The sequence below is a fragment of the Lactuca saligna genome, chromosome 9, assembly GCF_052625555.1.
Source record: "Lactuca saligna cultivar CGN05327 chromosome 9, ASM5262555v1, whole genome shotgun sequence".
In the NCBI taxonomy this organism is placed as follows: domain Eukaryota; kingdom Viridiplantae; phylum Streptophyta; class Magnoliopsida; order Asterales; family Asteraceae; genus Lactuca; species Lactuca saligna.
The window spans coordinates 101,624,982-101,697,070 of NC_136425.1; the positions used below are offsets into that span (position 1 = coordinate 101,624,982).

Consider the following 72,089-nt stretch of genomic DNA (forward strand, 5'->3'; position numbering starts at 1 on the left):
GGAAATGATTTGAAAACTTATTTTGTGTTTGTCCCCGTACACCATAAATGACGCTTTTCCAGGTGGGTTTACTTTCACGATCTTCTTCTTGCAAAGTATGTCAGCATCAGTAATGCTAAGCCAATTTATTCCCAGTACGATGTCGAAACCATCCAACTCAATGGGTAACATCTCCTTGTGGAATTTGTTTTTGTTCAAGTCGATGATTATGTTCTTAGTGCAATCGCTAATAGGTATGAATTTGCCACTGAGAAATTCTACAACTAGAGCATTATCAAGTTTATCTATAGGCAATGCTAGTCTTCCACCAAATTTATGTGATATAAAGAAGTAATTTTCTCAGAAATCAAACAATATATTGGCAGGCAATCCATTTACAAGAAAGGTACTTGAAGCAACATATGTTGCATCCTTTGCAGCTTCTAGGGTCATCGGGAAGGCTCTCACCTTTGGCTTTGGTGGAAGATTGAGCCTTGCTGCCTCTTTCATCTTCGGGTAGTCCCTCAAGATGTGCCATTCCTCATTACACTCACAACAGACTTTCTTTTTGAAGGTTCACTCATTGGCATAGTGTCCAGGATTTCCATATTTAAAACAAGTGACCTCTTCATCACATTTCCCATGGTGCTTCTTTTTGCAGTTTTCACACCATTTCGCTTCACCTCCTCCTCCTCTCAAACCGGACTTTGAGAATTTACTTTTCTTGTTGAATCTCAAAGATCCATCGAACTTTCGTTTCTCACCAACTTCTACTCTCTCAATATCCTTTTCCCTTATCCGAGTCTCAACATTCTTAGCATCCTAGATGGCGTCTTTTAGTGTGGGTGCTTTCTTGACCATCAGACCAAATTCCACTGGTAATTTGTGGGCAAACTTGTTGACCTTGGAGAGTTCAGTTGGAACTAGATAAGAAACAATCTTCATCTTTTCTGTAAAACTTTTGGTGTACTCGATGACGCTCATTCTCCCCTTCTTCAAGTTCTAAAACTCATTGTTGATCTCCAGACGATCCTGCTTGGAGCAGTGTTGAATTTTCAGTTGCACCAGGAAATCTTCTCAAGAAATCTTGCTAGCTTCTCCCTTGGGCATCATATTAGCTAGTAGCTTCCACCAACTCAGTACTCCGAACTTTAACAGGGGAACTAAGAGAGTGGTCTTCTGTCTGTTGCTACAGTCACAACTCTCAAACATTGACTCCATCTCGAAGATCCAATCAATAACTTCCACCAGGGTTGGGCTTCCAGAAAGACACGGTGGTTTATATGCCATGAAATCCTTATACTTGAATCCACTCCCATCATTCCCTCTACCTTGGTTAGTTCCTTTAACCACTGGTAGTTCATCTTGACCAATGGTCCTACTGTAGTTCCTTTTTTCAACTTTCCATTATTCAGTTCGGGTTGTTCAACGGGAATGGATAGTTCATCCCTATTATTCAGCAACAGTTTTCTCATCTCTTCCCTCTGTTCGGCCATCATAGCCCGAATCATGGCTTGTATTCCAGCCATAGTGACTAGCTCTGGTGCAGCTTTTACTATCTGCACCTGCTCATTCACTTAGGGATGAGGCTACTGATTCCTATTTTTGTTCACATGTCTGACTTCACTTTGGGTTCCCACATGTTGATCCATACACCAAAGTATGTGGATTTAGATCCTTATTTATGATAGACGTTTAAATTCTCCTTATCACTCTGAAACGTTACAAGCTAGTTCTAATATCGTAATCAAACGCTTAGAATCGTAAACACGTAAGGTTTCCAGATCTGTTTGGCAATGGACCGTAGATCCAAACAAATAATATCACATAAGGAAAACATAAAGCATTTAGCACATAGAATCATTTTAGGCATCTTTCCTAAAATAAACTAGTGCTCGTGTCTAAAATATGGTAGACACTCATCTCACAATCATCGCTTAGGATACAAAATTTAACTCTAGAAATCCTACAAATTCCTAATTCGCATAAACTAACGCTCTGATACCAACTATGACATCCTTAATTTCACGGCCAAAAAAGAACAATTTTCTTTATGGTTTATTTGAAAATCGGAGTATACTTTTAAAGAACAATGTTGCGGAATTTGATACCGAAAGAAAATATGATAAAGTTTTATCAAAGAATTTCCAAAGAAATGTGTTTTCATTACATTACAAACTTCAGGATGTCAATGTCAATACATATCAAAAGCATAAACAAACAAACATAGGCCACAAAACAAAATTGGCCTATAAAACAACACAGGTGTCACAACTAGTATTTTAAGGATATGAAATTATGTCCATGTGTAATTAACTTTTGAGGTATCTGGTAACCCTAAGTATGATGTTATGCATGTTATTCAATTAAAAACGATAATTCAAAATCAAAACTCACTTGTGCAAACTCTAAACCTAATTCAATACACTACATTCACTAAACTTTGGGCTTGTAACCCTATCTTCGTGGTTCAAAATTATTGTTGGACTAGGATTCAATTATTGGGCCTAATGGACCAATGACGCCTCAACGTGGTTATTTTGGGCCAAGAATCCTCATTTGGGCTCTAATTTGACCCACATTCATTAAGAAATAGTATTTTGGGGCCATAAGACTCTTCATGGGCCTTACTGGGCCAAAAATCTCTCACCTTGTCTTGTTGGGCTAAAAAATTGTGTCGTAAACTTCTAATGCACCCTAATAGGCCGAAAAGATTTTTTATTAGGCTTTATATGTTCGGTTTCTATTCAAAATTCCAAGTCTAATGATCTTTTTCTTTTTCCCTCTCCTAATTCTTGACCCTATACTTATAATGATAAAAAAGAGAGAGATAGAGATGGATGAAGGTTTAATGTACGCATGACAACACAGGATTAACCCTCATGTATCAAAGTAATCACATGCATCTAGGAGCTTATTATCCTCCATGCAACAAATGCTTAATCCTCTCTCTTCTCTCCTTAAAATTCTAGGCCAAGAAGCATTCCACTCCGCACCTCACTCACTTCTCATTCCAACTCTCACTTACATCTCCTTTCCGCTCTAAACTCTCAAGAACTCTCTTAGATTTTCCTCCAAGAAATCGTGAGTTAGTGTGTGTTCAAGGAATTCTCTTGAAGCCTTTCATCCACTTGGTAAGTCTTTAACTAAGCTCAAGTTGATTTATTCCATTTTATGATAGATCATTCCTCATAAACACTTTGTTTTCATGACATGCTCTTATAACTCTCTAGGTTTTGAAAACTCATCTCAAAGAAGCATCCAAGGATGAAAACACCCTCATTCTCTTTCATTTCTTCATCAAACCTGATCCATCAACAAGGTGAGCTTCATACCCCTCCCTTTTTGTGATTTAACAACTTTTAGGGGAGAATACAAGTTGATTTTACGTTAAATCTAAGTATTTATGCATGCTTGTGTAAATATGTTTTCCAAGTCTTCAAGATCTTAGGAAAACAATTTACTTCATGTAAGTCACTATGTTGTTGAAAAGATTAAGCATATTAAAGAATACCATAAAACTAAAGAAAACCTATGGAGGGGCCATAATTGTCAAATGAGCAAAAGTGAGCCTTTGTATGAAACTCACGGTTTTTGAGGGGTCAAAATAGTCATTTTGGAGAAAAGGGCTTATTGTATAAATCCCGGTTTCATAAGGTTCAAAAATGTTACTTTTTTGAAATTAGTTTCTTATTGGGCCTTCTTGGTTTTTATGTGCCAAAAATGTAATTTTTACTAAAAATGGACCTTGATTGTAATTTTTTACTTAAATTGTCCTAAAATGTCATTTTCAACAAAAACAGGCCTTTGTTGTAATTTTTGGCTTTATTGGGCCAAAAACATAATTTTGGCAAATTGTGGGCCTTTATTGTCAAATTTTGGTTTTGTGAACCAACATGGTCATTTTTAATAAAAGTGGGCCTTTTATGTAATTTTTAGCACTAATTGGACTAAAACGTTCATTTTGATAACAAATTGGCTCTTTACGATATTTTTACTCAAGTTAGGCCTTGTATATTCAATTAGATGCTTATTGGGCCTTGTATATATAATTGCATACTTATTGGGCCTCATATATTCATTTACATGCTCATTGGGCCTTTTATATTCAATTACATATTTATTGTGCCTTGTATATTCATTTATATATTTATTGGGCCTTGTATATTCAATTACATATTTATTGGGTCTTGTATATTCATTTACATGTTTATTGGGCCTTATATATTCATTTACATATTTATTGGGTCGTGTATATTCATTTACATGCTTATTGGGCCTTGTATATGTATTTACATGTTATTCGAGCCTTATATGCCCATTTACTCTCTTATTAGGCCTTACGACATATTTTAGACTAATCAGGTTGATAACATTAAATATTTGACATTTTTGCTAAAAAAACAAATATATATTTTTATCACCGATGCTTTGTAGTCAAAATACATACTAAAAACATTATTTAAAACATTAAATAATGCGATACAATGTTCGCGTAAATTTAGTTAAGGCTCTTGTGAAACAATCCTTCATTTGTACCTATCTAGTGTACATCGTAAGTCTGGAATTATAACAGAGTCTCCTGGAGGGAGAGTGAGAGTTTGTGTATAGATCTATATGGGGTTGACACCCCGCACCTAAGTTGTTCGCTATAGCTAGACTAGGCCAGTCTAGGGTGACAAATATCTTACCTTAAACACAACACCTAAAGAACGTCATGACAGGCATATTAGTCACATCAAGCATGGTTATAACGAATCACATAGACGTTACCAACACAATAAATTTACGGAATACACATACTATACTCTTGATACATTGTACGAACTATACATTTGTTACATTACTCGGGTCTTATGGTTTTACGACTACAACGCTTTTACAAACAAAAAATATCGGATTTTCTGGAAACTACATACTACTCACTACAATTTACAAACAGCAGAAAATATAGGATTTTCTGAAACTCTCTCTTTTTATACATTGTCAAAAAAAACACACATGCTTTAGTACAATATTTGAAACAAAACTCTCAAATCGTTTTATTACAGAAAATATCGGATTTTATGGTGTTTACAAAATGATACAAAGTTTTTCATATAAACATGCTTATGAACTCACCAACATTATATATGTTGAAATTGTCAAAATAAGTTGTATTCTCAGGGACATGGTAAATAGGTTGGTCGTCAGGAAATATGTGGGCTTTGGTTGTATTTTAGTTTTCATCATACATTTAATATTTTGGATTTTAATTTGTGAACAAATAGAATGATGTAAACCCTGTGTGTTGCATTATTTAATGAATGGTGACGATGTTGTCTATGATTCATTTATATACATTGTGATGATATTACAAGATGAAGTCACCCACCTCCGGACCTTTCTGCTGTTCAGGTTTGGGGGTTTGATAAATTGGTATCAGAGCAATGTTTATAGTGAACTGACATATTTAATCATACAAGATATGCAACTATAAATACAATTTGGACTAAAATACTCTGAACAAAAACAAAATACATACCTATGTGTGCAATTTTTTGGAGATAAATATAGTCTGATCAACTATATTTATTCAAAATTAGACCAACATGTGTTTGGGAGTGATCGTGGTGGGCAATGAATCTGGAAACTTACCATCTAACTATCCACAAAGTTTTAAGGAACCAAACCTAAACAATTAAAATATTATAGGTGTATTTTAGCATGCCATCTATTTCTTTGTATTCATATACTTTTGTGCCGAATCTATGATCGCTTTTCACCTACCTGGAGATGCTTATTTCCCCAACCAGTGGAATGGTGGATGGCTCGAGCCAGAGCCAGAAAAGGAACCGAAAGAGGAGCCCGAAGAGGTACCTAAAGAGGGACCTGCAGAACCAGTAGTCAACTTTGAGGAAGAAGAACTTGACGATGATGACTCAAGCATCAAGTTTGAAGTTATCAACCCACCATACGTAGCAAGTATACCTGCTCACAGGATGGGTCCCAACGCCCCCACGCCCCCATGGGCAAACAAAATTTGGAGATGCAGACGACATCAGGGGATGAGGCCACCCTTTGGTATGGACTGAGGTTTCTATGATCTTAGCCATGGAGGACCAACTGATCGGGCCCTCCTAGTCATGGTCCGACGGACACGAGATATTGGAAACCAAACCCAAGCCACTGCTGTGACAACTGCCAATTTAGGTCATTCTTGGACTCATGCATCTTTATAATAACCATTCATGCACAACATGCCATGACCTGGTAGTATAAATTAGGTCAAAAATCTTGCATAAACTAGGATCCAACTAAGGTCTAGGACTAATATACTTGATACTTACAATTCTAGTAAGTTGCTTAGCTACAATAGGAAATGCCAATACTATAATTAGAATAAAGCTTCAAGCTTTGTTATAATTGAAATAGGGTATAAAACTCTAAAAATAAATTAAAACATTCTAATTATACTTCAACATGTTGTTGAATATCAAACAATATTCCAAAAACCCTAAAGAGCCAAAAATCCAAAGTTATAAATTATAAAGCTTAAAAACTTTATAAAATTTGGCTATAAACTTCCTAATGTCAAATTTTTATTAATCAAATTATGAATTATAATCAATGAAATAGAAATTAAATTATCAAGTGTTAATCATAAACTATTGGTTAAATATAAAGATTTTTAAATAAATCAAGAACTATATAAAGAAGAAATTTTATAAAAATTCTTGGGTTTTATAAAAATTAAGGAGGGATTTTTATAAAATTTGAATTTAGGAGAGAGAAGGCCCTAATCCACTCAAAAATCTGGCCATTCTCCCCTCTCCCCATGCCCTCTCTCTTCCCCAAAACACAATCATTAAGCTTAAACCCTTACTCCACCTCTTCCCTCTTCACTCTCTCACTTCACTCTCTTCACACACTTCACTCTCTTCTTCCCTCTCTCTAAACTCACGAAAATCCTCTCATTTCTCTGCAAAATTTCGAGATTGTGAAGCCCTTGAAGTGTTCTTACTTCTCTCAAGGTCAAAACCAAGGTAAACAACAACATCTTCTTCCATAGTTTCATGGTTAAACCTCTTTTTCTTCTTAGTCTTCTCTACTTTTCGGATTCTATGCCTTTCCATGGCTAGAAATCTTTATTCTCCCCTTGTGGTTTGTAGATTATCACCATAACACAATGCATATGTTAGAGATGGTGAAAATCCGGGATCAAACCCATGCAAGGAGTGGAAAAGATGCACATATGATCATGTGACATCAAAACCTAATATTTCATGTTCTTCTCCATTTCTTTTGTGTTCATGCATGAACAAAAGCATTTAAACCATTTCTAGTACATCTTGGATGCTCATTCATTCCATGCATGTGTTAGAAATCGGGCCTTACCAAAGACATGCATGATGTTCTTGTTGAAATACCCTAATAATGCACACAAGCAAACATGCAATCTGCCAGATTACTTTGTTCGACTTTGAACAGTCATAACTCAGTCATTTCTTAACCAAATCATGATATTCTTTTTGTATTGGTTAGTTCTACGAGTTACCATTCAAACCCAACTGATCTCACTGTAAAATATTAAATATCCGATTTTTGGCAGATTTTACAAAAAGGTTGTGCATACAGCTCTTTTTCTGTGATCACTATTTTTATCTTGCTTAAACAATGGCCTTAAACCCAACCATAAATCTGAGGAAAAATACCTTAGAAACTTAACATATCTAGTGAATTATGGTTGAAATTTCGTGGCTTAAAACCTCACTAAATGGGCTACACAAATTCATGAACTTCAGCCACATTTACACTTCATGCATTATTGCATGCAACTTTTCTTAAATTGTTTGGAATCATTACCCTCATTTCTCTTCTGAATACATTTTTTTACATTTTTCCTTTTGAAAGCCCTTGCATGCATGAGATAATCTGGAAAATTTCAAGAGCTTTTGTTATTTCTTTGATTTATTAGAATTATTGCTAAAACCAAGGGCATAAATCATATAAAATACTTCCAGAGGTCAATAAATTCTAAATAAATTCATGGATGATCCTTATGGGGAATAATGACCCCTCACCAAATTTCAGCAATTTTTGTTACTGTTTCATATGATTTCTAATTTTCTTTTATTTAGGACATGATAAATTACAAAACCACTTTATAGGATGTGAAAATTGTATCTAACAATTTTCGTATACCTTACCTGTGATGGGTGACTCCAGAAAATAATTTCAAGATTTTCCATCATGTTTTACTATTTTTCCCAATTTTTGGTAATTATAATGGACTAAAAATGGGAGAAATAGTTCTGATTATCCAAAATTCATGAAAATTTACCAGGATATAGTATTATAGAGTAGGAGATTACATAAAAATTTTGAATATTTTTCTCTACTGTAAACTATTTTTCTCTTATTTTCTAAAGTTAATTGCACTAAAATACACTTAAATATACATAAATACCCAAAACCAGTTTATACATTATGAAAACCACTTTTGATATTTTTCCCAGGATATTTATACTGTAAATGATGTTTCAAAAATTTATGGTGATTTATTTTAACTGTTTAATATTATTTCTTTAATTAATGACTATTTAAAGGAATAAAGCAAGGAAAAATAGAAATACCCACTGAAAAATATCTTTTATATTTTTCCCAGCCTATTTATGTATAATAACAATTAAATAAAAAGTTTGGGTAATTTTGGAAACTGTTTTCTATTTATTTCAATTTTTATTGAAATAAATGCTCAAAAATCATAAAATATAATTAAACAGCTTGGAAATCCATTTTTATAATTTTCCCAGCTTAGTATTGTGTAATAACAGTTAAATAAAAAGTTTGAGAATTTTTATCCCTCGAATGCTATTTTCGTGAATTTATGTTGTAATAAGGACTTAAAAATTTGGAAAGTTTATATTCCAAGGTTGTAATTAATCGTCCGGTATATAGAATTTCATTACTTCAGAAAAAGTGTAACTAATTGATATAAAATCCAATACTAAAACATAAATTGGCATTTCCCTATATGTAGAGTTTAGTATATTAGCATTAGATATCGACATGGAAACTTACTAGTGCGTGTGTTTGATGTCGTAGGATCCCGGTAGTAAGACGTTGGTGCATCCCGAAGTACCGCTTGTGTCTACACAAAACATCGTGAGTATTCATGCACTCCCCTATTTTCGGTTTTCATGTTTTGGGGTGGAAAAGCATGTCCAGAAAAACTACTATTTGCATGTTGTATTTAAATTGAATTGTATCAAACATGATTGCTATTGTATTGCTATGTTTCTTTATGTATGTCTATGCAACACGGAACATGAGAACTTATCGTACTAAGGCCCTTCCCTTATCTCTAACCATTAACTCTTTGAGCCAATGGTCGTTATGGATAGCGCTATTAGGAATTGACAACTCCTCACTCGCCCGAATCGCTGGAGTGCATGATACCATATTCATCTATGGAACGATAAGCATAGATCTCGATAGGGCTTCAGTCATAGGTTTGGTTGAGACTCATTGTTTGCTCATACACATACAAACACGTTTCCCGTTCTAGAAATTAACTTGTATACCTTAATAGCAATCAACTTTGTTTTATCATTAAAGCAATGTACTTGTACTTACGAAAGGCATTATTGTACCCTCGATTTATAAACTTGTGATACTCACCAACTATTTTCATAGTTGACGCTCGTTTTACATGCTTTTTCAGGAAGTAATTAGTAAGTGGATGTAAAGATTCATCATCATAGAGCATGCTGCATCGTGTTGAAGCTATTATGAAGCTATATTTTGAACAATGTTATTTTGAAAAACTTGTATTTTGTTTCTTTTTAAGCTATGGGTTGTAAACTTTTAAATACTGCTATGGTGATGTATCTTTATCTTTTGCATTGAAACCGTTATCGCTGTCATACCTTGCGTTTCCGCTTTAGCGGGGTGTGACAACTGCCAACCAGATGGACCAGATGCAAGCTGCTGTCGAGCGAGCCGAGAGACGAACACAAGAGGTGGTCAGGGACTACCAAGAGAAGCAAGCAGTATTGGAGGCCCACCTACGTGTCATAGAGCGTTAGTTGGCCTGGATACAGGGTGCTTCCACCTCATGTCAATTCCACCGGATGCCCTTCACCGTGACTGGGATCAGTTCCACCCACCACTACTATCGATATGACTTGCTCTTTTATTTACTATTGTATGTAGGAAAAACTCTATGATTAAGTGACTACACTACTCGTAGGGTTTTTATGTTGTCAGACTTTCTTTGCTCTATATGTACTGTACGTCTTCCAAAGGCGAATTTTCATGTATTGTATTATGGGTTATATTATTAGTGAAACAATGTTGTGCTTTTATTGTGATATCATACCATAGACTGCTATATACTCACCATCTTTCTGTTCCATGATAGAAGATACCTCGAAGACCAGTGCGCAAAACAACAACACGGTTGCACGAGTTCCACCATCGCCAACCTAGCCGGAAATAAACTCCGCTGCTTCCCATGCAGCAGTTTCGGCAGCAGTCACAACAGCGTTAGCTCACATTCATAATGGAAACAATGGTGGCAGAAATGGTCAAGGAACAGGAAGCTCCAATCAGGGAATGAATCAAGGGCTTGCAAAAGTTTGTACTTAGAAAGAATTCTCTAATCCAAAATCCCGAACATTCAATGGAACCGGCAGCATGATAGCCTTAAAGTACTGGATTGAAAAGAGTGAGTCTATCTTTGAAATCTGCGAATGTCTTCAAGAAAGCTAGGTGAAGTTCGCAATGTGCACATTTTTTGATCAAGCCCTATCCTGGTGGAATAGTCAAGTCAAGGACATGACCTTTCCGGTCGCAAACGCTATGCCATGGGAAGAACTTAAGGAGATGTTGATGGCAGAGTATTGCCCCCGTGAGGAAGTACAAAAACTAGAACAAGAGTTATGGAACCTCACAGTGCAAAACTAGAACAAGAGTTATGGAACCACTAATGGGTTTGAGCCATAAGAACTTTCCTATGTGCACATGCAAACCCTAATGCTTCGATCTAGGTTTCTCTAATTGAACATGCTTTGTATCCAAGACTTTGAATCATAGATCTAGTGTAAACAAACAATTCATAACATATGAAATAAGATCTAGAAGAATACCTTGAGTTACTTGCTTGAAAACTTCTTTTCCTTGGATCTTAGAGTCACAATTGTCACTCCTCTAATGACTTACAAACACCTATTAGCAAGAAGATGATTTGAGAGAGGGAGAGAGGTGAGAAATCGGCTCTAGGGTTTCCTCATGCATAGAGTGGCCGATTTCTCCAACCCTAAGGGTCTATTTATACTATGAGTTCTTAGGGTTTTACCTTAAACCCTAATTGGATAACTTAGCCTCAAAGCAATCCAAAGATCCTTCTAGATAAGGCCTTGGACGATTTCTAGGATATCCATATCCTTAAAATCGTCCCTTCCCATATCCATAAGGATTCATAGCCTAAAACACAACTATCACACATTTGACAGTTTATGCCCCTTTATTCAATTAATCTCTTTAAGTAACCAAATTAATTCCTAATTAATTTATGACTTATACCAATCAAATAATATTATTATTCCTTTAACATATTAGTCTTATAATACGTTAATAATGATATCTCTTCTCTCTATATAAATCATCTTGTCAAGTTGCTATGGTGAAGGCAACCCAAAAGGACCATGCACAACCGGGTCAAGTACTTACCAAATATAGTAACAGCCTTAGACACTAATCCAACAGTCTCCCACTTGGATAAGTCTAGTAATTATAAATGCAAACGCAATCCGATCATCAATCGTAGCTCTCAAAGACGCTGTCAACCTGGAGCCACATCAATTGCCAAATCACCCTACAGGTTAGCTCCCCCTGAAAGGCAGGAGTTATCCAGTCAATTAAGTGAACTTATGGACAAAGGATTCATAAGGCCAACCTTCTCACCTTGGGGAGCTCTAGTCTTGTTTGTCAAAAAGAAGGACGATTATTTCAGAATGCGTATCGATTATCAGGAATTAAACAAGCTCACTGTTATGAATCAATACCCACTCCTACGGATTAATGATCTATTCGACCAGCTTCAAGGAGCCAGTTATTTTTATAAAATAGATCTAAGGTCTGGTTATCATCAGCTCCGAATCTAGGAAGAAGATATCCCCAAAACTGCTTTCCTAACTCGATATGGCCATTACAAATTCATTGTTACGCCCTTCGGTCTGACGAATGCTCCTGCAACATTTATGGATCTCATGAACCCAGTTTGCCGCCCACTCCTAGAAAACTTTGTGATTGTTTTCATCAATAACATACTCGTCTATTCTTAGAAAAAGGAAGAACACGGTCGACACTTACACCAGCGCCTGGAAACATTGAGGGCAGAGAAATTATATGCAAAATTCTTCAAATACGAGTTCTGGATTCACAGTGTGAACTTCTTGGGTCATGTTTTCGGTAAGGAAGGAATTCATGTGGATCCTTCCAATATCAAAGCTATTGAAGGCTGGGCAATTTTGAAAACACTAACAGATATCATGCAACTCTTGGTCCTTGCCTCTCACCACACTAACCCAAAAAGGCGTACTCTTCAACTGGACTGACAAATAGGAAGCTTCTTTTCAAACCCTAAAGTGATCCCTCTACAGTGCTCTGGTGTTATCTCTGCTAGAGGGAACGGAAGACATTGTAGTGTATTGTGATGCTTTAAATCACGGTTTAGGTTGTGTCCTTATGCAGCATGGAAAACTGATAGCTTACGCGTCCAAGCAATTCAAGACACACGAAGTAAACAACACCACTCATGATCTCATGCTGGGAGTTGTGATCTTCGCCCTAAAAATTTGGAGGCACTACCTCCATGGTACAAATTTCACCATCTTCATAGATCACAAAAGCCTCTAGCATATTCTGAACCAAAAAGAATTGAACATGAGGCATCGGCGATGGGTTAAGCTGCTAAATGACTTTGAATCCGAGATCAAGTACCACCCACGCAAGGATAACATGGTGGCCGATGCCTTAGGTAGAAAAGAATACTCAGGTCGCCGAGTGAAAACACAAACAATGACCATCAACTCCCACCTAACTTTACAAATCAAGGAAGCTCAATTGGAGGCATTGAGGCCGAAGAATGCCACGAATGAAACACTGCATGGAATAGATAAGAACCTTGAAGTCAAAGAAGACGGAGCTTACTACTTTATGAGTCGAATCTGGATTCCAAAATTGAGAGGATTCAAAGACGTGATCATGAACGAAGCACACAAAACGCGATACTCCATCCATCCGGGTTCTGATAAGATGTACTTGGATATCAAACAACAATATTGGTGGCCGAACATGAAAGCAGAAATTGCTACCTACGTGAGCAAGTGCCTGACTTGTGTAAAGGTAAAGGTAGTAAATCAAAAGCCCTCAGGATTGTTACAACAACCAGTCATACCTGAGTGGAAATGAGAAAGGATTACCATGGATTTCATAACCAAATTACCCAAGACAACAGAAAGATTGGATGCTATCTAGGTGATTGTCGACCGGTTTACCAAATCCGCCCATTTCCTACCAATAAAAGAGTCACACAAGATGGAAAGGTTAACATGAATCTACATAAAAGAAGTGGTAAGGTTGCATGGGGTGCCGATATCCATTATCTCTGATCGAGATAGTAAATTCACCTCTCGATTCTGGAAGTCGCTCCAGAAAGCATTGGGAATGCAACTAGATATGAGCACTGCTTACCACCCCTAGACTGACGGCCAAAGTGAGCGAACCATTAAAATGTTAGAAGATATGCTTTGAGATTGTGTAATAGATTTTGGAAAAGCATAGGATACCCACTTGTCCATAATCAAGTTTTCATATAACAAAAGCTATCATATGAGCATTAAGGTTGCTCCTTTTGAAGCTTTGTGTGGCCGGAAATGCAGATCGCCTCTTTGTTGGGCTGAGGTGGGAGACACTCGGCTAACAATAGGGAAAACACCGAGCAACACTCTAATAGGACCCGAAATCATTCGGGAAACAACTAATAAGATAGTCCAGATCAACGCACGACTCCAAGCATCACATGATCGACAAAAAGAGTTATGCAGATAGAAGGTAAAAGCCTCTGGAGTTTCAAGTATGAGATTGGGTTCTATTAAAGTCTCTCCCTAGAAAGGAACGGTATAGTTTCGGAAGCAGGGAAAACTAAATCCACGATACATCAGACCATTCGAGATTCTTGCCCGGTGGCCTATAAGTTGTAGCTAACCGCGGAGCTCAGCAACATATACCTCGTGTTCCACGTGTTAAATCTAAAAAAATACCTATCAGATGAAACCCTAGTTGTGACAACCCGATATTTCGATTCTATGTAATGACTTAAAAAGCCAAGTATTGTAACCACTTTCGAAAATAATGAAATTAACTTTAAAAATAAAATATACAAAAGTCTTTATTTCGTTACCCACTATGTTAAATATCATTAAACCGTGATCGTACATAAAAAGAGCATCCAAATCTGACTTCGTATGAGGAAGTTAAGATTTTTTCAAGTTCGGTATAGCGATAGACAGCTAAATACTCGAAACAGAGAGCGAGCGACTTTTGGTCGGAATGACCTAAATGAGAATCGAAGGTCTCGACAATGGTATTTCAATGGTAAAAAGTCTGGAAAAACAGACATCGGATAAAGAAGTTATGGATTTCTAACGAACTTTTCTTACCCAGACCTTTTAAAAATAAATAATAAAAATAATTTCAAAATTTGCCGACGGAGTCTAAACGAAAGTTGTAGAGCGTAGTCTCACCTACGCATGGATATAAAGAAAGTCGAAAACGGAGTTCGTATGAAGAATATATGAATTTTCGAAATTTACTAAATAATAAAAATATAAAATTTAAATCGAATTTGGTATTATCCGAATGAGGGAGTCACCGGCCCAATCCAAGTTACGCCCGACGTAACAGCATACGCCTAGCGCACTCGAGGACTAGGCCTCAGATCATCCGCGTCGCCCCCTATGCGAAGTTATGCCCCGTCCCATCCGAGCTCCGAGGCAGTCGAGGATGCGGTCACGCATGACGCACACGTACGCCCAGCATACCAAGGCGGTTCCCAGCCCCTATAAAAGGGATGCCAGGGTTCCGGGGAAATTGCTCATTTTCTCTCATCTTTCTTGCATTTTACCTCATTTTTCGTGCACATGTTATCACGAAGCCCAGGTTTCCATACTCAAGCCCCGAAGGTCATTTGTGCTCCCGAGAATCCCGAGAAAATCCGCTTTCTCGAGTCAAAGTTCTGCTCGGTTTTCATCTCACCTTCTTCGATCTTTCAAGTGAGTTCATACCCCTAGAAATTACGCTTTTAAATGTTTGATAAATGCTTTTTGTACAATATTAAGGGGGAAATGCTAGTAAAATACGCGGTTATTATCGTGTATAACTTAACGATTCACTATATAAACTTTTTATCTAAGTAATCATATGTGATTCATAAACTACTACATGAGTATTCTCGTATGAAATATATATTTTCGATAACACTTTGTCTTGTGGAAATAAAACATGTTTATATATATATATATATATATATATATATATATATATATATATATATATATATACAAATCAAATGCTCCATTTTTACATTAGGGTTTACTATACGAACGAAACACATTTTAAAAAACTATAATAGGTATAGTTTACGAGGAAATCATGCACATTTACATACTAGGAACACGACATCAAAGAGATATTCTCATATACAATAACAAATTGACATTTTCATATGTAAATTTGTTTTTATACTAAATTTTGTGAGACATTTCACGTACTTTCGAGTATGCATTTTAAGTCTTGTTTTATATACCATAATCCCTTGTAGGGGGAGCGTGATACTTGTGTATAGATATATACGGGATTGACAATCCCACACCTACGCTGAAGAATGTTGTTATAGGCATCCTGGTCAAATAGTATGGTTATAAGACTCACATGGAGTATTAAAAACACATTGATTTACGGGTTTTTTTCAAATGCCATAACGATTTATACATAAAACTACTATTTTAGGCATGAAAAGCACTATTGCATTACAGTTTTGGAACAATCAAACTACCATCTACTATAGTAGAAAGTATGGGATTTTCTTGGAACATTTAACATGAACAACCCATTTTCATTCTTTTTCATATAAACATTATCACTAAATACTTATGAACTCACCAGCATAAATGTTGACCTACTCTTTCAAACCCACCTGTATTTCTCAGGGGTTCAGTAATACAGGTAAACTGCAGCTTTTGAAGAAGGGACGCTACATCGGTAGTTTAATTTCATTTTAAACATCATATTGTAATTTCTTTTGAAACAAGTACCTTTCAACAATGTAAACTTTTAAATTATATATGTAATGGTTGTATTGCTTTCTTTACTATGTATTCAATTGTTACGATACTACATGAAGTCATCCACCCTCGAACGATTCCGCCGTTCTGGTTTGGAGGTGTGACAAGTTGATATCAGAGCATTGTTTATAGTGAACTAATTATATCGAACCACATAAGATATATAAATTATAAATGCATAGGGACTCAAGGTCTCTAACAAAATGTTTTTACACCTAAAACCTCGTTTCATTTAGATTATTTGGGTCGTAAAAGTACAAATACATGCATACAACGACATATTTTCATGGTTAGATCTATACAAGAAGTATTAAGACGAGTTGGACACTACGATTAGTTCTCGATATATGTAATCAAATTTGGGACGAATATAGCCTGATCAACTATATTTATCCAATATTGGACTAACGTATGTCGAGGATTGGTCGTAGTGAGCAACAAGTCAAAACTTACCAAAATAAACACTAGTATCAAAAATACAAATTTAAATACTATAGGAGTATTTGGTGCATGCAATAGTTTAATCGACATGTTTAGTGTTACATGTTTTCAAATTTTTTTCAATTCTTATAACCTTAGTCTCGTATAGTCAAATGGCTTGATTCCACCCACGTGGGGACCCCTACTACCTGAACAGGGCAATGGAGGATGGGTAGAGGAGGATCCCGAAGAGGATGAAGAACCTATCAAGTTGGAGGAAGCGGATGACTCTGGGACGGACTTAGAACCAGAAGTAGTCAACCCTCCAGCCGCTCAACCTCCTTTTATTAGGAGGAACTTTTAGGGACCGACTCCCCTTTGGGGAAGTCACCTCCACCATTGGAGCCAACAACAAGGGATACATCCTCCCTACGGTAGAGCGTAGTCTCACCTACGCGTGGATATAAGGAATGTCAAAAACGGAGTTTGTATGAAGAAGATATGAATTTTCGAAGTTTACTAAATAATAAAAATAAAAAATTTAAATCAAATTTGGTACTATCCGAAGGGGGAGTCACCGGCCCAATCCATGTTACGCTCGGCGTAACAGCGTACGCCCAGCGTACTCGAGGACAAGGCCTCAGATCGTCCACGTCGCCCCCTATGCGAAACTATGCCCCGTCCGATCCAAGCTCCGAGGCAGTCGAGGATGCGGTCACGCATGACGCACGCGTACGCCCAACGTACCGAGGCGGTTCCCAGCCCCTATAAATGGGATGCAAGGGTTCCGGGGAAATTGCTCATTTTCTCTCATATTTCTTGCATTTTTAACTCGTTTTTCGTTCACGAGTTATCCCGAAGCCCCGGTTTCCATACTCAAGCCCCGAATGTTGTTTGTGCTCTCGAGATTCCCGAGAATCCCGAGAAAATTCGCTTTCTCGAGTCAAAGTTCTACTCGGTTTTCATCTCGCCTTCTTCGATCTTTCAAGTGAGTTCATACCCCTATAAACAATGCTTTTAAATGTTCGATAAATGCTTTTTATAAAATATTAAGGGGGGGGGGGGGGGGGGGGGGAGGGAATGCAAGTAAAACACGCGGTTATTATCGTGTATAACTTAACGATTCACTATATAAACTTTTTATCTAAGTAATCATATGTGATTCATAAACTACTACAAGAGTATTCTCGTATGAAATATATATTTTCAATAACACTCTGTCTTGTGGAAATAAAATGTGTTATATATATATATATATATATATATATATATATATATATATATATATATATATATATATATATATATATATATACAAATCAAATGCTCCATTTTTACATTTGGTATATGTGATCAGTCAAGTCACTTTACGTGTTATACTTTACATAATGAGTGATCATTACACTTGGGTATATTATATGAACGAAACACATTTTGAAAAACTATAATAGGTATAGTTTACGAGGAAATCATGAACATTTACATACTAGGAACACTACATCAAAGAGATATTCTCATATACACGAACAAATGGACATTTTCATACGTAAATCTGTTTTATACTAAATTTTGTGAGACATTTCACATACTTTCGAGTATGCATTTTAAGTCTTGTTTTATATACCATAATCCCTTGTAGGGGGAGCATGATACTTGTGTATAGATCTATACGGGATTGACAATCCCACACCTAAGCTGTTAGTTACAGCTAGGCCGACAACCCTGGGGTGACAAACATCATAACTTTCCAACACCTGAAAAACATTGTTATAGGCATCCTAGTCAAATAGTATGGTTATAAGACTCACATAGAGTATTAAACACATTGATTTACGGGTTTTTTTTCAAATGCCATAATGATTTATACATAAAACTACTATTTTAGGCATAAAAAGCACTATTGCATTACAGTTTTGGAACAATCAAACTATCATCTACTATAGTAGAAAATATGGGATTTTCTTGGAACATTTAACATGAACAAACCATTTTAATTCTTTTTCATATAAACATTATCACTAACTACTTATCAACTCGCCAGCTTAAATGTTGATCTACTCTTTCAAAACCACTTGTATTTCTCAGGGATTCAGTAATATAGGTAAACTGCAACTTTTGAAGAAGGGATGCTGCGACGTTAGTTTAGTTTCATTTTAAACATCATATTGTAATTTCTTTTGAAACAAGTACCTTTCAAAAATGTAAATTTTTAAATTATATATGTAATGGTTGTATTGCTTTCTTTACTATGTATTCAATTGTTACAATACTACATGAAGTCATCCACCCTCGAACGATTCCGCCATTCTGGTTTGGGGGTGTGACACTAGTTGTTACCTTGGATGAAAATTAGGTGAACTAGAATACCCTATTCATCGAAGAACCAGTTGAAATCATGGATAGGGAAGTGAAACGTACAAAACAAGACCGCATTCCGGTTGTGAAGGTTAAATGGAATGCTAAGCGCGGATCAGAATTCACATAGGAACGCGAAGATCAAATGTTGCAAAAGTAAATTCACATTTTCTCTAGCTATTAAGATCAGCTTTCAAATAATTTCGGGTCGAAATTCTCTCTAATAGGGGGATGATGTCACGACTAGTATTTTAAGGCTAGGAAATTTTGTCCATATGTAATTAACTTTTGATGTATCTAGTAACCCTAAGTATGATGTTCTACATGTTATTCACTTAAAAACAACAATTCAAAATCAAAACTCACTTGTGCAAACTCTAAACCTAATTCAATATACTACATTCACTTAATTTTGGGCTTGTAACCCTAACTTTCTAGTTCAAACCTATTGTTCGACAAGGATTCACTTATTAGGCCTAATGGGCCAGTAACCCCTCAACTTGGTTCTTTTGGGCCAAGAATCCTCATTTGTGCCCTAATTGGATCCATATTCGTTAAGCAATAGTATTTTGGGGCTATAAGACTCTTCATGGGCCTTATTGGGCTGAAAATCTCTCACCTTGTCTCATTGGGCCGAAAACCCAATTCTTCTACCATTTTGTTCCATAAACTTCTAATGGGCCCTAATGGGCCAAAAAGATTTTTTATTGGGCTTTATATGTTCGGTTGCTTATCAAAATTCCAATTCTAATGTTCTTTTTCGTTTTCCCTCTCCAAATTCTCGGCCCTATACATATAATGATAAATAAAAAGAGATGGATGAAGGTTTAATCTAGGCATGACAAAACATAATTAACCCTCATGTATCAAGGTAATCAAATGCATTTAGGAGCTTATTATCCTCCATGCAACAAATACTTAATGATCTATCTCTCTTCTTTCCTTAACATTCTCAACCAAGAAGCATACCACTCCCCACCTCGCTCACTTCTCATTCCAACTCTCACTTACATCTCCTTTCCTCTCTAAACTCTCACGAACTCTCTCACTTTTTCCTTTAAGAAATCATGAGTTAGTGTGTGTTCAAGGAATTCTCTTGAATCCTTTCATCCACTTGGTAAGTCTTTAACTAAACTCAAGTTAATTTATTCCATTTTATGCTAGATGATTCCTCATAAACACTTTGTTTTCGTAATCATGCTCTTAGAACTCACTAGGATTCGAAAACTCATCTCAAAGAAGCATCCAAGGCTGAAAACACCTTCATTCTCTTTCATTTCTTCATCAAAACCGATCCATCACCAAGGTGAGCTTCATAACCCTCCTTTTTTGTGATTTACTAACTTTTGGGGGAGAATTTAAGTTGGTTTTGTGTTAAATCTAAGTATTTATGCATGCTTGTGTGTATGTCATGATATGTTGTGTAAATATGTTATGAATCTATGTTAAACTCTCATAAACTCGATATATTTTCCAAGTATTGAGGATCTTAGGAAAACAAGTTACTTTATGTAACTTACTATGATGTTGAAAAGGTTAAGCATGTTAAAGAATACCATAAAACTAAAGAAAACCTATGGAGGGGCCAAAATTGTTAAATGAGCAAAAGTGAGCCTTTTTATGAAACTCACGGGTTTTGAGGGGTCAAAAGAGTCATTTTGGATAAAAGGGCTTATGATGATAAATCCCGATTTCATAAGGTTCAAAAATGTTACTTTTGTCAAAACGAGTTTCTTATTGGGCCTTCTCGGTATTTTTGTGCCAAAAATGCCATTTTCACTAAAAATGGACATTGGTTGTAATTTTCAGCTTAAATGGGCCTAAAATGTCATTTTTAACAAAAACAAGCCTTTATTGTAATTTTTGGCTTTACTGGGCCAAAAACATTAATTTTGGCAAATTATGGGCCTTTATTATCAAATTTTGTTTTTGCGAACCAAAACGATCATTTTTAATAAAAATGGGCTTTTTATGTCATTTTTAGCACTAATTGGACTAAAATGTTCATTTTCATAACAAATGGGCTCTTTATGACATTTTTACTCAAATTGGGCCTTCTATGTTCATTTACATGCTTATTGGGTCATGTATATTCAATTACGTACTTAATGGGCCTTGTATATTAATTTACATGTTTATTGGGCCTTGTATATTCAATTACATATTTATTGGGCCATGTATATTCAATTACATACTTATTGGGCCTTGTATATACATTTACATGCTTATTGGGTCTTGTATATTCATTTACATACTTATTGGGCCTTGTATATTCATTTACAAATTTATTGGGCCTTGTATATTCATTTACATGCTTATTGGGCCTTGTATATTTATTTACATGTTATTTGGGCCTTATATTCCCATTCACTCTTTTATTGGGCCTTACGACACATTTTATACTGATCGGGTTGATAACATTAAATATTTGACATTTTTGCTAAAAAAAACAAATATATAGTTTTATCATCGATGTTTTGTAGTCAAAATACATACTCGAAACATCATTTAAAACATTAAATAATATGATACACTATTCGCATAAATTTAGTTAAGGCTATTGTGAGACATTCCTTCATTTGTTCCTACCTAGTGTACACTGTAAGTCTGGTAGTTATATAACGGAGTCTCCTAAAGGGAGAGTGGGAGTTTATGTATAGATCTATATGGGGTTGGCACCCCACACATGAGTTGTTCGCTACAGCTAGACTAGGGCAGTCTAGGGTGACAAATACCTTACCTTATACGCGACGCCTGAAGAACGTCATGACAAGCATATCAGTCACATCAAGCATGGTTATGATGAATCACATAGAGGTTAACAACACAATAAATTTACGGAATACACATACTATACTCTTGATACATTGTACGAACTATAAATTTACTACATTACTCGGGTCTTACGGTTTTACGACTACAACGCTTTTACAAACAAAAAATATCGGATTTTCTAGAAACTACATACTACACACTACAGTTTACAAACAACAGAAAATAAAGGATTTTCTGGAACTCTCTCTTTTTATACATTGTGAAAACAAAACAAACATGCTTTAGTACAAGATTTGAAACAAAACTCTCAGACCATTTTTTTTTTTTTTTACAGAAAATATCAAATATTATGGTATTTACAAAATGAAACAAAGTTTTTCTTACATACATGTTTATGAACTCACCAACATTATATATGTTAACATTTTCAAAATAAGTTGTATTCTCAGGGACACGATAAACAAGTCGATCGTCAGGAAAAATGTGGACTTTGGCTGTATTTGTGTTTTCATCATACATTTAATATTTTGGAATGTAATTTGTGAACAAATATAATGATGTAAACCCTTTATGTTGTACTATTGAATGTATGGTGATGATGTTGTCTATGATTCATTTATATACACTATGATGATATTACAAGACGAAGTCACCTGCCCCCGGACGTTTCAGTCGTTCTGGTTCGGGGGTGTGACAACAGACCTTACAACATTCTATTTATTTTCTACTGGCCTATAATCTATAATCTCTCGTCAGATCATCACATATATGCTCTTGTGTCATTACCTGTAATACTAAAACTGAGTGGGTCAGGCTGGGGAGCCTGGTGAGATCATAGAGTTTTCAACCCACAATAGTTAAGTTTATTATCTTCATTAAATAAATCAACCAAATTACTCATTCCTGTTATCCTCGTTTTATGTCCCTAAAACATCCATCATAAGGGACCTATCCTAAGAATTTCATTTGGATGGACACTACTGTTAAGGGGATTCCTCAACCATATATTTATGTAAGGCAACCATGAGGGGGGATGGAGTACACCGATGGACACATATTTCACAAACATCTACAGGTTGCGAGCTTGCTATCATTCTACTGGAATGTCTAGAAAAGTCTATAATCGTCATCTATACCCTGCTAGATGACCAAAACATCATCAACATCGAGGCTTCTCATCATTTTATTTCATCACACATCAACTATTTCATCTACCCATGTTTTACCCAACATATTTGTAGATATCATATACATATATAGTCAAAATCTGAAAAACAAAGTTTAAATCTTTCATCCAACATATATCTCAAAGTATAAAATACATATACAGAAGAAAAAAGTTTAAATCTGAATAAAAAAAAAAAATTTAGATCTTTCATCTAGCATAGATCTCAAAGTATAAAATACATTACAGTTAATATCTGAAGAAAAAAGTTTAGATCTAAGAAAGAAGTTTAGATCTTTCATCTAGAAGAGATCTCAGGTAAACGGATAATATGCTCACATAGCACGTAAGTTGTATAAAATACTTCATATCTATGTGTAAGATGAAAGTGACTATGCACTCACTTGTTAAGGTGGTAATTCGGATAGCGCTCCACTTTTTAAAATAATCTCCTTTGACGAAACAACGGTTTTGCTAAAAAATCGAGTTCAGCGTGGGTAGAGATCCGAACTGAAAAACTCTTTTCTTGGAGCCTTCGGGAGCGTCGGGGCTTTCTTCTAGTGCTAGGGAAGTTTCCTAGGCTTGGGGGTGGTTTCGGATGTTTACAGAGAGAGAGAGAGAGAGAGAGAGAGAGAGAGAGAGAGAGTAGAGAGAGAAAGAGATGGAAAAAGGTGTGAGAAATTAGCTAGCCCTCACACCCCTTTTATAGGCCGAGGCTGCTGTCTACGCTGCGCCTACCTTCGGTGGTACATTAGGCGTTCCTCGGAACGTTGCACGTATTAGGGTATGCAACGCGTTCGTACGGTGAAGTGCCAATTTGCTATTGGTGCACTGTGGCTTCTTCCAGACTGAGCAATGCGAGACCGTGAGGCGTATAGGCTTCGTACGCGAGGCGTCCCATGGTACGCTGAGCGTAGTCCTCGCACCAGCCTCGTATTTTACACCTTCGACATCTAAAATTCGTAACTTTCGCATACAAGTTCCGTTTTCAACGTTCTTTATATCCATGCGTAGGTGGAAACGTACTCTACAACTTTTTTTTAGACTCCGTCGGCTAATTTTGACTATATTTTTAAAATTATATTTTAACAGGTCGGGACAGGAAAAGTCCATTAAAAACTCATAACTTCGTCGTCCGTTGTCTGTATTCGCCCGTCTTTTTATTGTTGAGCTCCGATTAACGAGATCTTCGATTCTCGTTTAGGTCTTGTCGGTTAAAAATCCGTCGATCTAAAATTTGAACTCCGGGTTGCACACTCTTATGACAAATCTTAGAAAATTGATAACTTCCTCATACGACGTTAGATTTGGACGTTCTTTTTATGTACGCTATCGATTTAACGTATAGTGCGACTTTTGTTTAGATCGCTAAGGCTATAAAGTACTTTATCATAAACTCAATTTTTACGTCACGCAACGTCGTGAAACTTCGACATGTCATAACTTCTTCGTTATAACTCGTATTTCCGCTTTCTTTATATCTCCGAAGTCTTTGTCATGACCATTATAACTCTCTTCATGGATATCGAGTTTATTTAACATTTACTTTTTGACATTTATTTTTATTCTTAATTTATTATATCATTTTAAACAAGTATAAAGCATATAAATTCATATAATTCGCATAATACTCAAATAATTCATTTTTATTACTTCAAAATAAGTTATATTTTTTGACCTTTACTATTACATCATCACATCAATGCTTAGCCTCGAAACACGGACGTTACACTATATCAGAGTCTTTTATACTAATTCTACATCATATACATGTGCAATTATAATTATCGAATATAACCCACGATGAGTACACACTTAATTAATCATGTAGCGACTTAATTAACGCTACCATGTCTCGAAGACTGAGTAATTGCTTTGTAACCCAACAAAAAATCCTAATCAAACTCATCATAAAGAAGATAAAGGGATAAACCACAAACCAAAAATTAGGTGTTACGATTTAACTTTCATTATTTACATAAAAGGTCCATTAGATCTAAGCAATAGATCTTAATATTGAAATGGTCCAACAATGTTGTCATCCTTTTAATGTTCTTGATTTAATATATATATATATATATATATATATATATATATATATATATATATATATATATATATATATATATATATATACAAAAACAAAATCCAAGGGTTGCATATGTTAACAAACTTTATAGGCATTAGTTCGTAACAAATCCATCACTGACAACATTAAAGACAAATTATCAATGGATTACCGACAGACTATAACACATTTACACTAAAATTAAGGGTAAGTTGTGCTAGCTCAGGCTAGCTCGAGCTCTATATTAAGTCAACTCATGTATATGGGGTGAGGTTTGAAACATAGTTTTGTAATTATAAACTACAAACCAGACTATAAAATTTTTAAATTGTAAGGTGTGGTATGATGTGATACAAACGGTATTATTAAGTCTGCTCATATATAGGCGGTGAGGTTTGAAAAATAATTTTGTAATTATAAACTACAAACCGCACAATAAAAATTGTAGATCGTAAGGTTCGGTATGGTGCACTAGTGGTGCACGAAGGCAGTTTTTAAGGTTTTAAACATGGTTTTATAATTATAAACTACAAACCGCAGTATAAAATTTTAAATTGTAAGGTGCGGTATGATGTGGTACAGACGGTTTTATTAAGTCCACTCATGTATAGTTGATGAGGTTTGAAACACAACTTTGTAATTATAAACTGCAAACCGCACTATAACAATATTAAATTGTAAAGTGTGGTATGATGTAGTGCAATCGGGTTGTGAGGTATATGTCGTTTGATAAACACCATGACTTTTGACAAAAATATAAAAACCTATATTTTTCGCAAATTGCATCAAACATCAGTGTACGGTTGTTAAGATTGGGATCTGGATCGTAAGATCCTACGACCCTACTTATAAAAACCTTGCCAGATCGCAGTGTGATCGTTTTATATGTAAGATTGCAGATATCATCGTAGGATCGGGATCGGGATCCAATCCGAACATACCATTCCATGAAAATTGCCAAATTTTGATTCAATTTTTATTATCTTTACCCATTTACTGATTAACGTGGTCTCATTACCTACTGTGCAGTTGAGAATAACCTTATTCTTGTGCTGTTTTTTGAACCATAAACGACCAACAACCATATTTTTTTTTCCTTCTTGCATTTTACCCTCATCGATGGTAAAATTTCTGATTTAGCATTAACTTGTTATTAGTTTCTTCTTTCAACTAAAAGCTCAACAATAGTAGATTTAGCGAGTCTTTTGCAGTTTCTTTCTTTTTACTTTTCAAACATTTTTCCTTGAAAACTTGAAAAATTGTAGTTTTTAATTGAGTTTCAAAAGTTGGAATTGTTATTGAATAACATGAAGGTTGTAAGTTGCTATTTTTATATGATAAATTATTAGTATTAATATTTCTTTTAGCTATTTCATCATGCCATTAACCACTACATAATGATATACATATACCGAAAAAGTTTGATACTTATATTTTTTTGTAATGTTTTCCCATGCCATCGTATGTAAAATTAAGATCTTGACAACCTAGAGATTAAAAAAAAAGAGTCTTATACGGGGTGCATGTAATGTGTAAAATCAACGTGGAATAAGACAATGAACCCTGAAAATTGGGAAGAAATGATTACGAGGTCCCAATTTTTTCTTGACCATCGGGTTTCCGTTAGAAAATCCAAATCCCCTTCCTCTTTTCGCCCTTTCCCATTCCCATCATCTCCCAAATTTCTTGTAAATTAAAGTCTATAATTTCTTCTTCAATAAGGGTACCCGTTTCTGCTATGTTTTTCTTTTATATCATCTCTACAACTATTGCCTCGATTCTTCAACACATTTGATTTGTATCATCGATTTTGTGATCCGGGTGATAATTCATTGTTTAATTATCGTCAATAAATTTATTAAGACATGTTGTGGTTGTAATGCAGGCGACTGATTTAATTTGAATGAAAATAGATATCGTCGGATGCAATTTCGGATGGCTTAATGCCTAACACCAAAACTCATAACGCTGATTCGTAAAACAAATTCGAATATGAACAGACTTGATTCGAAGAAAAACTATGCTGATTTTAAAAATCACCATGATTCCCAAATCAATGCTGATCCTCATCCTCCGGTATAATTTATCTTTAATATTATCAAATACTTGTTCATTTGGAGTATATAATGCATGATCATTTTTTTTATTAATCTTGTTTTAGGGAGATGGTGGTGGTGATAATCTGCCACCGCTTCCTGCAGGTTCTGAACAGCCGGAGAGACAACCATCTCATAATGGCAACAAGGCATGCATTTTATTTGCTACTTATCATAATGTTTCAGAAATTGAAAAAAAAAATAGTATTAACTATTAAGACGTCTAATTTTCTCATTTGAAATGTTTATTGTGACTTTAAAATTGAAAAACTAGGTTGGTTATGTTTAAACAAATGAATTAATTCATGGTTTGCAGGTTTACAAGAGTGGCCCGTTATTTTTGTCATCAAAAGGTGTGATATTATTATCTTTTTTGTACTTAAGTATTATAAGTGTTGAACTTTTTTTTTTTTTTTTTTTTTTTCATGTGTTTACTTTTTCATCATCATATCATCTTTTCCACCATACTTCTAGTAGTAAAAAGGTGAAAATCCATGAATAAGGTTTGAGGTTCAATCATTGACATTATCTTTCTTGTTGTGGGGACATTAAACATTCCTATTTATAGCTAAATACAAGAAATATCAATGCACTTAATCTATTTTTCTATCACAGCAACCTACTTTCATTGCTTTTTATTAGAACATCGTACTTCCATTTTTTCTTCTATCAATGTGTTGTACTTTGAAAAATCGATCAATTTATAGCATTATGCTTACACCCTTTTTCAATTTTGAAAATTATATCCAACTATAGTTAGTGAAAAATGTTGTTGCATTTAGATGATATCAATATAATTGTTAGATTTTTTTCTACCTAGAATGCTTTATTAGGAAGAAATGAAAGTAGCATCATATGATAAATTATTCAATAAAAGTACAATACGATTTCTTGCTTTTAACCCTATTATAATAATAAGAGACTTCTCTTTTATTTTGTCCGCTATTGTTTCATATATATTATTGATTATGCATGTTTACTTATCCATTTTACACATCTTGTATAGGGATTGGCTGGACTTCTTGGAAGAAAAGGTGGTTTATATTAACCGAAACCTCATTGGTCTTCTTCCGAAGTGATCCAGTAAGTTGAATACTTTTATACTTTTGTAATATCAGAAATTCATCCATTAAATGTTTTGTTAATATTCAGAATGCATCACCTCAAAAGGCAGGGGATTCGAATCTGACCCTTGGTGGCATAGACCTCAACAGTTCAGGCAGGTTGGCCAACATTTATTACACCCATCAAATCACCTTATAAAAAAGCCTGCAAATTTTTGTCCAATTGATATCAGTCTGCTCACACTGAGCCTTATTTGTGTTTTCATGTTTCAGTGTTGTTGTGAAAGCAGATAAGAAACTATTGACAGTGCTATTCCCTGATGGTGGTGATGGAAGAGCTTTTACTCTCAAGGTTTTTATTTTGTTTAATGTCATTACTCATTACATTAAGGGTTAATGTGGTAAATGGGTAAAACAACCTTTTTTTTTAATTCAAAACACCATTGTATTAAAAACTGTATCAGAAAATAATCAACCGAAGCTCCATGTTCACAAAATACGATTATTTGAATGTCTTCAAATGATATTTTGTGAACAAAAGTAAATAGTTTGGTGTTGTAAAATACACAAATAGTTGGTTACCCATTTATGACATTAACCCTTACGTACTTGAACCCCTTACTGCTAGGGAAAACATATAGGGACTTCTAATGGCATAAATGACTTCAACATTTTTTTTTATTATTTTTTTTATAAATATAGGCTGAAACTTCCGAGGATTTGTTTGAGTGGAAAGATGCATTGGAAGCAGCTTTGTCAAATGCACCAAGTGCAGGGATAGAGCAAGGACAAAATGGGACACCAAAAAACGAAAAGGGTGATACTCATGACGGTTCTCAGGAACAGTGTAAGATTCTTCTTATGTCAGCCACCTAACAGATCACTGTATACCTGATTTACTATGTGGGCCAACTCAGAGGTTGTGTACTTGAAAAACATTGCAAGAAAGAAGAATAATTGTAGAAACATATATACAAATGCTTATGCTTTTTTTTTTTTTAATATAATTATTTATATATCCAACAGCAAAAGACGAAACAACAAAATCAATCGTACTAGGTCGACCCATCTTACTTGCATTGGAAGATATAGATGGAACTCCATCTTTCTTAGAGAAAGCACTTTGTTATGTAGAAGACTTTGGTGAGAACAATCATATACATCCTTTTTATGATTGTATTTTGTCTAAAACTAATATTTTTCAGTTAAGTTGATTTGTTAATTTGTCCTTTTTTACATGATGCCAGGTGTCAATGTAGAAGGAATCTTGCGACAAGCTGCAGATGTCGATGATGTTGAGCATCGTATTCGAGAGTATGAACAAGGTGAGTGACATAATCTAGGAAGCTATTTTTTTTTTTTCATAGTGTAGAAAGAAAGGCAAAGTTTTCGTTATTTATTTTTTTCTTGCCAGTCATTTTCTCAAATCTGTTACAGGAAAAATAGAGTTTACTGCAGATGAGGATGGACATGTTATAGGAGATTGTATAAAGGTATGGTAATTATGTAAATTAACTTTTATTTATATTATTGTTTTACTTTCTGTTTATTATTTAATTTTATAAAAAATGTAACTATGGTTAATTTTTTTACCATACTGTTTTAGTATGTTCTCCGTGAGATGCCATCACCACCGGTCCCAGCATCTTGCTGTGCTGCTTTATTAGAAGCATATCGTAAGATTTCTCACTGTATATTTACAACGGTTTAAATTTAAGAAATAGCAACATACTTTGAAAAAACTGTACAATTAAACACAAAGCTTATTTCACTAATGTAGATGAGTAGATCATTATCAAATTACGATTATTTGAAAGTAAAAAATAATATAAAAGGAAAGGAAAATTAAGTAATCTAACCGTTATGAAAGAGGTTTTTTTTTTTGGATTCCTAACGCGCCATCCTAGATTTGATCTTTAAATTTTGTAGTAATTTTTTAATTTTTTTTTCCAATTTCTTTTTTGAAAGAAAAAATATCCCTACTTATGTCCGGAATCTATATTTTAAAGTGTTTAGTGTCACTGTTTTTCAATAAAATGTCTAATTTATGCACTAAATCATATATAGTTCACATTAATATGGTTGTTTAATATTTTGTTAAATTTAAGTAAAAAACATGGTTTTTTCTAGAAATTTTGGAGTTGTTAATCGGATTTCTGGCTTGTTGTTGAAATTCCAGAGTTTTTTTTTCTTTTTTTTTCGAAATCCAAAATTTCAAGCTGGAATCCTGAATGTTGGTCCAGAATTCAGATGGAGATATATTTTTTTGTTAGAAAAATGTTTTTTCTTGATTTGGATATTGTCTTATTCCCGGGTCAAATGGTTTTTTTTTTTTTCCTAAAAATATTTTTTTATAGTTATTTTCGTGATACTTAATTACCTAAAAAGAAATGTAAAGTATAATTATGAAATTGTTTTCTTGTTGTTATGGTCAGGAACCGATCGAGCTACTAAAGTCGGTGCCATTCGTGCAGCCATTTGTGACACATTCCCAGAACCAAATCGTCGGTTATTACAAAGGTAATTAACAATATAATTTCAAATTACTTCATCAATATAAAATTATACTATATATTGATTTGAAAGTACTTAAGAATAGTATTCTTCGGGAGGTTTAGACTTTTGCTGCTAGACCTTTTTATTTTGGAATTTTGCCATAGGGTTTTTACATATGGACAAATTTATTCCTTGTTAGTATATATATATATATATATATATATATATATATATATATATATATATATATATATATATATATATACTAGGGGTGAAACCCGTATGTTATACGGGTTTGATAAAGCAAAAAAATTAAATATAAAAGTTTAAGCAAAATTTTATTTAAATTTGAAATTTTAGATTTGAAATTTAAAATTTAAAATTTATATTTAAAAGGAAACATATTAAATATTATATAAATACTATTATTGTAATTTATTGGTTATTTTCAACTATGGCAATTATTAATTGAGGTGTAAATATGATTGTTAGTTAAGAAAATATTAAAAAAAATAAGAAAATGATAAATGGAAAAAATATTTAATCAAAATTACCAAAAAATAACATGTATCCAAATTAATAAGAAAGTAACATGTGGCAAAAGTATTTTCATTTATTAAGGAGGATATATATATATATATATATATATATATATATATATATATATATATATATATATTTTCTAAAACAGCCGATGTTTAAGATTTTCAATGTTGTTAGGTTTGGCTTCTATGTAAAAAATAAATTAAAAAAATTGTCCTCGTAAACAGAAAATATCATTATGTATTTGTTTCCCAGAAACGATCTATATGTTTAAAAAATTGCAAAAATAGTCCGTATGTAATAGAAAATTTGCAATTTACTCCCCCGCAATATATCACCATGTTCGCCCCTACAACTTTTTACAAAAACAACCCTTATGTTTAAGATTTTCGTATGATGTTAGATTTGGTCCCTATGTAGAAAATAAATTATAAAAATTGTCCCTGTAATTTATAAAAAAAATAGATTGTGCATTTTTTTTACAGAAACAGTCTATATGCTTAAAAAAATTACAAAAATAGTCCGTATGTAATAGAAAATTTGCAATTTACTTCCTCGCAATATATTACCATGTTCGCCCCTACAACTTTTTACAAAAATAACCCGTATGTTTAAGATTTTCGCATGTTGCCAGATTTGATCTCTATGTAGAAAATAAATTAGAGAAATTGTCCCTCTAATTTATAGAAAATACAATGTGCATTTTTTTTACAAAAACGGTATATATGTTTAAAAAAATTACAAAAATAGTCCGTACGTAGTAGAAAATTTGCAATTTACTCCCCCCCCCCCCCCCCCATATATTGCCATGTTTGTCCCTACACTTTTTGTTTCCACACTTTGGCCACATAAGTTTTGTATATTTGCAGGTTTGCTCCTTACACTTTCCTAGTTATGCAATTTGCAAACCCCCTGTCACATCAACCTAGTTACAATAATTTGTAAATAACTTGTTCAGGATATTGATAATGATGGAAGCTGTTGCTGAAAACAAGACCGTGAATCGAATGAGTGTTTCGGCAGTTGCTGCCTGTATGTCACCATTACTTCTTCGACCGCTTTTGGCCGGTGAAGTTGACCTCGGAAAGGGACCGGACATGGGCGGCGATGGGTCTGTTCAACTTCTACAGGCGGCTGCAGCCGCCAATCATGCTCAAGCAATTGTTATCATCCTCATAGAGGAATACGATAAAATATTCGGGGTACTTTTTAAATATCCTTTTTATTCATCAACATTAATCTATGATGTTTATACAAATTAGAGGTATTTGCAGGAAGAAGACATGTTAAGTGATCTATACTCGGACTCAGATGAATATGGAAGTGAGAGTGAAGAGGTTAGTGATGAGTACTATGAAGAGGATGAAGATGATGAGGATGTGGATGTTGAAAATAGATCCGAGCATTCTTGTTCATATGAAGATTCCGAGAGTGTTAGTTATAGTGAAAGTGGAGATGATGATCACAGCAAGGTTAGATTTTTGACTAAGTTTTTCCTTCTTGGAGATGAAAAAGAAAATTATACTCTCCACCATTGATTTATGGAATGTTTTAATACATTGTAGGGTTCTGTTAGCTCAAATTCTGTTTCCAATGAAGCTACTGATGATGTAGAAGATAGTCTTTTAGATGATGAAGAGTTCATTATCAAGAAACCCAAACGAACTAACGTAAATCTTGATGAGACAAAAGTTGTAATAATTTATTTTCCATTTACTGTTTGCATGTTAATAGCGTTTAATATTTATATAATGCAGATAAAGAAGGGATCACCCTTGGAAAGCATTGATTTAGTAACCGAACAACAGTAAGCAAACACTTTTATGATCAGCATAATAATCAAGACTTGAGTGTTCTAATATTAAATGTTTATACTTTATATTTATATAATGAAAGCATTGATTTATTGACTTTCTTTATTCTATTGCTAATTAGAGCTGAAATTTTGAGGCTTGAGGTTGCTAAAATTAAATTGAAAGAGAGAATTGAAGCAGAGGTAGTAACTTTCATATTCTTGATCACTCTTCAACCAAGATTAATTTTTTAAAGAATGCTGATATTCACACTGATTTCTTTTATTTATTTATTTATTTATTTTTTGATTACAGGCCAAAAGAAATACAGTTTTGAAAGAAGATTTGGTGAAAAAGAAGAATTCGTTAGAGGCACGTCGTGTCTCTTTTGCAGAAGGGGTATTTACCTGATTTATGATTGCGAACCTTTTCTCTTCTATATTTTGATCTGAAACATTATATAAATATGCCAAAACTGTATTTACCTAAAATGCAAACCACATGGACAAATTTTGCAGTTTTGTCGATGAATATCTATCAGCTTGGAATTTTGTTACTTCTTAACATCTTTTCAATTGTTTTCGTAGGTGTCAAGATTAGAGGAAGAGTTGCAGAAGGAGAAAGCGACACAAGGAGCTATACAATCTTCTGTTGATGTAAAAGTTTATTTTCTTTCGTAGTCTCTTGTTTATTAGTTGTAGGTTTTCCTTATATCATTAACTTCTAGATGTTCTAAAGACAAATGCAGATCCAGATGATACCCATCAGGAAGTGGCTGATGATTCTGAATTACAAAATCAACCTCGAGAACAAAGCTCTGGTTCCCAACCACTTTCTCCTGATCTTGGAAAAGTGTAATCTCTAGTTCCTTCATTTTTTTTGAAACTTTTCATCATATGCTCACCTGTCACTTTCACTGTCATTGTCATTGTCATTGTCACTGCACTGCTTCTGTGTTACAACTTTTTATCATATGCTCACATGTCATGATCACGGTTACGGTCATGATCACAGTCACAGTCACTGTCACTGTCGCTATGTTATTGTTACTGGTATTGTGAAAGTATAAAATTTGTTTTTCAGACACCTAACTTTTTTTGGTTACAGAAAAGATAAAGAGAAGGATCGTTTATCTAAAACTACTTCCCATAGGAGAAAGGTAACAATACTAGCAACATATCTAATTAGATCCCATTTGTTACCCATTTATCTATATTAAACTTGAACTGAGACTAATCCTAATGGGACACAAACTCTAATTTTTTGCCCTACATTAAAAGGTGACATCGAAAATAACCCTAAAAAGTTTTTGTTTAATTTGTTTGTAACAGGAGACACATTCTAGCAAGGAACACGTTGATAAAAATCCATTTCATTCATTTTCAAGTAAACATCCTGAACGGAGTATAAGCAAGTGTACAAGCTCCAGAAGGCCCCCTCCAAAAGCTGAGGTACATATTTTGTATATTTTTCTCTCTAAAAGTTTCATTTAATACTCAGTGACTGAATTTAAACATGTTTGTATTTGTTTGACAGGCAGCTAATACAACTTCAGCTTTGTCCAAAATAACAAACCGACTCAATTTTCTGAAAGAAAAACGAACACAAATAGCTGATGATCTGCAGAATGTGGACAAAGATTCTAAAACTCATAAACAGCAGCATAAAGGGAGTAAAAAATGGTCAGAATCGCCTCCAATACCTGATGAATCTCACATAAAATCATCCGATAAAGGAAAAGAAAGCTCTTTTCAACAAAAGGAAACTTCTATGGATAAAGGAAGATCTGAAGATCAATCAACACACTCCAGATGATCCCATGGAAGTTTTTTTTTTCTTGATTTTTTTTGGGGTAAAACGTTACTGTTTTGATATATTAGATGGGTATTGTAAGCAAAAGTTTATTGAAAGACTGCTAAGGATACGAATGCAGAAGTCTGGAGAAGTTTGATCGACTGTTTTTGATCGGTTTTTGTGATTTTAATGATGGGAATTCGTTGATTAGTGATGTTTTCTGTAATTAGTAATCCTCCGTTTGTAAATGCAACTATTATTTTTATTTTTTTAATGATTTTAATGTGGACCTACTAGTTTGATGATTAAGGCGCTATTTTTTTTTTTTTTGAATCTCCATTGGTTTGTAAGTTAACCCGGATGAGTCATTTTCTCCTCAAGAGCTTTTATTTTTATGGGAAGTACTCTGAAGGGTAACTATTTATACTATTTATTGAGTTTGTTTTCATTTGATTTTTTTTACCCAATATACTATCGAACTTGTTTATGTTCATCATAACCTTTTTTACTGGCTATCACCTATGATAACTGGTCAAAGGGTTATGGTGAACATAAACAACAAGTTCGATGATATATTAGGTAAAAAAAAAAAGGACTAAATGAGAATAAATTCAACAGTTGGTTATCATCCCTAAGTCATTTTCCCTTTACTCATTTATAGAAAATCTTGCATCATCTTTTGATCATCTTAATGACTTTATGAGATTCATTCTTGCTTAACATAACCTACTAAAGAACATTATTCATACATGTACAACTTTGTAATGCACTTAATATTTATAAGGGGAATCTTGATTAAGCAGCTTCATTTCATGACTACATTTATATTTCCAATCAAATGATTTATCGTATCATGGATTTTGAACAAGTCTATAAACGAGTGGAAACACAAGTGTTTTAATTTTTTAGTTTACTAGGCTTTAAGATCGAATTCTTGGGATAAGATACAACATCAATATGTCCAAGATCCTGTAGCTTTTGCGGACACATTACCATAATATACCTTGAGGTAAACGTTTATGTTGATAAAGATACCTCACATACGCAGTCATATTCTTTTGCGGAGAGCTGTTGGCAACTAACCACAACAAGCATAGCATAAACCATGCTTTAACGAAGCTACCCCTCCGAAATGCTTTTCATGTACATTATGGCTTAAGAAGGTTGCAGTCTTTGATACTTTTGCTACTTTAATTTCATTTAACTTATTGGGGAAAATGACTCAGGAGGATAACCAACTGTTGAGTTTGTTCTCATTTGGTCTCTATCCTTTTTGTGTACTTAATATACCATCAAACTTCTTGTTTGTAATCACCATAACCCTTTTGACAGGCTATCACCTGTGATAACCGCTCAAAGGGTTATGGTGAACACAAACAACAAGTTTGATGATATATTGACTACAAAAAAAAAGGAAAGTGGCCAAATGAGAACAAAAGCAACAGTTAGTTACCTTCTAGAGTCATTTTTCCTTTATCTTTAGCAGAAGATATAGATTTGAGCTTTTTATTGCTATCATTGTTTTTCTATAAGTTGCGCCAATTTTGTTTTTTCATATCTGGAGGTTTTGTTTGTTTGAAGCAAGGTTCTAAATGGCATGAAGTGTGGCGTGACAGCAAGGTCAAGCCTCAAGCCATGACGAGTCATAACATTTTTCAATGCGTGATAAGTTTTTATACATTAAATAGGTATATCACATAATTATAGAATTATATAAATGTAACAAGTTTTTAGAAGTGTTATATTGTCACACCCCCGGACCACACGGTGGAAACATCCGGAGGCGGATGACTTCATCGTGCAGTATCATAACAATTGAGTATAAATGAAACAGAGCAATCTAAACATCATACATTGAGATAACAAACTTATATTGTTTATACATTGTATTTGTCCTTCGAGTTACACAAAAGAGACATAAGCAGAAAAATTCCAAACTACAGCTAAATAGTCCTGCATCCACGTCCCATTTCACCTGCTTACTAGATCCTTGAAAATACAAGTTGTTTTGAAAAGCATCAACTATAAAGTTAGTGAGTTCATAAGCATTTTTGTATAAAATAGTTTCACACTTATTTAGAATCGTACTCATTGTACTTTCAGAAAATCCGATATTTTCTATGAAATCGTTTGAAGTCTTGCTTTGAAAAGTATGGATATATGCGTGCATGTCAATACTTTTGTTCATCCTTATAAGGAGTGATTTTGAAAAGTAGTGTAATTTATAAAGGCAAGCTGTGTTCAAGGATAGTTCTTTTGAGTCGTAATTACCAATCATTTCCACAAAATCCCCTATTTTCAAAAAGAATATAGTTGTAAATCTTGTTTTTCTTATAGGGTATAATTGAGAGTGCGTTCTAGTTTATCGTTATCGAAATCGTATAAAATCATTCTCTCTAGAAAATCCTATATTTTCTACTATAAAATATTTGTAAGTTCTGGTTCCAATTGTGTATACTTGCATATGTGTGTGTTACTTTATCGTTTTCGAAAAATCGTTTACAAACTTTTCCCCCATAAATCCTATGTTTTCTTATTGGTAAAATAGAATATTAAGACTCCAATACTTCTTAGGTGAGAGAAATCAACATGGCGATTGTGGACATTCTACGCAATGAAGAAGGACAATCAACACAACAAATGCGGACCATCACTACCATGCGTGGGACAGCCAACACAACGTGCCAAAATTTATTTATGAGGTTTTCCTTGCATAAACTTCTAGATAACATAACATACTCTAGTGAGTCGTTATAACCATACTAATATGAAGGAAACCTGTTTTGGCGTTTCTCAGTCACCCTTGTTTTGTTCCAAGACATTTGTCACCCTAGACTGGCCGCTCTAGCTGTACCGAACAGTGAAGGTGCGGGGTTTCAACCCCATATAGATCTATACACAAATCCCCGCTCTCCCTCCAGGTGACTCTGGCTATATCTCCTTATAGGATTTTAGACCTACACTATATTTTTATAATTAGGTACTTTTGAGATTTATCTGACTAGAATATTATCAACCTTTTGAGCAATCGTTGAGGTCCATCATTTGTTAGATAGATAATGAAAACTCGTACTCATTGAATAGAAATATCATTTTCGTTTCATATCGTTTATTGTGCTTGTTGACTGCGTGCTTTGTGTTCGTTTCATTTCGTTTATTGAAATATAACCCATTTTGAACATTTATCAAAATGACCCAAAATTATCAGAGTTGGTAAAAATGGTCATTCCCTTCTATAAATTATCGGCTCAGGTCCATATTAGTAAAAAGGAAAAGGGTCAAGTTATAATTTGGGTATAGTTATGACTGCGGGTTATGACACAAGTTTTCTGTTTTATGACATACAGATCATCACTTATGTTTCTGAAGGTTTTACGACATCAGTTTATGAAATGCAAATATTTTTGTCATGAGAACTCTATCTTCGTATATTTTCTTGATAAAATTATTTATATTAAATATTTATAAATAATCACAAATAGTTTGTTAATCTGGTAAGAAGTCATGAGTATGACATAATGATCTAAGATAACCCTTATATTTATGTATAGCCAAAAGTGATCCAAAATATTATTATTGTATAATTTAATCACTTTTAAAATATTTTGTCCCACACTTGTTTAAGTAATTCTTGAAGCAAAATTCTTATATTTGTTGTTATAATAATTCGTGACTTATACTTGGTAACACACTAGTTCTTGTTTCCAAACATGATTTGTGGGACATAATCCAAACTCTTGAGGCTTAACCAAAAATCTCAAGTTTTTAGACTATTTATAAGGGGTTTCATACTTAAGCACAGGTAATATGGCATGCATACACAATAAGCAAATAGTTTATGCAAGACTTTGACTTATCCCACAAAAAAAACTTTGAGAAAAAGGTGGAGGTATGAAGCTCACCTTGAGTTGGTTGGTGAGTTGTTTGGAATGATGGAGTGAAGATTTCAAACTTAGACCTTTGGCTGAGATGAGGAATTTCCCTGGGAGGAATGTTCTCCTAAAGGTGATCGTCACGTATTATTATGAGTAAAATAATATGTATTCAATTTGAAAATTATATAAAATATTAGATGAGTGGAGAAACTTACTTAAAACTCTAGATAGAAGTTGAGAATTTAGTTTTCAACCAGATCTTGTTCTTGCTTTTGAGATGAGTTCTTGAGAGAAAATGAGAGGAGTTTGAAGATCTTTAAGAAAGGTGGAACCTCCAGAGGGAAAATGGAGTAAAATGAGGATCAGTAAGAAGGAATCCTTCGTTTGGATAAAGGAAGGGGAGTTGATTTGTTGTGAACACCTTGGAAATTATTGAAATGTTGCATCAAAATGTCAAATGCATTTGTCTTATTCTCATCTCATGGTTTAAAATAATATATTTTGAAATCTTAAATATTATTTTATGTAAATATGTTTTAAATAATCAAATTTGGCATAAAATAGGGGTTTAAGGACTCTAATTTAGTAAAAATACGAGTTTGGAGGAATTCCCGATGTCAAAATACCTCAAAATGATGAAAAATTCCGAAATGGCCAAAAATCTGGAGCCAAAAGGTGAATTCCAGAGCTATATCTCAATTTCCGAAGTGGAGGGTTAAGCCTGTGAGGGTCCAAAGTGGGTACAAGGGAGTTCCAGAGGTATTGGGCGAGTTCCAAAGCTCTTCTCTTACATCTGGAGTCAATCACTCAGTTCCGGAGTGTTTTCTTGGATCCGAAGTTAGGAGGCGGAGTTAGCAGGTCCTGTCCGAGGTGCAAAGCAGGCACATACTAGATCTTCCAGAGTTGGTATCTTCGGAATGGGTTTGTCCGGATGAGAGGCTTCTCCTTAGTCCATCATAGGGTCGGAAGTAGGGAGGGGTTCCGGACTAAGAGGGTCCTTTTGGGTTTTCTCCTTAGGTTTTGAGTTGTTTTCGACTGGAGAAGGTACATAGAGAGATTTGGGAGATTTTTAACATACTTGGAAAGATTTGGGAGATATTTTACATATTTGGAGAGACTTGGGAGAGATTCGATATACTTTGAGAGATTTCATATACTTGGAGAGATTTGGGAGAGATTTCTCATACTTGGAGAGATTTGGGAGAGATTTGCATTCTAACACTACATCGCTTATTAGGAACTCATTTTGTACACTTACATGTGTTAGTACAAGTGTCACAATAGTCCTTGCTTACCTGAGGATGAAATTTCCTACCCAAAAATGCTAGTTGTGACATCATCCCCCCGTTAGAGGGAATTTTGTCCCAAAATTCTTTCAAAAGGTAGGGTCATGAATGCAGGATTAGGTGAAGGTACTTTTGATTCATCTGGTCTTTTTGTTCCCAAGTGAATACCGGCTCATGCCTAGCATTCCCTTGAACCTTCAAAATCGGGATGCGACTTTGTTTTGTGTGCTTAAACTTTCTATCCATAGTCTTGATAGGCTGATAAACTATTAGGAGGTTCTAGCTCCCCTTAATCTTGTCTAGTGGAATTGAGAGGGTTTTGTCCTATAGACACTTCCTAGGTTCGACACATGGAACACTGGGTGTACGTCACTATGCTTAGAGGGTAGTTGGTGTTTGTAGGCTACCAGATCGATACGTGCGGGGATCTCAAATGGTCTAATGCATCGAGATTTAGTTTACCTTTTCTTTCTAACTCGTCTCATCCTTCCCCGAGGGAAGATCTTTAATAATACCCTGATCCCCTACTTGGGATTCCAAGGCCTTAATCTGTTATCTACATAGCTCTTTTGTCGGCTTTACGATGTTTGGAGTCATGTTCGGGTTTGGACCATCTTTTCTATGGTTTCTTGAATAATCTCGGGTCTAGCGAGTATGCTATTGAGCATTTTTCCTCTTGTCAGTTGGGTGTCTCTCACCTCAGCCCAACAGAGGATGATCTGCACTTCCGGCCACGCAGGGCCTCGAAGGATGCAACTCCTATACTCGAGTGGCAGTTTTTGTTACATGATTACTCGATTAGAGGCACGTGGGTATCCTAAACTTTGTTCATGTCCCTTACACATGCTTCTCTTTGGGGTGCGGATTTTTGTTTACCTCGATCTTGTCAAGTGGAATTTCTAGAGCTTCGGTGGCCCGACACTTATGAGTGTTGAATATACGGAATGTGAAATATCTGAACTTGAATTCCTAGGTTAATCAGAGGCTATAGGTTATCAGGCCTTTCTTGGCAAGGACTCTTGAATGGTCTTCTAGGGATCGGTATCCTAGTGTCCTAGAAGTAGAGTTTTCTGGACCTCAAGAGTTAGTACTATGGTCATCAAGGTTGAGTTTGTGTGTGATGTAGTTAACTTTATGAGTCTTAGAATATCTTGGGGGATTCCTTCCTAGGGTTTTCCAGCTAATGGTAGGTCGGCCTCTATTAGTTCCTTGTTGTTGGTTGAACGAATATCTGATTTCGGGGTAGGGGGTATCAATCCTTGAGGATGGGTTTGCTTGGCTTATTCGTATTCGATGGTGCATATGGTAGTTCCATCTTTCTTCCTTATGAGTTAGATAAGTGCTTCCTGTGGTTAGGGACTGGGTCTGATGTTTCCTTTATCTATTATGCCAATCTTGTGATCAGACACTATCTATTTTCGTGACCGTGCTAGATGGTATTAGGTGTTTAGTTATTGGGGTGGTTCCAGGATTTGAGGTGATTCTTTCTCCGCTTAGCACATGGTTGAGGTTTCCAAGGGATTTTGGGAATCTCTGGAGGAAGGTTGGAAGCCTTTCTAATCCCTTGATGCCTTTTGTTTCATGATTTTCAACCTTTATTAGGCTAGGGAAAGGTGTGGTATTAATTACACCAGGACTTAGGTTTCTCGTCGTTAGGGATTTGTCGTTACCATCTGAAGGAGTTTCGTTATCCGGTTAAGTAAGATGAAAGTCTATTTGTAGTGCTCGAGGGTTATAAGGTGAAAATCAAGCCTGCCCATGCCAATTGATGACATTGGACTCCTTGATATAATAGGTAGGGCTGTAAACGAACCAAACAAACACGAACAAGGTCTTGTTCATATTCGTTCGTTTAAGTTAGCCGAACAACAAACGAACACGAACGGATAAATGAACGAGATTTTCTTGTTCATGTTCATTCGTTTAAGTTAGCCGAACAACAAACTAACACGAACGGATAAACGAACGAGATTTTCTTGTTCATGTTCGTTCGTTTAACAAATTACTTTGTTCATGTTCGTTCATTTATGTTCGTGAACATGCTAAACGAACATAAACGAACAAACATAAACGAACAAAGATAAAAAAAAAACACAATTGAACATATATGAACGTAAACGGACATATAATATAGCAATATAATAAAAAATAATTGAATATAGATGAATATAAATAAACTTAAACGAACGAACATAAACGAACGTAAATGAACATCATAAACGAACGTTCACGAACATATATGAACGAACGAGACCATTGTTCGTGTTCGTTCATTTAACTAAACGAACGATAATTTTGTTCATGTTCGTTCATTTATTAAATAAACAAACATAAACGAACTTCCCGCCGAATAGTTCATGAACAGTTCACCGAACGTTCAGTTCGTTTACAGCCCTAATAATAGGTGTTCCATCGATTTGGGTAGTATTGGTTGTTAGGAATGACAGGGTGTTCTACGTTCACATTCTTATCACTACTAGTTTCATTTTTGTTGTTACCATTGGGTCTATTTTGTTCCATCTTGATAGGTGTTTTAGTAACACAAGGCCATTGCCATAAGGCAAGGGAATTCATAATCCAAATCATGTCAGGTTTTTCCACTATAGATGGATGTGACCTAACCGTGCATACTTAGGGTTTTTAAGAGATAATTGACCACAGAGTTCTGTCCTAATTAATATACATCCCATGGATAGGGAAATAAGGCAGAATCATACGCTCTAAGTTTGTGGGATCCCAACTATAAACTAATGTTTATATGGAACCATCATGGTTTGTTCGCTACGATCTCTAGTTTCTCTGTGTCTTACAGGATTTGCTCGAATAGGGAAATAGTTTTTGATTATGTTTTCAATTGGCAAAACCTTTTTGTGAAAATTCATTACATAAAGTTTATTGTTTGAAACGTACCAAAATTCTCGGTAGGGTTTCTTGTCGTCTCTTCCTGTCTAGTTGTCAATTTCTTTGCCAGTCATCTTTGTTGGACAATCTCTCTTGAAATGTCATGTTGCACCGCACTTGTGACAAACTGGACTAACTTCTGGGTTGAGGGTTGGAGTGAGACATGGGGCCAGGGCCCTATGGTAGCGGGAGGTGTGCCCCATCTTGTTGCATCTTTTGCCACAAAATTTCCAGCAGGCTCCCCGATGATGGTATTTGCACTTGTTACGGGATGGATTGTTCCCAAGGTATGATTGTCTTGGTGTATGAGGAGTAGGGTTAGTAGGGATAGGGACTGATACCGCTTGTTGCCTTTTAGTAAGCCTTTGAGTCGAACTGCCTCTTTTTCCGTTTTTGAACTTTCGTTTCTTGAGCTTAGGTTTAGGTTTTAGGGTGTATTGGCGAGTTTTCCTTTGTTGAAATCCTTTGTTGTTGTTACGGTTGAAATTATTGACTCTGCTTCCAATTTCGTGGGTGCTGTTGGCATTGAAGTACGCCATGGTGGATGCCACGGCAACTATTATAGTGGATTGGAAAGTGGCGAAGTCTATTCGTAGGACCAGTGTATCATCGGGGTACTGGTTATCTTCATGAGAAAACATGACTCTATTGCACACAAAAAGTGAGCTTGTAAGTACTCGTAGTTAAGTTAAAGTGAGTTTACTCATATAATCTTAATGTATTGTTGTTAATTTTGTCAACCTACATCCTCATGATGTATTTATGGTAGAGAGTGAAAACATATATTGTATGACATTAAGTCAGTCAAAATAGCACATATTTAGCAATACAATTAGTGGATTTGGTTGTATGGGTTCTTGGAGGGCGTACTCCTCTCGGGTTACTACTACTGGTTGCTGTTTAAGGCATTATGCACCTACGGCGACTAGTGTGGTGATCCTGTTTTACCGAAATGGTGCATAAAGTGCTTGGCCATTTCACTTATATTATGAGTGCCCTTTTTATTTTCCTTATACTACTAAGGATGTCCTTGCCTTGATTACTATGAGTTGTGGTCTCCAGATGACTACTTCCTCATTTAAAGAGTGTAGATGGTCTGCATAGTTTTCTGGTCCTACTTGTGGGTTTCATATAACATTTGGAATGGTTTTCTTGTTACTTGTGGGGTATCGGATTTCCATGGCTGTACACCAGAATTTGCTTATGGTCTCCATTACTTCACTACAGAGAGTTGGAACCGGGAGTCAATCGGGTTACTTATGGTCTAAACGGAGATGATGCTTGATTTGGGAGAGTGTTGGCTTATCGGAGTTCGGTGCACTCTGATTGTGAATCAGATTTTCTTTTGTGGAGATGCGCCCTGAACCAGGTAGGAGTCAGTCACTAAGGAGTGATTTTGAAAAGTATGGATATATGTGTGCATGTCAACCCCGTATAGATCTATACACAAATTCTCGTTTTTCCTCCAGAAGACTCTGGCTATAACTCCTTACAGGATTTTAGACGTACACTAATATTTTTATATTTAGGTATTTTTGAGATTTGTCTGACTAGAATATTAACAACCTTTAGAGCAATCGTTGAGATCCATCATCTTTTTGATAGATAATGAAAACTCGTACTCATTGAATAGAAATATTGTTGTCGTTTCGTGCCGTTTATTGTGTTTGTTGACTAGGTGCTTCATGTTCGTTTCGTTTCGTTTATTGAAAATAACCCATTTTGAACATTTATCAAAATGATCCAAGATTATTGGTGTTGGTAAAAATGGTCCTTCCCTTCTATAAATTATCGGCTTAGGTCCATATTAGTCAAAAAGAAAAGGGTCAACTTATAATTTGGGTAGATTTATGAATGCGGGTTATGACACGTGTTTTTTTTTTTTGACATACAGATCATCACTTATGTTTCTGAAGGTTTTACGACATCAGTTTATGACATGCAAATATTTTTGTCATGAGAACTCTGTCTTCGCATATTTTCTTGATAAAATTAATTATATTAAATGTTTATAAATAATCACAAATAGTTTGTTAATCTGGTAAGAAGTCATGAGTATGACATAAAGTTATAAGATAACCCTTATATTTATGTTTAGCCAAAAGTGATCCAAAATATTATTATTTCCATAATTTAATCACTTTTAAAATACTTTGTCCCACAACTTGTGTAAGTAATTCTTGAAGAAAAATTCTTATAGTTGTTGTTATAACAATTCTTGACTTATACTTGTTAACACACTAGTTTTTGTTTCCGAACATGATTTGTGGGACATAATCTAAACTCTTGAGGCTTAACCAAAAATCTCATGTTTTTAGACTATTTATAAGGGGTTTCATACTTAAGCACAGGTAATATGGCATGCATACACAATAAGCAAATAGATTATGATTTATGCAGGAATTTGACTTGTATTCTCCCCTAAAAACAATAAATCTTTGTGAAAAAGGTGGGGGTATGAAGCTCACCTTCAGTTGGTTGGTGAGTTGTTTGGAATGATGGATTGAAGATCTCAAACTTAGACCTTTAGCTGAGATGAGGAATTTCTCTAGGAGGAATGTTGTCCTAAAGGTGATCATCACATATTATTATGAGTAAAATAATATGGATTCATTTTGAAAATTATATAAAATATTAGATGAGTGGAGAAACTTACTTAAAACTCTAGAGAGAAGTTGAGAATTTAGTTTTCAACCAGATCTTGTTCTTGCTTTTGAGATGAGTTCTTGAGAGAAAATGAGAGGAGTTTGAAGATCTTTAAGAAAGGTGGAACCTCCAGAGGGAAAATGGAGTAAAATGAGGATCAATATGAAGGATGATGGGTTTTGGTCATAAGACATCCTATGTGCTCATACAAACCCTAATTCTTGGATCTAGGTTTCTCTATTGTACATGCTAGTTATCCAAGACTATAAACCCTAATTCTAGCATTCAAGTGATCATATTAACATAAGAATAGGTTTATAATGTTACCTTGATTGTTATGTAGCAATAACAATCCCAATTCCTCCTTGAATTGACTTTAGAAGGCTTAGAGTCACAAGTGTCACTCTTCTAATGGTTCATAAACACCATAAGCACGAGGATGAAGAGGAGAGACGTTGGAGGCTACCCAAAAACGTGTGAAACCCTAGAAAGATCATTAGCCACGTTTTTGGGTCATAAGGGTCTTATATATAGTAAGGCTATTAGGGTTATCTAACAAGGAAACCCTAAATTGGATGCTTAAGCCCTAAGCAACCCATGGAGCCCTTTCCTCAAGGCCTTGGACGATTTCATATGGGATTCCCCATAGAATTTGTCCACTCCTTAATACAAGGCAATCCATGGCCCAAATTGCAATTATCTTATAATTACAATTCCAGTCCCTTAAGTTTAATTAATCTCTTTTAGTCACAAAACTAATTACCAATTAATTATTGACTAATATTAATTAAACAATATGATTTCTCCTTTAATATATTATTCCCATAATATATTAATAAATCTTATTTAATCCTTTCTCTCCATAATTCATCCTACCAAGTTGCTTTGGTGAAGGCAACCCAAAAGGACCATGCACCATCGGGTCAAGTACATACCAAAATAGTTATGGACTTAGACACTAATCCAACAGTCTCCCACTTGGATAAGTCTAATAACTATTCTGCGTATGACTTCAGATCCTGATCTGCAATCGTAGCTTTCCAAAGCCGCTGTCAACTCTGATCCTATCAAATACGCGTGTCCTTAGATAAGGGATCATATATTCCTCCATTCTAGATATCGTAAGACATGATTTCTAATCATTCTCTTTGTACTATTTCTCGATTTCCGATTTATGACAACTGACTAATTGAACAAATCAAATTAGCCCTAGCCCGGCAGAGCATTTACGTTTGTCATCACTAAACCATCGAGGGGCCCAAAGATATCGCTTTTGTCCTACTTTGGATAAAAGGAACGGATAAACTTTGATACAATGCTTGCTTGCTCTCACTCACCGAATCACACACAATAATATGTTTTATAACACCAAGTTACTAGTGTGATTTCATATTATCAATGTGCAACCGATTAGCAAGATACAACTCACACATCTCGGTTTCAAGAATATAAGATGTTATCGTCTCACCAATCACTCGTGATACAATTCATGGAGTGATCCAAGTGAGCGTGGGTTTAATCCAATGCTCAAATCTTATTCATAAGCACTCATGAACGTTGCAGCAAACATTTGCTTATGTCTTATACTCTTTTAGACAATCCACACACCAATTCACGATAGTCTTCATTCATACCTACTTCCAACATATGAATGACTGTGGCCCATTCAAATAACTTGATTATTCTTAATAAACTCAATTATTCTGGAAGTCAAAACATGCAAAGTGAAACATAAGAATAATACTAATCCCATATGGCCTCAACCCTTTGAGTATAAATAAAAGTCCTTTTTATTTATCACCATATCCATTACTCATTATTTGTCGTTTCGGGTAATCTACTTCTTACTTGAATTATTACACTTGTCCCATGCTCTTAGCATGCACACAATGTTTACCTACGGTTCTTATTTTCGTGAAATAGATCAAATTGAACACATTTCCAATCTTTCTCATTTCACAACTCCAAATCCTTTTTCATAAGTGAAAGAATATCAACTTCTTGCTACTTATAGAATATGCTAGATTCTAACATTCTATGCAATGATTCTTTCGTAATGTCTCTGCACCAAAGTCACAAAGACTATTGCCAATGATATTACAAAATCTTCTATCGGAGATTGTTACAAGACAATTCCTTAGATATGATGTCTCTCACTGAAAGTACATTCCTTTGAACATCCTTTTGCATAAAACTTTCTAATCTAGACATAGATTTTCAATATTCAATTCCCAATATGGGCACGCTTCCATATTTTCCATATGACAACTCATTCTTAATAGAATCTTATCTATTCATAATAATGTCGATATGGTCCATTCAATACCATGCTTCCAACAACTCACAAACAACCAATCCTCGTCAAACTTTGGATTGTCCTTTGATAGTTGTTTAATTATTTTAGTCAAAACCAATTCTAGTCCCTTTTTCCTCTAAATGCGCTAGACATTTGGAAAATTTTAGAATGGTCAAATATTAAAGCATTTGTAATCGATCCTATACCCGAAGCGTATGGGACACGACGAATAATGTTTTATTTGCTATGTTCTCAAAATTCTAATTGTGAAGAGGAATGTCGTAATCATAATCAAAATTTTAAGAACACACTATGTACCTTTGACTAAATTTATTAACATTTCTCAACCTAAGCCTTTAGATTTGAAATGAAGCATAATATTCTCTCCCTTAATTATAGCAAAACAACTATTCTATCCTTACAACTTTGCAAAGAATGACTCTTGTTTTCTATAATTAATATTGCCAACTTGCAATACTTTCCTTAATAATCATACAATCATAACATTTATGCTCCCACTATCACGATGATTATTATAAAACATAACACTTATGCTCCCACTAGCTTCGACATGTATTCATAAACATTTTAACTTTCAGAAAACAATACCTATTGAATTTCTTAAGTCAATGTTTCTAATACTTAGTACTTTGATAATCCTTTATCAAAGCTCCTTGAACATATACACCTTTGCCTTAGATAGTTCATATGTGTGTCTAAACAATTAAGACTAATTGCCAAACCTCACAATTCAAATTATGGAAAGGGATACCGTAACCATAATCAAATTCGAAAATGCAATTTTACAATCACTATCTTCTTAAAATCTTTCTTAGTGAAAACATTTTCTCACAATCATTTTCATGAAGGAGGAAATCTTATGACACGTAGATTTAAATGGTGTATTTGCTCCTATCCATGTGAATTTGTTAAAACCAAAGTTTACGACAAATTCAAACTCATATGGACTGAACTTTCTTAATCTTGATTTCTTGTCTTATGGTAGCACAGCTGCCAACCACGTCTTCCAAGTAGTTAAGTAGCTCACTTTTTCCTATCAATGTACCTTTCATTGATCAAGGTGCCTTGCCTTTTATGCGTTCAAAATGAGAACTCATAGGACTCACATGCATAATTAACTCAATTGGAACAACACAGAATCAAAATATTGTCAACACGATAGGTTGTAAACCTCAACTCGTGTGCTAGTGATGATCGATAAGGTTTATTTGATTTGTTCTTGAAACCTTTCAAGACCACTAAGACTCCCACTGACTCATTGACATATAAGATTCTCTTGTCAATAAACAATTCTTGACAAACAAATATTCAAGAGTTAGTGTAGTTTTTATCAAAACACTTCATAAATTGGTCCTAGTTGGCCTTTGTCTTATCCAAGACATTACAACTTTCCATATTTGATGAATGTTATAAACCTTCTTAATACTTTTCACTCATTGTCATAATCTTAACTTTAAGACTTGTTATTGGAACGAAGTATGATTGAACTTTTGATTTAACCATTTCTTCAATTCTTGATTCCTCTTCTTAAACATACAATTGTACTAAGACTCACTTAGAGGATCAATTGAGATATGGTTCTTAATCATAAAGACCTATCATAAAGCATAAAAGGTACTCTCTCTTCTTCTTAGAATGGAGAAACTTTTATCTTTCTGCCTACTTAATTTTTATTCGTTTTGCTTTTGATTTAAACTTTTCCAATCAATTCAGAATTACACTTAATCTTATGAGTATAATCATATTTACTAAACCTTTTGTAAATTATAACGAATATCTTTGTTACTCTTATGGTGGACTTGATCAACACACAACTTTGTGTGCTCGATCTCCTAGTCCTTTCACTTGACACTTTGTCAACGAATTAGTCTAATTTCCAAATATAAAATTTCTCATTCATCATGCAACCAAGTTGCGTGATTCCAAATTTCTGTCCAATTGAAATTTGGGCGATGAGAAACTCTCCCTATTTGGTAAATTCTCGATTTTTTCCATAAAAATCATATCTATTTGTTGAAAAAATATTCAAACATCAATTTTCATAACGATTTCATTGCAAGGAAGTAAACAAATAAATAAGTCAAACCAAAATTTATTTTATTTATAAAAGCAGCGGAAAACATTTGTCCTTACAATGCAAAATCCATTGAAAACTATGTATTTCAAAATGAAAATTTCTAACAACTCTATTATAAATATCTAAGCTCAAAATATAATCTTCAAGTCCATGCGATCAAGATCCATTTCTTGTGATTAGATTCATCTTGCTCTTTCACCAAGCTTCCTTTCTTTTCACTGATCCTGCAAAACATTCAAATGCAATCTTATCACATCACGTATTTGAATCAATGAATAGGAACTTAACGAAGTTAGATAGTAGATTTTACCTGAATCGCAATCATACGCTTTGACTCTCCCATCTTTAGAATTTTCAGGCTCTTGGGGCAGACTTCTATCCAACGCCCTTTCTCTTGGCAGCAAACGCAGGCCGCTTCTCTTAGAACGTCCTCGGAAGGATGGTCGGTTGACTCTCCCAACAAATACGCTCCATTGCTTCGCCAAATCATTTCTGATTCAGCAACAATGAGCATGTAAGTTAGGTCAATGAGGTTGTCTTCATGATCCATCATATAATACTTTCTTTTGAACTTATTATATGATTCAGGAAGTGACTGCAAAACCCAATTTACAGCCAACTCAATCCGGAATGACACACCCAACATTATCAACCTATCAATGTGTGATTTCATTCCTAGAACATGGGTACACACGGGCTTACCATATTCATGTTTCATTTCCAATAGGGCTTTAGTGATATTGAACCTTTCAATTCTTCAATCTTGTGGGTTAGGAAGAACAATTGGAGGAGGAGGAGGAAGTGAAGCATGATTTCTTGTTCCTCGATCGAATCGTGGAATATCATCTTCATGTGGAATGCTGGTTCCACGGGATTTGAGAAGACCATAGTTGTCGAAGTTTGACATCTACAAAACCGGAGAAAACAAATTCAAGTTAGTTGATCGATTGAGTCCTTATTAAATCACCCAAATGAGATACTAAGGCTACGACCCAACACAATACGCTACAACCTTAAAAGGGATGTCGTAATCTGGTTGCAGAATATTAGAAGGTAAGTGAATGACGATTCACTAATTTCCACCATGAAAAACAAAAAAGAAATTTAAGTTTTAAATCTATGAAAACTCCTAGATCCTTTCAGATTCATTGAACATTTCAATGGCATGTTTAAATCTCGATATGCCCCTCTTGTTTGTGACTAGGATGCCGAGGATCACAAAGCGGGTGTGAATAACCATGCAAACTTACATGGTGCCCTCACATGTTACAATCACGTATTCGATGTGCCGGTAAACCACACACGCTCCACCGAACTATGACAAACATTGAGTCACCCTTTGCTACCTTTGCTTAGAACCATTTAGTGTGCCGGTAAACCACACACACTCCACTAACGTCTTCGCAAGGGCACAAAGTGTAATTTCATGGAATTGCATCAATTCACTTTTGCCTAAGTAACTAAGATTGCAAATTTGTAAAAACATTTAGTTACTTTTGTACTTTATTATACTTATAATGGAAGGTTTTGTCCTATCCTACCCGTTCGGCTAACGACCCTCCACTAGTCAAGAGTGCAGTGGGTAAGAGCGGATACCCATTCAATCGCCATATTATAGGCAATTTCCTTAAACACCCCTTATAGATCAGCTTCGTGAATGAGGCCTACTAACGGTAAGACTGACTTTTACTCATACATATATATAATGTTAGACTTTTAATGTTATATATAGTATAGGGTGTATTTTACACTTTTAAAATACTATGTGGTTAACTTTAACAATTACACTTTCAATTCAATTAAATGGTTAACCTAAACTTTTATGGATTTATTAAATCTCTTTTAATTATACACCTTAATTAATTAATAAAACCATAAGGGAGTGATTTGAATTTTTTCAAAACATTACTAGGGTTTTAGAATTTAACATCCCTAATTAACTTTTAATCAACTTTTAAATTCCAAAACTTGAGGGCAAGTTTTGAACCTTTTTCAAAACATTAGGGTTTCAACTATTTAAATTTCAAAACAACAAAACTTTTGGGTTCAAATTTAAACTATAAAACCTAAGGGGCAAAATATGAAACTTTTCATAACAACAAGGATCAAATAACAAATAATCTAAAATTAACAAGTAATCACATAATTATCCATATTTGATTTATTTAATGATTTCTTGCAAAACAATTTATCAATTTAGTACAAATAATTAACCAATTATCATATAAAGAAACAATTATCTTATTAATTGATAAATATCTTCATTTAGATCAAGAATATAGTCAAATATATCATATAATCGGATTAATGATGATCTAACATGATAAGGTAACTATCCCAATGCAAAAACAGCAAGAAATCCCGAGATAAACTCTATCTGACGAGTTGACTCGTCGAGTCAGCATGGACTCGGCGAGTCCAGCCTCCAGAACACCAAAAATCGAATTTTTCAGATATACAATGCATCAATACAATTGAAACCAAGCTAGGCTCTGATACCGCTGATGGGTTTTGGTCATAAGACATCCTATGTGCTCATACAAACCCTAATGCTTGGATCTAGGTTTCTCTATTGTACATGCAAGTTATCCAAGACTATAAACCCTCATTCTAGCATTCAAGTGATCATATTAACATAAGAATAGGTTTATAATGTTACCTTGATTGTTATGTAGCAATAACAATCCCAATTCCTTCTTGAATTGACTTTGGAAGGCTTAGAGTCATAAGTGTCACTCCTCTAATGGTTCACAAACACCATAAGCAAGAGGATGAAGAGGAGAGAGGTTGGAGGTTGCCCAAAAACGTGTGAAACCCTAGAAAGATCATTAGCCACGTTTTTGGGTCATAAGGGTCTTATATATAGTAAGGCTATTAGGGTTATCTAACAAGGAAACCCTAAATTGGATGCTTAAGCCCTAAGCAACCCATGGAGCTCTTTCCTCAAGGCCTTGGACGATTTTATATGGGATTCCCCATAGAATTCGTCCACTCCTTAATACAAGGCAATCCATGGCCCAAATTGCAATTATCTTATAATTACAATTCTAGTCCCTTAAGTTTAATTAATCTCTTTTAGTCACAAAACTAATTACCAATTAATTATTGACTAATATTAATTAAACAATATGATTTCTCCTTTAATATATTATTCCCATAATATATTAATAAATCATATTTAATCCTTTCTCTCCATAATTCATCCTATCAAGTTGCTTTGGTGAAGGCAACCCAAAAGGACCATGCACCATCGGGTCAAGTACATACCAAAATAGTTATGGACTTAGACACTAATCCAACAAAGGAATCCTTCTTTTGGATAAAGGAAGGGGAGTTGAGTTGTTGTGTGCTTGGAAGTCTGGAGGATATTACTTGTTTATTCGTGAACACCTTGGAAATTATTGAAATGTTGCATCAAAAAGTCAAAGGCATTTGTCTTATTCTCATCTCATGGTTTAAAATAATATCTTTTGAAATCCTAAATATTATTTTATGTAAAAATGTTTTAAATAATCAAATTTGGCATAAAATAGGGGTTTAAGGACTCTAATTTAGTAAAAATACGAGTTTGGAGGAATTCCCGACATCAAAATACCTCAAAATGATGAAAAATTCCGAAATGGCCAAAAATCTGGAGCCAAAAGGTGAATTCCAGAGCTATATCTCAATTTCCGGAGTGGAGGGTTAAGCCTGCGAGGGTCCGAAATGGGTAAAAGGGAGTTCTGGAAGTATTGTGCGAGTTCCAAAGCTCTTCTCTTACATCCGGAGTCAATCACTCAGTTTTGGAGTGTTTTCTCGGATCCGAAGTCAGGAGGCGGAGTCAGTAGGTCCGGTCCGAGCTACGAAGTAGGCACATGCGAGATCTTTCAGAGTTGGCGTCTTCGGAATGGGGTTGTCTGGATGAGAGGCTTCTCCTTAGTCTATTAGAGGGTCCGAAGTAAGGAGGGGTTCCGGACCAAGAGGGTCCTTTTTGGTTTTCTCCTTAGGTTTTGAGCTGTTTTTTTACTGAGGAAGGTACATAGAGAGATTTGGGAGATTTTTTCACATACTTGGAGAGATTTGGGAGAGATTTTACATACTTGGAGAGTCTTGGGAGAGATTCGATATACTTGAGAGATTTCATATACTTGGAGAGATTTGGGAGAGATTTAATATACTTGGAGAGATTTGCATTCTAACACTACATGGCTCATTAAGAACTCATTTTGTACACTTACATGTGTTAGCACAAGTCTCACAATAGTCCTTTCTTACCTGAGGATGAAATTTCCTAGCCAAAATTGCTAGTTGTGACATATATCAACACTTAACATGAAAAAGTTAGCAACTCAAATCTTTTATGCACGATCTGAAAAAAAAAAAAACCTTGGAAATAACTCACGCCATAACGCGTGAAGGCGTGCATAGCCACGTTATTTGGGCGCCACGCCTCACAAAGGCGTTTTGCATGTTTTCGTAACAACTTCTTCACGCCTTGCACCATGACACATTATTTAGAACACGGGTTTCAAGTAAATAATAAATTTAGACCCTTGAAAAAAATTGTAATGGCTTTGGTCGTGGAAGGCATTTTTATATTTTCTTGTATATGATTACAACATTTAATTTTCAGTATTTATTTTATTTAAAATCACTAATCCTCAAAAAAAAAAAAAATTCAAGAATTATGCAAAAAATCAAGATCTTTCCGATAGTAGCCATGTGTCGTCAAAATGATTATGTTTTGAAAAAAAGATACCAAACAAAATTAATAGGTTTGACCTCCAAAAATAGAAAAAATACTAATAATAGAAAATTGAAACTCATTTCCACAGCAAAAAAGATTGATACTTAGTTTTAAATTGCAAAAAGACAAAAAAAAAATCTCAAAGATTTTCATAAGTGTGACTTGCAAAATTTCTAATTTCGCAAATATTACCTTCATATTCTTTGCCAACTTAAAAAATAAAAAGCTTTTGGTAAATAAAATGTTTTTTAATATTTTTTTGTGGCAGTAATCTTCAAAGACCATTTAAGGGGTATTTGGGAGGGCTTTTTGAATTTCAAAAGGGCTTTTAGATAAAAGTGTTTATATGCTTATAGTGGTGGTAATAAGAGTTTTTTAAAAAGTGTTTGGATAAGCTTTTATAGTGAAAAACCAATAAGTCAATAAGTTAAAATGTGTTTGGCTTAAAAAGTGTTTTGTAAAGTTATTTTGGTTGAAAAGTCATAAGCAGATTCAAAAAGACATAGTAGTTACAAAAAGACATGTTTTACATGCTTATTAAAAAGTGTTTTTTGAAGCTTATGGAAAAGTTATTCTGAAAATTGCTTTTGAGTTTGTCAAACACATTTTTTGAGTTATTAGCTTTTCATAAAGCTAATAAGCCAATAAACACTTTTCAAACCCAATCTCAAACACCCCCTTAGATTAGGGAAAAATACTATAGACCGATTGACTTATCGTTAAAGCCCACATAAAACCCTATGACCATGATTGAAATGTCATAGCAAGATCTATGATCCAGAAAAATAACAAAGTGATATAAAAGAATTTTCAATTTTTTTTCCATTATGCAATTGTAACACTCGTATCAAGGTTCCATGTATGTAATTATAATTTTTTAATGCTTAATAATAATAATAATAATAATAATAATAATAATAATAATAATATGGAAAATATAACTCTGGGGACTAATTTATAATTTTTGGAACTAGTAGTGTTAAGAGAATTCGAAATAGGGGTATATTCTGCCAACATGCCATTTGTAGGGACCTTAGGCGCTAATTCCGGAAAACTTGGTGTTAGGTGTCAAGCTCCTGAAACCTATCTAGGATTCCGTATCTTAAAAGAGTCTTAGGATCCCAAAACATACATCAAGATGCTGACCATCACCATTATTCTTCATTCCTAATGAAATTAACAGATATATTTCTTGTTTATTCTTCACGTGTGTAGAATGTTATTCTCAAATTATTTTCTGCAACTTGCACATTGATTAATAACATTAAACAAAGAAGGTGAACATTATCACCTCCTAAGGTTTTATGTTAGAGAACATAGCAAGGATCAAAGGGTTTTCCTTATAAACCACTTGTGTTATTTTGATCTTAATTTGATACTCATATTAGCCACAACACCATAACCTCTCATTCAATTTGGCTGATATTTACTTGTTTATTTTTTGACCAAAAAAGTTGGCGCCCACCGTGGGGCCGTGGTGTTCATAATTCTTAGAAATCATGTCCATGCAACCAACCTTATCTTCTTCATATATTCCTCCCATTTCTTCATAAAATCTTCCACTACCTACTAAACGGACCTCCTGGGAAGAAGAAAACTTCTAATGGTTCTAAAAAGAACACCCCTCCAGTCATTAATCATGTGAATCCAGTGTCCCTAGGATTCCAACATCCTTCCGTTTTGATCTCCACCAACAAACTCTTTGTCATAACTAGCACTCTCGGCTAGGAAATTCTTTCAATATGTAATCAAATTTTGATGTGTTGTGCAACTTTAATCTGATAATGCATGATGCTCGTTCCAAAAACCTAATTCAAAGCATTTCATACACTCAATTGTGGGTTGTAACCCTAATGTTCCGGTTCAAACTCAGATTGGACCAGAATCCTTTTATTGGGCCTAATGGGCTAGTAACTCTCAATTGGTCCATTTTGGGCGAAGGAACTCTATTTGGGCCCTAATTAGACCCACATTCATGAAACCAAAGTATTTTGGGCCATGTGGGCCTAGAATGATTCACCTTATCCCAAATGGGCAATGATGGGCCATAAATGATTTCATTTGCCCTAATGGGCCATAAACTCGATTCCTTTTTATCTTGTTGGGCCGTAAACGCATATGTGGGCCTAATGGGCTGAACATTTTTATTGGGCTACATGTTTTCAATGACTATCAAGTTTAAGCCCAATGTTTTATCTTTTTCTCCTATCCCTCTCTTATTCTCAGTTTTTAAGTAAAAAAAAATGGAAATAATCTAATTAAGGGACACCTCACCCTTAACTAATGGACACCCAATCAAATTGCATCACATGTATCTAAACCTCTACATCTTAATCTTTTATGCATTAACCAATCTTCTTCTATCTCTCTTCTCTTATTACTCTCGTCCGAGAGCACCCACAACCACATTCATTTTCACTTCAAACACAATCATTTCATTTCTCTCTAGAAACACTAAGAACTTCCTTCTTCCTCATAAAAAATCATGGTTTGTGTGTATGTTTCAAGTGCTTTTCATCAAGGTTTCAACCTCTTGGTAAGTTATCATCTTATAAAAGTTGTTACCTTCTGTTTTAATGCTAAGAACTCTTTCTTACAATAGCTTCATTTCATGTTCTAACTTCCTAGAATCATCTAGGTTCAAAAACTTCTTCCAATGAAGCACTTTAGGCCCAAAACATCTCCAATCTCCTTCTAAAACCGATCCAAACCTCAATGTGAGTTCATACCCCCTTGTTTCAGTTTTACTATGTTTTGGGGGAGGATATAAGTTGCTTATGTGATAGATCTATGTATTTGTGCATGTTTAAGTGTGTTTTCTAGGTTATATGTTGTAATTATGTGATGAAACTTCATAAATCTCGAAAACTCTATCAACACTTGACAATAATTGTAAACTAAAACACTTGATGCAACATACCATAAAGATGAAAGTGTTAAACATGTTAAGGATGTTGAAAAAGTAAACAAAATCTTGTAAAAGGGACCATTTTTGACAAATAAACAAAAAGATGAAGGTTTTATGATACTTACAGTTTTTCAAGGACCAAAGACTCAATTTTAAATAAAAATTGGTCTTTATGATATTCATGGTTTTAAATGGGATAAAAGAGTAAATTTTCACAAAATGGGCTTAAATTAGGCCTTCACGGCCAAATTGGAAAAATTATGAATTTTGTGGGTTAAATTGTCAATTTAACAAATTTGAACCAAAGATGTTGTTTTTCGGTTAAAAAGGGGCTGGAAATGCAGATTTTATTAAAGTAGGCCAAAAATGTAAACTTTTATATAATTGGGTTGAAAATGTCAATTTTTATATAATTGGGCTGAAAATGTTAATTTTCATGATATTGGGCCGAAAATGTTATTTTTAACAAAAGTGGGCAAAAAAATGTTATTTTATTTGAAATAAGCCCATAAATGTAAACTTTTGGTCTTAAGGGACCTAAAGTATCAATCTTACCAAAAATGTGCCTAAATTGTAAATTTTCGGCTTAATGGGCCAAAAATGTCATCATTACAAAAAGTGGGATTTTTATATCATTTTGGTAAACAATCGAGCTAAAACAAACAATGTAATAACAAACGAACTAAATACATCGCTTACATGTTTATTCGGCCTAATATTTACATTTCACGTTTATTGGGCCTTAGTGGACCATTTACATGTTTGTTGGGCCTGGATTATACATTACATGTTTATTGAGCCTTAGTGGTCCATTTACATGCTTATTGGGCCTTGATTATACATGACATGCTTATTGGGCCTTAGTGGTCCATTTACATGCTTATTGGGCTTAGATTATACATTACACGCGTATTGAGCCTTAATGGTCCATTTACATGCTTATTGGGCCTGGAGTATAAATCACATGCTTAGTGGGCCTTAGATGTCCTTTTGCATGCTTATTGGGCCTGGAAATAACTTACATGTTTAGTCGGCCTTAGTTGTCCTTCTACATGTCTGTTGGGCCTCGTACATTCACATACATACTCGTTGGGCTTTGCAAACATAAAACGTACACAGAAACATTATAGATAGCATAATACAATATTCACGAAAACTTAGTTAAGGATCTAGTGAGACATGTCGGTTGACACTTCTCGAGTGTACAATCGTAGCCTGTAGTTTTAATCAGACTCTCTTGGAGGGAGAGCGAGAGTGAGAGTTTGTGTGTAGATCTATACAGGGGTGACACCCCACATATGATTTGTTTGCTACAGTTAGACTAGGCCTGTCTAGGGTGACAAACATTACCTTAAACAAGTTGGTGCCTGAAAACGCTAGGACAGACGAATTTGTCATTATCGAGTAAGGTTATAATGACTCAGATAGAGATTAACTCCATCATAAATTTACAGAATACATATAAAATCTTGTCGATAGGAAAACATACATACACTGATATTTGGTCATAGGGTTTTAAGATCACGATACTTTTTAAACAGAAAATATTGGATTTTCTAGAAAAACATATAGTTAAACAATACCTTCTACTTACAACAAAAAATACAGGATCTTCTGGATTACATTTTTATATACATTCCAAAAACAGAAAACACACATGCATTAATACTTGATTTTGATACATCACTTTCAAACCATTTTACAAAAAATATCGGATTTTCTGGTTTTTTACGTACAATACAAAAAATTTCATTCAAACATGCTCATGAACTCACCAATATTATATATATTGACATTTTCAAAATAACTTGTACTATCAGGGAATCATTAAGCGGAAAGGTCAACAAGAACATGTGGAATTTGTATTATTTTGTTATCATCATACATTTAATATTTTGGCATGTAATTTATGATACCATACTTGATGTAAACAATGATGGTTGTATTTTGATATGTATGATGATGTTGTTGTCTTGTTTCAATTATATACACTGTGATGATATTACAAGATGAAGTCACCCAAGCCCCCAGACGTTTTCGCCGTCTGGTTGGCAGGTGTGATAGATCGGTATCAGAGTATTGGTTATAGTGAACTGGCTTATCTAAGCATACTGGATATGCAACTATAAATACATTGGGACTAAAACACTATGAATAAGAAGATACCTAAGTATGCAATAAAACTAGAACACTAAAAGCCTCTTGAGGAAATTGAACACCGTGATTAAACCTGGACAGTTATGTAGTTATATTGGGGATAAATATAGCCTGATCAAATATATTTATTCAAAATAAGACCAACATGTGTTTGGGAGTAATCATGGCGGAAATGGATCTAGAAGCTTACCTCGTATCCAAGAACACTAAGGAACTCAATCTTAAACAATTAAAATACTATAGGAGTATTTTTGGAAACACTATATACATACTCTCTTTACACACTTCTCACCCCCAGTTTCTCGCATAGTCGCCATGGACGAGGCACATCAGGGCATCCTTTATTACCAGGCCCTAGTGGCCCACTGAGTGATCGAGGAAGACCCTATGATGGGTTAAGAGCCAGCCCCCAGTATTGGGCCTAAGGAGTACATGGAGACAGACTACGAGTTTGGTGAGACCGACGAGGTCATGGAGGAAGACGGGGACACTAATGAAGTTCCCAATGAACCTCCTACCTCAGAGGTGAGTCAGGACCACCCCATACCACCAAGGGACCCCCTTGATAGGACTCACACCTTGGAGGAGGAGGTTGCCACTCTTAGGCAACAACTATTAGCAGTAGAGGCCCGAGCTATACAGGCGGAGCACAAGAGGGAAGAGGTCATCAGGGAGATGACCGAGATGGCTGATCTTGTAGCACGACATTTCGGCATGTGATTTCATCACCAGATCCATCTCGTCGCTGCTAGTACCCGTCCATGTACTACCGTTATGGTTTTCTGTTATGTACTACCCTATGTATATCGACTACATGATTAAGTGATTACACTATTCATGGAGTCGTTACTATGTCGAATTTTATTTCACTACATGTATTGTATGCCTTATGTAGGCAAATTTTCATGTACTCAAAATATTATCATTAATGAAAATGGCTATATATTTTATCATGATGTTGTTATCTGCTACGTCTTCTATTACTTTTACTACATGTTGATTGTAGGCATTCACTCACTTATACACAATCGAATCACTGGCATTGTGCTATAACCAAGAAACCGTGAAACAAAATACACTGGATGCTCAACATTTTTTCATTCCATGACAGAAATATGCCTTAAAGACCAAACTGCGGAAACAACACGGCACCGACGCCACCAGAGATAAACCCAACCGCATTCCAAGCGGCAGTGTCAGCTGCTGTCACTGCAGCACTTGCACAGATTCACAACGGAAACAACGGTGGACGTAACGAGCAAGGAGCCGGAAGCACAAATCAGGGAACAAATGAAGGACACATGTAACACCCTGTTCTGAAAGTAATTGTCTATGGATTTCAAAGCCCAAGGCTAGGGGCGTTTCTATCTTTTCTGGGTTTTGAAGTTTTTATTGGAGAAGTTTTGAGCCGAGGTGTGCTGCTAGAAGCGTAGGGCTTCTTGCTACCTTTTCGTGGATATAAAGTTCATCAGAAATAGACTTAGAATGAAGGAGTTATAGCACTTTGAAGTTATTGGCATTAATGGCCCCTTAATAGAAAGGTGGTAAGAAGGACCATGCATGCAAGTGGAAGATGCGTGGGTACGCCCAACGTATAAGAGAAATGGTCGCGGGTGCTTTTTGGCGTACGCCCAACATACGTCCAGAGCCCATAAAACCCTAATTTAGGGTCAGACGCTATATAAGGAATGATATGCCTCAAGGGCTAGCCTCCATTTTCACCCTTGGATAGCCACCACAAAACCCTAATCCTCCCTTGAGTGTTTTTGGAGCTTGGAGGCCTTTGGAGCATTCTAGTATTGTAAGCCACTTTCTCAAGCAAATGAAGAACAAGGAAGGTGGTGATCTGAAGGACAAGATATAGATCTAGGGTTATTGCTTCATTCCAGACCTTCTTGAGGTATAAAGTCTTGAACTTGTCTCTTGAATGTTTAGATCTTCTAGAAAGGAGTTTTTGGATCTTTTAGGTCCCAAGATTGGACCTTTATGACTCAACTCGTTTTGTTAGACCTCAAGTTGCCACTTTCAGTTCTAAATGCATCCCTAAGGCAGAAAGTTGCCACCTTGACGGTCCATTTGTGTTCATCCATGAGATCTAGCCCCTCTTTTGAAAGTAGAATAACACTTTGGATTTTGGGCTTGTTTGGGCTAAGTAAAGTCACCAATTCAGTGACTTCATGGTTTAAGATGTGGAAAAGGACCAGGATCTGTAATGGTAGCTTTTAGATCTGAATATTAAGCACTTAATGGAAAGAGGGCTAAGTAGGAGGGATTACGCTGAGCGTGCGTGCAGGTACGCCCAGTGTACGCATCATCTTTCCTGTAGGCTTAGCGTACGTAGATATATGCCCCGCGTACTCTATTTGTATGGGCTATGTGCTATTGGGCCACAGTTTTTGGGGCATGCTTGGGTATTTGGACTTTGATGGGCCATTGGGAGTCGGTTAATATAGGTCGAGATTATGTTTTGGGCTTAGGGTAAGGCCCATTAAAGGGATTGGGCCCAATATAGCAAATTGGGCCATTAGTTGGCCACTAGTGGGATTGGGAGGTCCACTTAATGTTGGGTCATTATTTTATCGTTTCGGACTAGATTTGGACCGAAATTAGACTAGGGGTAAAATGGTCATTTTAACCTAAGGAGGATTATTGATTTGGACTAAGTGATATTTTGGTATTGATAGCTTAGAGACTCGAAGGATCAGCAGTTCAGGGGTCTGCCAGATAGCAAGGAAGGGTTATTCGTAGGATTCTTTAGTCAACTTGCGAGGTGAGTTTTCTCTAGTAGAAGCGGGTCTAAGGCACCAATGTCGGCCCATTTATGTGTGTTAGTGAATATCGTATTTAGATCTGATGTTGGGCGAGGCCCGATGAAGGTTTATATGTATGTTTCTGAGCTACGGTTCGATGCCGGTTGGTACCCGAGGCTGTAGTGTATGTGTAGTTATACTCGTTGTCTTTGTGATACTTGTATATGCCTGGTAGGGGAATGAGTGTGGGCGGGGGGACCGTATCTCATCATTAGCTGAGTGTGGATGGGCATCCATATCTCAGTAGTAGCAGACTAAGGGCGAGGCCCAATATAGGTGGGGCGTTGAGATAGCAGTTATAGTATAGTAGTTTGTGTTAGCATGTTTATATGTTATTGCTGTATGTGAGTAGCGGGCATGGCCTAGTAGAAATAGATCTATATGCCTAGCGGGGCTCGATGCCAAGCGGGGCCTAATACCGGATTCGTCCGATGTCGGGCTGGGCCCGATGTAGTGGGATAAACCCGTTGCTTTCAGTATCCAATTATGTTTGGTATGTGGTAGGTTGGGGAAATCACTAAGCTTCGTGCTTACGGTTTTCAGTTTTGGTTTCAAGTAATTCTGGTAGCGGAGGAAAGAGCTCGAGATGATCGTATGGCACACACCAAGAAGTTTTAGCCTGGGAGGCTTATACTCTGATAAAAGATCATGTTTTGAGATGATATTGTGATTTGATATAACAACCTTTGTTTATGAATGATATGATCTGTTATTATGGTTTTTATTAATTAATTAAAAAGAAATTTTATGGCCTGTGTTTTAGGATGTTACAACCCATAAGAAGCTGTACCTACAAAGACTTCACAAACGCCAAGCCTCAAACCTTCAATGGGACGGGAGGCGTAATAACCCTAAAAAGTTGCATAGAAAAGGTGGAATCGGTGTTAGAGATCTGCGGATGTCCTGAGGAGTGCAAGGTGAATTTTACGGCCTGCACATTCGTCAATCAAGCTCTCTCTTGGTGGAATGGTAACGTGGAGGTCATGACACTCCCGGTGGCGAACGCTATGCTATGGGAGGAGCTTAAGGAAATGCTGATGGCCGAGTACTGTCCAAGGGGAGAAATCTAGAAAATGGAGCAAGAACTATGGAACCTCACAATCCAAAACTCTGACATCGACTCTTACATATCAAGGTTTAGTGAGCTATCTCTCTTGTGTCCAAGAATGATCACATCTGAAGGGAAGAATATTGAAAGATTTATTTGGGGATTAACCGCGCCAATCCAAGGGAATGTGATACCAGTAAACCTGACAACGTATGACAGTGCAAAAATACTAACCAAGAAACTGTTGGATAAGGTGTCTAAGTCCATAACTATTTCTGGTATGTACTTGACCCGACCCGGCATGGTCCATTTGGGTTGCATGGCACCATGCAATTGGATAGACTAAATGAGAGAAATAACACTTGGAGATTATTAATATATTATAAGTTCTAATATATTAATAATATTATTTGATTAGTTTGATCAAGAATTAATTTAGAATTAATTAAGTGATCAAAAGATAACTAATTAAATATATGGGTTGATTATGTAAATCATCCATATCTTGTATAGTGGGCTAAAAGGCTCCATGGACTATCAAGTTGGGTTCCACCCATAGGATGCTCCATGGATGCTCCATGGGAGTTACAAACCCATGGGTCATGGAAATGAAGAGTCATGACACATTAGGATTTAACCCTAGATGTGTCAACACTATATAAGTAACATGTTCTCCACCCAAAATCGGCTACACTAAGAATCAAGAGGGCTTGGCCGATTTTGAAGAAGTGAGTATTCTCTCATAAGTTCTTCCAAGAGCATTTGGTGTTGTGTGAAGCATTTGAGGCATCACACTTGGGGTGCTAGGCTCACAAGGTTTCAAGGAACACAAACAACAACAAGGTAAGTTATTCTATCTATACTTTATGTTAAAATTGTTCCCCATGTATGCTAGATAGGAATATAACCTTGGAATTCAACTTTGCATGACAATTAGACAAACATAGATCCAAGGTTATTAGGGTTGCATGTACACTTAGGAAGTGTTAGAATGCTCAAAACCCATCAGTGGTATCAGAGCCTAGGCTTGTTTGTTCTTATTTGTGCTTAAAAGTTGAAAACAGAATCGGAAATTTTGCTGTCTGCGAATGGACTCGTCGAGTCTATAGGGGGGACTCGTCGAGTCCATGAGTATCTTCAACCAACTCGGTGAGTCAGTTTATGCACTCGGCGAGTACGGTCGAATGAGTGCAGAATTTCGATTCAGTTGCTGGAAAATGAATTAGAAACATTACCCTAAACTGTTTTGGTAATTGAAAACTTGTTTTTGGTGGTGTAATGTCTTTGCTAATTCATTTACAACAACTAGTTATCAAAATTACAAAGTTTTATGTAATTTTTGATTGTGTTCATACTCATGTTCTTGTTCTTATGATGTTTTAGATGATCATAGGAATTATTTGTAACCTATTTGGTAGTTTAATTCTTGATCATAATGTGTTTTAATGGAGTCCATAACTTATCCTTAAGTTATGGAAAACCAAGAGTCACACTTGAGTTAAAACCATTAAGAAAACACAAGAGTTAGAAAAATGAAGAGTCTTCATTTTATTACTCTATTAAACTCATAAGTTACAAGAAATGAAAAGTTTTGAAAGTTACAAAACTTGCCCTCAAGTTTTGGAACAAGTAAAGTTAAGTTAAAACTTTAAGTTCCAACCCCTAGAATTTTAAAAGTTAAAATTCAACCCTTATACTTATATTATGATGATTTAATAATTATATATATATATATATATATATATATATATATATATATATATATATATATATATATATATATATATATATATATATATATGTATAAGAATAAAGCCGTCTGACCGCTAGTACGCCTCATTCACGAAGCCGGTCTATAAGGTGGGTATAAAGTTGTTGCCTATAAAATGGTGACTTAATGGGTGTATATTCTCACCCACCGCTTGCTTGACTGGTGGAGGGTCGTTAGCCGAACGGGTAAGACAAGGACTTATAAATTCTCATTCAAAGTATGATGAATATAATAAAGTAACTAAATGTTTATTAAATTCCCAATCTTAGTTAATTTAGGAAAAATGTGAATAAGGTGCTAATCCATGAAATTACACTTTACACTTTGTCTAAGTCGTTGGTGGAGCGTGTGTGGTTAACCGGCACACTAACTTGGACTTAACAAGGTAGGTAAAGGGTGACTTAAGGTTTATTATAGTATCGGTGAAGCGTGTGTGGTTTACCGGCACATCGATTGAGTGATAAACTTTAAGGGTACCAAGTGATTTGCATGGTTACTTCACACCTCGTTTTGTGATCCTCGGCATCCCAGTCACAAAACCTGGAGGGCACTCCCGAGATTGAAACATGCCTTTGAAAAGTTCATTGGATCTCAAAGAATCTAGGAATTTCTAAAACCAATAAAAACTAAATATCTAATATTTCGGTTTTCGTGGTGGAAATTGGTGAATCGTCATTCACCTACCTTTCAAATATGGTATAGCTTAGATTACGGCATACCTCTTCTAAGTTATATTATATTGTGATTGGATCCTAGCCTTAATATTACATTTGGGTGTTTTATTAAGGACTCTCTTAAATATAAACTAAACTTGTTCTTCTCTTTCAGATGTCTTCAAATAATGCTTCTGGCTCGAATCCTAATGGCTCCTTTACTCTTATGAGTTTGTGTGGGAAAGTCACCTTTGATGGATCCAACTTCAATAAATGGATCAGAAACATCAGGATGATTACCCGCTACGAGGACAAAGAATATGTCCTTGACAAGGAGCTTAAGGAAATTGATGAGTCCACTGCAACTCCACAGGAGATCGCTGACTTTCATACTCATGAAAGAGATGCAACCAAGGTGGCTTGCATCATGTTGGCCACCATGACAGCTGAACTCCAAAAGTCTTATGAAGATTTCTACCCTTATGAAATGCACCAAGATTTGATGGAAAGATACCATCAAAGTGCACGACAAGAGAGGTACGAAGTCATCTGCTCCATGATAACAACCATGATGAAGGACGGAGAGTCCGTCACGAGCCACATGCAGAAAATGCAAAGGTATGTGGATCGTTTGCTGAAGCTCAATGTGAACTTCCCTGAGGAGCTTGCAATAGATATCATTTTGCACTCCTTACCATCGTGCTATGATCAATTCCGCATGACATATCACATGAACAAGGAAGAGGTCACCCTCAGCAAACTTCAGGGACTTCTCAAGACCGCAGAAACAGGTCTTAAGGGGAAGTCGGTTGCTATCACTCCTACTCCAGACTCAACTCCGGTCTTGGCAATCGGGCAAAGTCGAGGGAGGAAGAGAAAGAGATCTTCAAAGGGTACCAAGGCTTGGACCCTTGATGGCTCTTCTTCAAGTGGAACCAAGAAAGGTTTCATTACTCCTTCTTCTGACCCAAAAGAGGCTGAATGCTTCTATTGCCATGAAAAAGCTCATTGGAAGCGAAACTGCCCAAAGTACCAACAGGATGTAAAGGATGGGAAAGTCAAACCCAACCATGCAGGTATTTACACTATCATTTCTAAAAACTCACCCCATTCGAAATCTTGGGTCCTTGATACCGGTTGCGGTATTCATATTTGTTGTGACTTGCAGGGACTAGGAAGAAGTGAGAATGTGGAGCAAGGAAGAATAAACTTAATCATGGGGAATAGGAAAGTTACACCTGTCACCAAGATTGGAGTTTATACTTTATCGCTAAGTAGTGGGTTAAATTTAGATTTGAATAAGTGTTGTTATTCGCCAGAAATGGCAAGAAATATTATTTCCTTTCATGCATTGTACAAACAAGGTTTCACCTTTTCGTTTGATAATGAAGTTGGTTCGATTAATGCTTTCTTTAATAATGTACTTTATTTTAAAGCATTACCTTGTGATGGTGTGTATGAAGCTGTATCTATTGTAGATAACTTAGGAAATAATGTTTTGTGTATTGATTCTACTAATAATAATAACTTGGATAAAACATCATTATGGCATTGTCGTCTTTGACATATAAGCAAGAAACGCATAGGCCAACTCCAAAAGGATGGAGTCTTGGAGTCGTTTGACCTAAAGTCAAATGATAGTTGCGAATCATGCTTACTTGGAAAAATGACAAAGTCACCCTTCACAGGCACGTGTGAAAGGGGTGAAGGTTTGTTGGACCTTATACACACGGATGTGTGTGGACCATTCAAACATGCCACAAGAGATGCTAATCGTTATTATTTGACTTTTACTGATGATTACAGTAGATGTGGATATGTCTACTTAATCAAGCATAAGTCAGAGACTTTCGAGAAGTTTAAGGAATTTAAACAGGAAGTCGAGAATCAATTGGGCAGGAACATTAAGATGCTTCGATCCGATCGAGGTGGTGAGTATCTTAGTTCAGAGTTCCTCGACTATCTAAAGGAATGTGGGATTGTCTCACAATTGACACCTCCCAGGACACCGCAGTTGAATGGTGTGGCTGAGAGGCGTAATCGAACCTTGTTGGACATGGTTCGTTCCATGATGAGTCGAGCTTCACTACCAATCTCATTCTGGGGTTATGCCTTAGAGACTGCCGCCCATATCCTTAATCTAGTCCCTACAAAGAAAGTTGCCAAAACTTCTCACGAGATGTGGACTGGTAAAGTACCTAAACTAGACCACATCAAGATTTGGGGATGCGAGGCTTTCGTGAGACGCGAGACTCATGATAAGCTCGAACCCCGAAGCGAGAGGTGTATTTTCATCGGCTACCCACAACAATCCTTTGGTTACCTCTTCTACAGACCTAGTGACAATGTGGTCTTTGTAGCAAGAAGATGAGTCTTTCGAGAAAGAGAGTTTATAAGCCAAGGAGACAGTGGGAGGCAAGTTGATCTTGAAGAAATTCAAGAGTCAAGTGGTGAAGGAACTTCAAACTCTAGCCCTCAACTTGAGGAGGAAACTCCTGTTGAGCCAATTGACGAATCTGTACCTCTGAGGCGTTCCACGAGAGTTAGGAGTGCACCTGAGCATTACTATGGATTCCATATTACTGCAGAAGGTGAGACACTTATTAGTGATGAGACACTAGTAAGTCAAGATGACCCTAACAGCTACGAGGAAGCCATGGCAGGCCCCGAGTCTGCTAAATGGAAAGAGGCTATGGATAGAGAGATACAATCCATGTATGACAATCAAGTTTGGAACTTGGTTGAGAATGTACCAGGTCGAAAGACTGTAGGGTGCAAATGGGTCTTCAAGAAGAAGACCGACATGGATGGTAAAGTACACACTTATAAGGCTAGATTGATTGCAAAGGGCTTCTCTCAAATTCCTGGAGTGGATTATGATGAGACCTTTTCTCCGGTAGCCAAGATTAAGTCTATTCGGGTTCTGTTAGCCATAGCCGCATTTCATGACTATGAAATTTGGAAAATGGATGTCAAAACCGCTTTCCTTAATGGGAAGTTGGCTGAAGATGTTTACATGAATCAGCCAGAGGGTTTTGTCAGTAACGAGTACCCTAATAGAGTGTGTAAGCTTGAGAAATCCATTTATGGATTAAAGCAAGCACCTCGCAGATGGAATCTTTGCTTTGATGAAAAGGTCAAGGAATTTGGCTTTTCTAGGAGTGAAGATGAATCTTGTGTATATGTCAAGGCTAGTGGGAGTATAGTTAGCTTTTTGGTATTGTATGTGGATGACATACTACTCATAGGAAACGACATTCCAACCCTGCAGGAAGTAAAGTCCTGGCTTGGTAAGTGTTTCGCTATGAAGGACCTTGGTGAAGCTGCCTATATTTTGGGGATAAGGATCTTGAGAGATCGGAGTAAAAGACTAATTGGACTTAGTCAAAGTACCTACTTGGAGAAGATTCTGAAGAGATTCAGAATGCAAGACTCCAAGAAAGGAGAGTTGCCCATCCAGAGTAACACCAAACTGAGTAAGACACAAAGCCCTAGCACTGAGGCTGAGATAGCAGAAATGAGTCGAATACCTTATGCTTCGGCTGTAGGTTTGATCATGTATGCTATGACGTGTACTCGACCTGATGTAGCCTTTGCCTTGAGCATGGTTAGCCGGTTTCAGGGGAACCCTGGCAAGGCACACTGGACTGCGGTAAAGAATATTCTCAAGTACCTACGAAGGACTAAGGACTGGGTCCTTACCCTCGGTGGGAGTGATGACTTGAGAGTTGTAGGGTATAGTGATGCTAGCTTCCAGACTGATAGGGATAACTTCCGCTCTCAGTCGGGCTGGGTCTTTACCCTAAATGGAGGAGCAATTTCTTGGAAGAGTTCCAAGCAAGAGACAGTGGCAGATTCTACTTGTGAATCAGAGTATATTGCAGCTAGCGAGGCGGCAAAGGAGGCTTTATGGCTGAGGAACTTCATTGGAGACCTTGGAGTTGTACCAGCTATTAAAGAGCCAATGGAAATTTTCTGTGATAGTGAAAGTGCTGTTGCCTTAGCCAAGGAACCAAGGGATCACGGGAGATCCAGACACATTGACAGAAAATACCATTTCATCAGACATCGGATCGAAGAAGGACTCCTCGTGGCAAAGAGGGTATCATCAAATGAGAATCCGGCAGATCCCCTCACGAAGGGACTGACTCGGGTTAAGCATCTCCAGCATGCTCGGAGCATAGGGCTGAAGGATGATATTAGATTTAGTAGTTAGATAATCTCGAAATTTGTAAAGTGTAATTGACATTTGATGATGAATAAAAGTGTTTTATTTATGAGTAAAGTGTTACTATCTCTTGTCGATCGTTTACTATATTTCTTTTGCATGTTTTGACTTCCAGAATAATTTTGTTTGGTATAACATATTATTCAAACCTCCACAGTCGGTCATATGTCGGAAGTAGGTATGAATCAAGACTGTCATGTTTGGTTGTAGAGGTCTGGGACAAGGCTACAACAATCATGAGTGCTCATAAGTTTTGAGCATTGGACTCAACCCACGCTCACTGGAATCACTTCATGGAATTCTATCTCGAGTGATCGTGAGACGGTAATATCATATAAATCTTTAAACCTAGAGATATGATTTGTTACTTACAAGTTGGTTATGCATTGATTGTACGAAAAACGCATTGGTAACTCGATGTTATAAAATCGCGCTCTTATGTGTAATTCAATGAGTAGTAGAACAAACATATGAGTCGAAGTTTATCTGTTCCTTCTTGGATTAGAAGCTGATATCTGGGCCCCTCGATGATTTTGTTTTGACCTATGTACCGGGCCCGGTCAGAACTAAATTGATGTGTTCAATGAAGTTCTTTGTCAAACAAATCGGAAATCGGGAAACAAATTGTTGGACAATAAGTAAGACATTGTTCCATGTATTTGTCCGACTGATATCTAGAACAGAGGATTATATGATCACTTATCTTAAATGGCATACCATCATCTTCTCAGTTTCGAGAAACCTTGTAAAGAGCTACGATTGCCGATCGGTTCCTGAAGTCATACTTGCAGTAATAGTTATTAGACTTATCCAAGTGGGAGACTGTTGGATAAGGTGTCTAAGTCGATAACTATTTCTGGTATGTACTTGACCCGACCCGGCATGGTCCATTTGGGTTGCATGGCACCATGCAATTGGATAGACTAAATGAGAGAAATAACACTTGGAGATTATTAATATATTATAAGTTCTAATATATTAATAATATTATTTGATTAGTTTGATCAAGAATTAATTTAGAATTAATTAAGTGATCAAAAGATAACTAATTAAATATATGGGTTGATTATGTAAATCATCCATATCTTGTATAGTGGGCTAAAAGGCTCCATGGACTATCAAGTTGGGTTCCACCCATAGGATGCTCCATGGATGCTCCATAGGAGTTACAAACCCATGGGTCATGGAAATGAAGAGTCATGACACATTAGGGTTTAACCCTAGATGTGTCAACACTATATAAGTAACATGTTCTCCACCCAAAATCGGCTACACTAAGAATCAAGAGGGCTTGGCCGATTTTGAAGAAGTGAGTATTCTCTCATAAGTTCTTCCAAGAGCATTTGGTGTTGTGTGAAGCATTTGAGGCATCACACTTGGGGTGCTAGGCTCACAAGGTTTCAAGGAACACAAACAACAACAAGGTAAGTTATTCTATCTATACTTTATGTTAAAATTGTTCCCCATGTCTGCTAGATAGGAATATAACCTTGGAATTCAACTTTGCATGACAATTAGACAAACATAGATCCAAGGTTATTAGGGTTGCATGTACACTTAGGAAGTGTTAGAATGCTCAAAACCCATCAGAAACTATATGACCATGGCAACAAAAAGGGTGCCAAAGTAGGGAAAACTAAAGTAAAAAAGGAAGGTGATAACAAGAAAGGCAAGAACAACAAGCGAAAGGGGCGATAAACCCAAGAGTCATCAAAGAAGCAGCAAACAGTAGCAGTCCACGCCGCTA

At 35.6% G+C, this 72,089-nt stretch overlaps 1 protein-coding gene across 1 annotated transcript; it reads left to right on the forward strand.

The window, feature by feature from the left end:
- Positions 1-26,816: 26,816 nt before the first annotated feature.
- LOC145015581 (rho GTPase-activating protein REN1-like) lies at positions 26,817-35,398 on the forward strand. Its single transcript, XM_078974053.1, has 24 exons — positions 26,817-26,876; positions 27,039-27,229; positions 27,315-27,398; positions 27,566-27,602; positions 28,256-28,332; positions 28,402-28,472; positions 28,587-28,665; positions 29,016-29,160; positions 29,340-29,456; positions 29,561-29,638; positions 29,751-29,806; positions 29,920-29,989; positions 30,749-30,833; positions 32,311-32,554; positions 32,627-32,824; positions 32,918-33,022; positions 33,110-33,159; positions 33,288-33,348; positions 33,461-33,544; positions 33,733-33,801; positions 33,884-33,999; positions 34,253-34,304; positions 34,477-34,596; positions 34,682-35,398. The coding sequence occupies exons 2-24, from the start codon at positions 27,146-27,148 to the stop codon at positions 34,958-34,960; spliced, it is 2,361 nt and encodes a 786-aa protein (XP_078830179.1). The 5' UTR covers positions 26,817-26,876; positions 27,039-27,145; the 3' UTR covers positions 34,961-35,398.
- Positions 35,399-72,089: the final 36,691 nt, after the last annotated feature.

Coding starts and splice junctions, on each gene's coding strand:
- LOC145015581 (XM_078974053.1), top strand. CDS start 27,146: ATGAACAGACTTGATTCGAAGAAAAACTATGCTGATTTTAAAAATCAC. Junction 27,603..28,255: donor GTTATTTTTGTCATCAAAAG/GTGTGATATTAT, acceptor CATCTTGTATAG/GGATTGGCTGGACTTCTTGG. Junction 28,473..28,586: donor GACCTCAACAGTTCAGGCAG/GTTGGCCAACAT, acceptor TTCATGTTTCAG/TGTTGTTGTGAAAGCAGATA.